This window comes from Macaca thibetana, chromosome 3, assembly GCF_024542745.1.
Source record: "Macaca thibetana thibetana isolate TM-01 chromosome 3, ASM2454274v1, whole genome shotgun sequence".
Taxonomy (NCBI): domain Eukaryota; kingdom Metazoa; phylum Chordata; class Mammalia; order Primates; family Cercopithecidae; genus Macaca; species Macaca thibetana.
Window position 1 is genome coordinate 114,760,727 of NC_065580.1, and position 60,460 is coordinate 114,821,186.

Consider the following 60,460-nt stretch of genomic DNA (forward strand, 5'->3'; position numbering starts at 1 on the left):
TTGCACCTCTTCTAGAATAAAACATGCAGGTTAACACGTCTTCATAGTGTCTACGCTTTAATGAATTGTAAGTAAAATCAAACTAGGTAAATTGCCCTAGAACAGTGATTCTGAAACTCTTGATTTAGGAACCATTGATGCTCTTAAAATTTGTTGAACACTCCAAAGAACATTTGTTGATATGGGTTATACTTATCAATATTTACCACATTAGAAATTAAAACTTAGAAAATGTTTAAATATCCATTTTTAAATGACGATAAAACACATTACATGTTAACATACTTTTATGCAAAAAATAATGTTCTTCAAAGCAATAAAAGCTCAGCGAGAGGAGTAACATAGTTTTACGTTTTTGCAAATCTCTTTAATGAGCTTACTAGAAGACAGCAAGATTCCGCTGGCAAGGTAGCTCACGCTTGTAATCCCAGAACTTTGGGAGGCTGAGGCGGGAGAATCACGAGGTCAGGAGTTCGAGACCAGCCTGGACAACACAGTAAAACCCTGTCTCTACTAAAAATACAAAAATTAGCGGAGCATGGTGGCACGCATCTGTACTCCCAGCTACTCAGGAGACTGAGGCTGGAGAATCGCTTGAACCTGGGAGGTGGAGGTTGCAGTGAGCCTAGATCATGCCACTGCCATCCAGCCTGGGCAACAGAGTGAGACTGTCTCAAAAAAAAAAAGAAAAAAAGAAACTAAACTATGGTTTAATGAAACAAAATACCTCAGCTAAAAATAAGAATAAAGAATAAACAGAATAAAGGAGATCGAAGTTGGGGATGTCAAATATTGCCCTCTGTAAATCTAAAGGATTTCTGCATTTTATTAATAAATATTTTATAATTAAAATGTAATGTTTTAAGAAGATTCATTATACACTATAATAAAAAGATGTGGGGGAGCAGACACTTGTAGACACTGCTGGTGGAAGTGTAAGAATATACAGACATTTTTTAAGGCAGTTTGGCAAAATCTCGCTTTATCAGTCAGGATCTTGGTAGGAAACAGATGGCCCTCCCAAGCTGGGTAGTTTGAAGGGAGCTTTTAAAAGGGACTATTTACAAAGATAGGGGCAAGGTTTTTGAAACCTCACATGAGATAGAATGGGACCATGGGACTAGTAACGGCAGAGAGCTGTTCCCACCCCTGGGCCTGGAGGGCCTGGAGGGCCTGGAGGGCCTGGAAGAAAGAGGCTTATAAAATCAAGATGAATAGTTGCTAGTGGAGAAGCCCACCTGACCTCTAACTCCTTGCCCTCTGACTTTCTGCTGGTAGTGACTAATGGTCACATCCATTTTGAAGCCAGAAGTTAAGATGAACAGGCTAACCCTCTTCATCTGGATCAGCCTTCCAGGGAAGAAAGTAGGTTGGAAGAAGGTGGAGAGCAGATCAGAAAAGGCAAGAAAAAGAAATCCAGTACACTATTGAAAATCAAAATGTACATAGATATTGGCCAAGCAATTTCACTACTAGAAATTTACCAGCTGGGCGCGGTGACTGACGCCTGTTATCCCACCACTTTTGGGAGGCCAAGGCGGGCAGATCACTTAAGGTTGGGAGTTCGAGACCAGCCTGACCAACATGGAGAAACCCCATCTCTACTAAAAATACAAAACTAGCCAGGCATGGTGGCACATGCCTGTAATCCCAGCTACTCAGGAGGCTGAGGCAGGAGAATCACTTGAACCCAGGAGGCAGAGGTTGCGGTGAGCCGAGATCATGCCATTGCACTCCAGCCTGGGCAACAATAGTGAAACTCCATCTCAAAAAAAAAAAAAAAAAAAAAAAGAGAAATTTACCTTATAACTATATTCAAGCGACTGTATGGATTTATTTATAGGAGGACATTCATTACAACATTATTTATAATTGTGAAAAGCTAGAGTTAAACACCCAACCATAGGTGGCTGAATAAATAGTGATCCATAGTTTTTATTCACACACAACATGTATTTACTGAGAATCCGTGGGTATGAATTTATGAAGTGAATACAACACATTGCAGAATGGAATATATGGCAGCAACAGGCCCCAAGTAAGTCCAAAACCCAGCAGAGAAAAACCTGTATTTAGTCCTAAAGCTGGAGAATAATCTCCTTTGACTCCATGTTCTAAATCCTGGGCACACTGGTTTGGGGATTGGGCCCCCAAGGCCTCAGGCAGCCAGGTCCCCATGGCTTTCTCTTGGTTTGGAGTCTCATGACTGCAGCTCTCCCAGGCTGGGGTTACACAAGGGTAGCTCTAGAGTTTTGGGCTCTACTAGGTGCTGCCCTGGTGGGAACTCTCTGTAACAGCTCTGACCACACATTCCTGCTACGCATTGCCTTAGTAGGGACTCTCTGTGGTGGCTCTTCCCCTGCAATAAGTTTCTTCCTGGGCCTCAAGCTGTTTGATATATCTTTTGAAAACTAAGTGGAAGCTGCCATGACCCCACCACCCATGCACTCATCCCTGCAGAGTTAGCACCATGTAGACATTGCCAAGGCTTACTGCTTGTGCCCTCCAAAACAGCAATCCAAACCAACCTGGTCCCACATGAGCTGTGCCTGGGGCAGCTGAGGAATGCTGCACTGGAATGCAGGGAGCAGAGTTCCAAGGCAGCTCTGGGCAGTGAGCCTATGGACGTTACCCCAGGCCTGTCCTCCAGAATCATTCTGCCCTCCTAGAGCTCTGGACCTGTGATGGGAGGGGCAGCCTCGAAAATCTCTGAAATAGCTTTGAGGTCATTCTCCCATTGCCTTGGTGAATAGCATCTGGCTCCCTTCCATTCACGCTAATCTCTTCAGCAAGCAGTCTCTGGGCCACGCTCTGAGTTCAGTCTCCTAAATGTACCTTTTTATATTTTACATGGCTAGGCTATAAATTTTCCAAATCTTTCACTCTGCTTCTTTTTAAATTATAAATTCTGTCTTTAAGTCATTCCTTTGTTCTTGTATCTCACTATATGTGATTAAAAATGGCCATGTAGCAGCCTGAATGCTTAACTGCTTAGGTATCTCTTCCACCAGATATCCTAGTTTGTCATTCAAATTCCACTTTCCATAAAGCCGTCAGGCATGGACACAGTTCCACCATTACTACTTTATAACAAAGATGCCCTTTATTCAAGTTTCCAATACCTTGTTTCTCATTTCTGTCTGAGACCTCATCAGAATGGCCTCTACCAATCTTAAATATAATGTTGGTAGATATATTGCTAGTAAAGGCCATTTACTGTTAAAGAGATATAGATGTAAAGGCCATTTACTGTTAATGTGGTAGAGATATAGACAGTAAAGGCCATTTACTGTTAATGTTGGTAGAGATGTAGACAGTAAAGGCCATTTACTGTCCACATCAGAGACTGTGTCCATATCTCTATCAACAATCGTGACCACTGAAGTAATCTTTAAGAAGATTCTGACTTTCCCTATATCTCTTCTCTTCTGAGACTTCACCCTTAATGCTCCATTTATGGCAATACAGGCTCTTTCTAGCATGCTCCTCAAAATTCTTCCAGTCTCTACCCATTATCCAGTTCCAAAGCTACTTTTATGTTTTCAGATATTTGTTATAGCAATAGACCCACTTCTCAGTGCCAATTTTCTATCTTAGTCCGTTTACTGTTGCCATAACAATACCACAGACCAGGTAATCTATAAATAACAGGCCTTTATTTAGCTCATGGTTCTGGAGGCTGGAAAGTTCAGGAACTTGATGCCAGCATCTGTTGAGGGCCTTCTTGTTTAGTCATCCCTTGGCAGAAAGCAAAAGGCAGAAGGGGCAAGTGAGTACACAAGATAGATGCACCAGGGGCCAGCGTCACTTTATAACAACCCACTTTTATGGTAACTAACTCACTGTAGTAATAACATTAATTCATTAATGAGGGCTCTACCCGCATGATCCAATCATCTTTTATTAGGCCCTACCTCCCAACATTGTTTCATTGGGGCTTACATTTCCAGCACATGAATTTGGGAGACACATTTCAACCATAGCAAGCATGTTAACTAAAGAAAAGACATTTAAAAAATGAAATCATTTAGTAGTGAAAATATGATGTATTCGATGAAAAATACACCAGATGAGATGTACCACAGATTAGAAATACAGCCAGGAGCAGTGGCCCACACCTGTAATCCAAGCACTTTGGGAGGCCAAGGCGGGAGGATCATTTGAGGTCAGGAGTTAAAGACCAGCATGACCAACATGGTGAAACCCTGTCTCTACTAAAAATACAAAAATTAGCCATGCATGGTGGCACACCCCTGTAGTACCAGCTACTTGGGAGGCCGAAGTAGGAGAGTCACTTGAACCTGGGAGGCAGAGGTTGCAGTGAGCTGAGATCGTGCCATGGCACTCCAACCTCGGCAACAAGAGTGAAACTCCATCTCAAAAAAAATAAAAAGAAAAAAAAAAGACAAAAAGAAATAAATAGATAAAGTATTATTGAACTTGAAAAAATAGCAACAGAAACCACCTAAATTGAAAAAGAGATAAAAAGGACTCAAAAAAAAAAAAAAAAAAGCGCATCAGTGAGTTGTGGGACAACTTCATCTTGTCTAATTTACATGTAGCTAAGTTCCTAAAGGCTGGGGTGGGGAACAGAAAAAATGTTTGAAGAATCAATGGCTGAACTTTTTCCAAATTAATTAAAACTAAAAACCCATGAGCCAAGATGCTCAGTGAACCCCCAATAATAAGAAACATAAATAAAACTACACCGAGGAATATAATAGTCAAATTGCTTAAAAGCACTGATAAAGATAAATCTTAAAAGTAGCCAGAGAAGCCGGGCGCGGTGGCTCAAGCCTGTAATCCCAGCACTTTGGGAGGCCGAGACGGGCGGATCACGAGGTCAGGAGATCGAGACCATCCTGGCTAATATGGTGAAACCCCGTCTCTACTAAAAATACAAAAAACTAGCCGGGCGAGAGGTGGTGGGCGCCTGTAGTCCCAGCTACTCGGGAGGCTGAGGCAGGAGAATGGCGTAAACCCGGGAGGCGGAGCTTGCAGTGAGCTGAGATCCGGCCACTGCACTCCAGCCTGGGCGACAAAGCGAGACTCCGTCTCAAAAAAAAAAAAAAAAAAAGTAGCCAGAGAAAAAAGATAAATTATGTACAAAGGATTATATAAGAATAACAGCAGACCTCTGAAACCAATGTGAGTCAAAAGATAATGTAGAAACATCTGTAAAATGTTTAAAGAAAATGTCAACCTAGAATTCTGCCCTGAGCAAAAATATATTACCAAAATGAATGAAAAATAGACTTTCTCAGACATACGAAAGTTGAAATAAGTCATCACTAGTAGACCTGAACTACAAAAAAAACAAGTTAAATGTCTTTCAGTGAGAAGGAAAATTACATTAGGTGAAAATTCTGATCTACACAATGAAATACAGAGCACTGGAAAATTTTTTTAAGTGAGCAAATATGAAATACCATTTTTATTAATTTGAAAATCTCTTTAAAATATACTTGACTGCTTAAAGCAAAAGAATTAATAACATGACATCCTAAGGTTTATAATGTATGGAAGTAACACAAAGGCCAAGAGGGATTGAGTGAAAGGATACAGTTGTAAGATTCGTATACTGCATGTGAAGTTATATAATTTATTTGAAGGTAGACTGTGGTAAGTTAGAGATTATCTATAAACTGTAAAGAAAGCTCTAAAAATAAAAATTAAAAAAACAGAGTGGTCACATAAGGCAACAAAGGAGATAAAGTGGAATCATACAAACCACTCAATAAATTCAAAAGCAGGCAGAAAAAGCAGAACAATAACCCAATTACAGATTTAAAGCCATATTGATAATCACAGCCTACTCAGAAAAGCTCTTTTGGGGTCAAAAGGAAAAGGCACTCTCACCCTCCACATCAGAGACTGGACTGTGGAGATGGTGGCCCAGAAGACAAACAAGGGGCTGGAGCACCTTGTGAAAGCAAAGAAATACCTGAAAACGTTTTTTTTTTAATGGAAGCCAGACTATGACAGTGCTGCTTCTGAATATGGAAAATATATTTAAAATAACAATAACATTAAATGTAAATAAACCTTTCAATTAGAAGAGATTGATTGACTAAAAAAGCAAGACCCAACTGTATGCTGCTTAAATGAAACTCACTTTAAATGTAAAGTGAAATACATTAAAACTAGGTTGGGCACAGTGGTTCACACCTGTAATCCTAGCACTTTGGGAGGCCAAGGTGAGAGGATTATTCGAGGCCAGCAGTCCAAAACCAGTCTGTGCAAAATAGCAAGACCCTGTCTTCAAGAAAAAAAAAAAAAAAAAAAAAAAAACCTAAGTGGCAAAAGGTATACTATGTTTAAACCAATAAAAATAAAATGTTAACTATAAGTGACAGAATGTATATTTTGAAAGGCTAAAAAGACTGTGTACATACACACACAGTGGTTATCTCTGGGTTACAGATATAAGTAATTTTTGTTTTTTGTTTTCTTAACTGTACTTTTCTTTGTCTTACAATTATTCTATCATAAGTTTATGGGGATTTGAGGAGTGTTTGTTTGTTTGTTTGTTTGTTTGTTTGTTTTTAAATAGAGATGATGTCTCACAATGTTGCCCAGGCTGATCTCGAACTCCTGGACTCAAGCAACCCTCTCACCTTGGCCTCCCAAAGTACCAGGATTACAGGTATGAGCCACTGTGCCCAGCCTGTTGTGTTTATTATCAGAAAAATAAATTTTTTTGAGATGGAGTCTCACTCTGTCGCCCAGGCTGGAGTGCAGTGGGGCAATCTCAGCTCACTGCAACCTCTACCTCCTGGGTTCATGCCATTCTCCTGCCTCAGCCTCCCAAGTAGCTGGGACTACAGGGTGCCCGCCACCATGTCTGGCTCATTTTTTTGTATTTTTAGTAGAGACGGGGTTTCGCCATGTTAGCCAAGATGGTTTTGATCTCCTGACCTTGTGATCCACCTGCCTCGGCCTCCCAAAGTGCTAGGATTACAGGCGTAAGCCACCACACCTGGCCAGAGAAATAAATGGTTTTAAAACAAAAGAATATTTGCTGAGAATACACTAAGCTGTCACTGCTATGTAATCATTGCTCTTCAGAGTAATGAGAGCAAAAGAGCCCTCTGTTTATTTCAGTCATTTATTTAATGGATATTTATTATGTGCCTGTGTGCCAGGTGCTAGGTGCTGGAAACACAATGGTAAGCAAAAAGATAAAATCATTGCCTCCTATAGCTTACAGTTTAGAAGAGGAATCAGACATGGGGGAGCCGTGTAACCCCACCAGTGAATTTTTGTCTTCAAACTGTGATGGGGACTAGGAGGGAGTAGGATATGGTATAGCGGGAGCACATAACAGGGACCTGACCAAGATGGGTAACAGGGCAGTATCCCAGAAGTCACTTCTGATCTGAGATCCAAAGGAAGAGGGATGGGAGGGAGCAAACCAGGACCATCTAAATCCTTCTTGGAGATTTTTCTGGCTATAATTGACAAGAAAGAACTCTCTTCTCTGGGATGAGAGAATCCTTATCATCTGCTACATGGAGGAAGCCCATTTTTTACTTGAGAGAAGGAAACCAACCCATAAAGAGAAGCAAAAAACTACTGGGCTTTCTAAAAGACTTTTTTAGAGTAGTTACAGTTTCGCTGCAAAATTGAGAAGAAGGTACAGAGATATCCCATATACTCACTCCTGCCTCCGCACATGCATAGCCTCTCTCATTCTCAGCATTCCCCATCAGAATGAACAAAATGGTACATTTGTTACAACTAATGGTACATTTGCTACAATATCACCCAGAATCCTTAGTTTACATTAGGGCTTACTCTGGTGTTGTACATTCTATGGGTTTGGACAGATGTACAATGATATGCCTCCATGATTATAATATCATATAGAGTAGTTTCCCTGCCCTAAAAATCTTTTGTGCTCTGCTGATTGAACTCCCCTAATCCCAAACCATAGCGACTACTGATCATTTTATTGTCTTTATAGCTTTGTCTTTTACAGAATGTCATATAGTTGGAATCAGACAGATGTAGACTTTTTAGATTAGCTTTTTTCACTTAGTAGTATATGTTTGAAGTTCCTCCGTGTCTTTTGTCTTTCTTTCTGTCTTTCTTTCTTTCTTTCCTTTTTTTTTTTTTTTTTTTTTTTTTTTCAAGATGGAGTTTCGCTCTTGTTGCCTAGGCTGGAGTGCGATAGCATGATCTTGGCTCACTACAACCTCTGCCTCCTGGGTTCAAGCAATTCTCCTGCCTCAGTCATCCAAGTAGCTGGGAATACAGGCACCTGCCACCACACCCAGTGAATTTTTGTATTTTTAGTAGAGACAGGATTTCACCATATTGGCCAGGCTGTTCTCAAACTCCTGACCTTGTGATCTGCCCACCTCGGCCTCCCAAAGTGCTAGGATTACAGATGTGAGCCACCGCGCCTAGCCCCCCATGTCTTTTCATAGCTTAATAGCTCATTTCTTTTTAATGCTGAATAATATTCCATTGTGTGGATTAACCCATTCACCTACTGAAGGACATCTTGGTTACTTCCAAGTTTTGACAATTATGAATAAAGCTGCCATAAACATCCATGTGTTGGTTTTTGTGTAGACATAAGTTTTCAACTCCATTGGGTACATACCAAGAAATGTGATTGCTGGATCATATGGTAAGATATATTTAGTTTTAGAAGAAACTGCAGAACTGTCTTCCAAAATGGCTGTACCATTTTGCATTCCTATCAGGAATGAAGGAGAGTTGCTGCTTCTCCACATCCCTCCCAGCATTTGGTGTTGTCAGTGTTCCAGATTTTGAATGTTCTAATAGATGTGTAGTAATGTCTCGTTATTGTTTTAATTATCATTTCCCTGATGATATATGACATGTAGCATCTTTTCATATGCTTGTTTGCCATCTGTACATCTTCTTTGGCAAGGCTAAGTTTTTAACTGAGTTATTTGTTTTCTTATTTTTGTATTGGATAGTCCATTTAGATTTTAAATAAAAGTTCTTTATTGGATAGATCTTTTTCTTTTTTACAATCTGAAGCACTTCACAAATGTGCATGTCATCCTTGTGCACAGACCATGGTAATCTTCTCTGTACCATTGTAATTTTAGTATGTGTGCTGCTGAAGCCAGCACAGATGTGTCTTTCGCTAATATCTTCTCCCAAGAAGTGGCTTGTCTTCTCATCCTTTTAAAATCTTATTTATTTATATATTTTTTGAGACAGAGTCTCGCTCTGTCGCCCAAGCTGGAGTACAGTGGCGCAATTTCGGCTCACTGCAACCTCCACCTCCTGGTTTCAAATGATTCTTGTGCATCAGCCTCTCAAGTAGCTGGGATTACAGGTGTGCACCACTGCACCCAGCTAATTTTTCTATTTTCAGTAGAGACGGGTTTTCACCATGTTAACCAGGCTGGTCTCAAACTTCTGGCCTCAAGTGATCCACACACCTGTGCCTTCCAAAGCGCTAGGATTAAAGGCATGAGCCACTGCACCTGGCCATTGTCTTCTCCTTGTTGACATTGTCTTTTGCAGAGCAGAAGTTTTAAATTTCTTTTTTTTTTTTTTTTTTTTTTTGAGACAGAGTCTCGCTCTGTCACCCAGGCTGGAGTGCGGTGGCCGGATCTCAGCTCACTGCAAGCTCCGCCTCCCGGGTTCACGCCATTCTCCTGCCTCAGCCTCCCGAGTAGCTGGGACTACAGGCGCCCGCCACCTCGCCCGGCTAGTTTTTGTATTTTTTAGTAGAGACGGGGTTTCACCGTGTTAGCCAGGATGGTCTCGATCTCCTGACCTCGTGATCCCCCCGTCTCGGCCTCCCAAAGTGCTGGGATTACAGGCTTGAGCCACCGCGCCCGGCCGAAGTTTTAAATTTCAATGAAATACACTCATCGTTCTATTACTGCTAAAAAAAATTGTTAATTATAGTTTATCAATTATTTCTTTCATGAATTATGCCTTTGGTGTTGTATCAAAAGGTCGCTACACCCAAGGTCATCTAGGTTTTACCCTGTGTTATCTTTTAGGAGTTTTATAGTTTTGAATTTTTTTTTTTTTTTTTTTTTTTGAGACGGAGTCTCGCTCTGCCGCCCAGGCTGGAGTGCAGTGGCATGATCTTGGCTCACTGCAAGCTCCGCCTCCCGGGTTCACGCCATTCTCCTGCCTCAGCCTCCCGAGTAGCTGGGACTACAGGCGCCCGCCACCTCGCCTGGCTAGTTTTTTTTGTATTTTTTAGTAGAGACGGGGTTTCACTGTGTCAGCCAGGATGGTCTCGATCTCCTGACCTCGTGATCCCCCCGTCTCGGCCTCCCAAAGTGCTGGGATTACAGGCTTGAGCCACCGCGCCCGGCCATATAGTTTTGAATTTTACATTGAAGTCTATGATCCATTTTCAGTTAATTTTGTGAAGGGTGCAAAGTCTGTGTCTAGATTTATGTTTTTGCACATGGATGTCCAGTTGTACCTGTATCATTTGTTGAAAAGACTACCTTTTGGCTAGGTGTGGTGGCTCACACCTGTAATCCCAGCACTTTGGGAAGCCAAAGCGGGCAGATCGCCTGAGGTCAGGAGTTTGAGACCAGCCTAGCCAACATGGTGAAACCCCATCTCTACTAAAAATACAAAAATTAGCCAGGCATATTTGCGGGCCTGTAGTCCCAGCTATGCTGAGGCATGAGAATCACTTGAACCCAGAAGGCAAAGGTTCCAGTGAACCAAGATCGTGCCACTGCACTCCAGCCTGGGTGAGAGAGCGAGACTCTGTCTCAAAAAAAGAAAAAAAAGTCTACCTTTGCTTCACTATATTTATTTGGGTCTATTTCTAGACTCTGTATTCTGTTACAGTGATCTATTTATCTGTTCTTTCACCAGTTCTTTCACTGTCTTCATTACTATAGCTTTATAGTAAGTCTAGAAGTCAGATAGTGTTAGTCCTCTGACTTTATTTTCCTTCAATATTGTGTTGGGTATTCTGGGTCTTTTGACTCACCATGTAAGCTTAGTTGGCAATGAGATAACTACTCCAGATGCCTGAGACTCCAGGTCTCACTCTCAGCTGATGTCTCTGGTCTTAGGTACATTTAGTTACCCAGAATGATGACTGACTTCTTCCTTACTGCATAGGCAACCTTGGTTATCTGAGATGATGATTGTCTTCCTCAGGAGAGGGGTATGACCTATGAACCCCATTTATAACTCACTTAAAAAATGGTTATGGACAGCCTGGACAACATGGTGAAACCCCATCTCCACTAAAAATACAAAACAATCAGCTGGGTGTGGTGTCGTACGCCTGTAGTCCCACCAGCTACTCAGAAGGCTGAGGTGGGAGGATAGCTTAACCCTGGGAGGCAGAGGTTGCAGTGAGCCAATATTTCACCACTGCACTCCAGCCTAGGTGACAGAGAGACTCTGAAGAAAAAGGAAGGGAGGGAGGGAGGGAGGGAGGGAAAAGGGTAATAGGGTTTGGCTGTGTCCCTACCCAAATCTCATCTTGAATTTCAGTTCCCATAATCCCCATGTGTTGTGGGAGGGACCAGGTGGAGATCATTGAATCATGAGAGTGGTTTCCCCCATCATGTTCTCCTGATAATGATTTAGTTCTCAGGAGATCTGCTGGTTTTATAAGGGGCTTCCCCTTTCACTGGGCACTGATTCTTCTCTCCCCTGGTGCCATATGAAGTAGGGCATGTTTGCTTCCCCTTCTGCCATGATTGTAAGTTTCCTGAGGCCTCCCCAGCCTTGTTGAGCTATGAGTCAATTAAAACTCTTTCCTTTATAAATTACCCAGTCTTGGATATGTCTTTATTAGCAGCATGAAAACAGACTAATACAATGGGTATAGAGAGGTTTCAAAGAAGCAAAACGTTAGTAAGAATATTTGTGTGATGGGGGAAATTTTTGTATATTTCATGTTTTATATGCTTGTAACATTTAAAAGTATTTGGTCTATTAGTGTAAGAATTGTATAACTCCAATTTAAAATGGTATTTCATATAAGCTTAAGATTTTAAATTGAAATGTTGCTAAATGTATGTGCAGTGTTACAACATCTATAAGAACTTTATATTAATGATATTCCATAAATTTAATTTATTAGGTTTAAAAGAGTTAAGTATATGGGAAGATTTTTTTCTTACGTATAGAGTATTTAGAAAGAAAATGGAGAATATTACCTTTATAAATGCAGTTAAAATATGTTCAATTAATTACATTTGTAAACAGGCTAAACATTTTCCAAAGGTTACCTTTAAAGTAGTGATTAAATAGAAAAACAGAGGCTTGTACTATTGACTGAAATTAAGGCTGTTGAGGCAGAACTAATTTGATCAAGGTTTATTTGAAGCCAAATGTGAGAATCCACTTAGGAAACACACTAACAATGTTAGGAATGTTCCAGTCTGTTACAAGGTAGAAGGCTTTTATAGGAAAGTTTAGGAGAAGGGAGGGGACGACTCATACAGGAGTTGTTTCCTCTTTCATTGGAGGGTAAAATACAGAGGTTACAATTATTGGATACCTATGCAACATACAGGCTAAAATGTCTACATGCAAGACAATCAGTAAAGCTTGATGATTCAGAAATAAATCAGCGTTCTTCCCAGTGTTAGAGGGTTACACGTTAATCAGTACATCAACAATTTGAGGAACTCATGGTAAGATTCTTACCTTAGGGACAAGATGTCACCATGGATCACAAGGCCTTTCCAAGGTAGATATATTAGTCCGTTTTCACACTGCTGATGAAGACATACCCTAGACTGGGCAATTTACAAGAGAAAGAGGTTTAATTGGAGTTACAGTTCCATGTGGCTGGGGAAGCCTCACAATCATGGTGGAAGGCAAGGAAGAGCAAGTCACATCCTACATGGATGGGAGCAGGCAAAGAGAGAGAGCTTGTTCAAGGGAACTCCTCTTTTTAAAACCATCAGATCTCGTGAGACTTATTCGATATCACGAGAACAGCACAGGAAGGACCTGCGCCCGTGATTCAATTACCTCCAACCGGGTCCATCCCACAACAGGTGGGAATTCAAGATGAGATTTGGGTGGGGACACAGCCAAACCATGTAAGCAGGTTAATTTGGAAGCCCGTTTATTTTTAAAGTAAACTGTGAAATGTGACCAATAGTTCATCAGTATACTGAACTTAAAACTGAAGGAAGAACAAGGCTTTAAAAAATTTCTGACTTTAGTACATCAGGTATCAGGATGGAGGGGGGTATTGTTATCCTTAAGGTACCTCTGGCTGCATCTCTTATCACAGTTAGGTATCTGGAAATCAAGAACTGAACTGAGTTTTAGGCAGAAGTGAAGTGGAAACACTTAGTAAGCATGTACTATGTCACAAGTACTAGATGCTTTCACATATAATATCTCATTTCATCCTTTAAAAAAATCTATGGGGAGTCAGGGAAAATTTTCCTAATTTTTTCTTTTTCTTTTTCTTTCTTTTTCTTTTTTTTTTTTTTTTTTTTTTTTTTTTTTTTTTTGAGACAGGGTCTCACTCTGTGACCCAGGCTGGAGTATAGTAGCACAATCACAGCTCACTGCAGTCTGCAGCCTCCACTTCCGGGATCAAGTGATCCTCCCACCTCACCCTCCCAAGTAGCTGGGACAACAGGTGAGTGCCACCATACCCAGCTAATTTTTTTTTAATGCAGAGATTGTGGTCTCTCTGTGTTTCCCAGGCTGGTTTCAAACTCCTGGGCTCAAGCAGTCTTCCCACCTTAGCCTCCCAAAGTTCTGGGATTGCTGGAGTGAGCCACTGTGCTCAGCCACTAATTTTTTTTTTCTCAGATGGGGTGTTGCTATGTTGCCCAGACTGACCTGCGATTCTTAGGCTCAAGAGATCCTCCCATCTCAGCCTCTCGAGTAGCTGGGACTACAGCATCACTTTGCCCAGCTAAACTATCCCCGTTTTTACAGATAAAGAAACCAAACCCAGGCTGGGCATGGTGGCTCACACCTGTAATCCCAGCAATTTGGGAGGCTGAGGCAGGCGTATCACCTGAGGTCAGGAGTTCAAGACCAGCCTGGTCAACATGGCAAAACCCTGTCTCTATTAAAAATACAAAAATTAGCCAGGCATGGTGGCAGGTGCCTGTAGTTGCAGCTACTCAAGAGGCTGAGGCAGGAGAATCACTCGAACCTGGGAGGCAGAGGTTGCAGTGAGCCAAGATCACACCAGTGCACTCCAGCCTGGGCAACAGAGTGAGACTCTGTCAAAAAAAAAAAAAAAAAAAAAAAACTAAAGCCAAGGTAAGTCAAATATATTACCCAAAGGGGCCCAACAGAGGAGTGACAAAACCAGCTTGGAAACTCTGCCTCACTGTGAGGAGTGAGATTATCTGCCCTCCCATTTCCTCTGAATTGCCATCTCTAAATGGCTCTGAACCTTTCCTCCACCCTCCATCTCCCACATTCAGCCCCTCTGCTCATGGAGAAAGGCACATCAGAGCTCAGTTCTGACATCTTAGCCCCATACTGGGCCTATGTAGCTCCTATTCTGTGTGGAATGCCCTCCTGTCCTCCCTCAGATCCAAAGTGGAATCCCTCCCCACACCACCTGGATTCTGACACCCCACATGTGCTGCCTGGCCCCACCTTACCCCATGGCCTGTAGGCCAAATTGTGAGGGAAGGGAAGAGGAAGAACTCCCACTGTGCATTTACTCAGCCTTGTTCTGGTGACTAACAAAGTTGAGGAACTTGTATTGGCCATTTGCTTGTTTAAGTAGCCAGCCTAGCTTTTCTTCAGTTGTCTGTCTTTTTCTTACTGAGTTGTAGGAGTTTGTTTATACATTCTAAACATAAGCCCTTTCTCAGATATGCGCGTATTTCAGATATGTGCAAATATATTTTCCTCTCTATGGTTTGAATTTTATCTCTCCTAAGGATGTGTTTTGTTGAACAGGTTTTTTTTTTTTTTAATTTCAATAAAGTTCAATTTATCAATCTTTTTCTCTGTAAGTAAGGCTTTTGTTTCTTAAGAAAAGTTTCTCCTATTTCAGTCTTGGGGATACTCTCTTATGCTATCTTTTAGAATTCTATCATTTTATCTTTCACATTTAGATCAACAATATATCAGAAACTGATTTTTGTGTATCTTGGGGAGGAGGATCATGATTCATTTCTTTCTGTATGGATACCCAACTAGGTCAGCATCATGCATTGAAAAACCTCCTTTACCCAATGCTGTGCATGCCTCCTCCATCATAAATCTTGTGTCCTTGTGGATATCATCTGTTTCTGGACCTTGTATTCTTTCCATTATTCTATTTGTCCTTCCTTGTGCCAAAATCTCACTATCTTTATTTCTGTATATTTATAATATCTTGAGTTCTGGTAGTGTAAGTTCTCTGACTTTGTTTTTCTTCAAGATTACCTTGGTGAATTTTCATCTTTTGTGGTTCTATATGAATTTTTGAATCAGCTTATCAGTTTCCATAAAAATTTTCTGGGGTTATGATTGAAATTATGGTGAAACTAGTAATTAATTTGAAGAGAATTGACATCTCTGTAGTATAGAGCCCTCAGCTCATGGTATATTCCTCCATTTCTTTTGACAGTTAATTTCTCTGAATATTACACAAATTAAATTACAAATTGGTTATTTTTCATAGTTTTCTTGACCATCTTTTGTTAGAGTAATTCCAATAGTTTATATATAGATTCTTTTGGATCTTTTTAAAAAAAGTTTTTGTGGAGGTGGGGTCTTGCTATGTCTTGAACTCCTGGCCTCAAGTGATCCTCCTGCCTTGGCCTCAGAAATTGCTGGGATTACAGGCATGAGCCACTGCACCTAGCCTGAACCTTTTTTATACACATTTATGTATCTGTGAATGATGTCAATTTTACTTATTTCTAACCCTTATAACCTTATTTTTATTTTTTTTTTTTTGAGACAGAGTCTCACTCTGTTGCCCAGGCTGGAGTCCAGTGGTGCAATCTCGGCTCACTGCAAGCTCCGCCTCCCAAGTTCACGCCATTCTCCTGCCTCAGCCTCCCGAGTAGCTGGGACTACAGGTGCCTGCCACCATGCCCAGCTAATTTTTTTGTATTTTTAGTAGAGATGGGGTTTCACCCTGTTAGCGAGGATGGTCTCGATCTCCTGACCTCGTGATCCTCCCGCCTCGGCCTCTCAAAGTGCTGGGATTACAGGCGTGAGCCACCGTGCCCAGCCTGTGACCTTAATTTATTTTTCTTGCCTTATTACAATGGCTAAGACCTCCAGTACAATGGTGGGTAAAGGTGGTCAACTTTGTCTCATTCCCAATCTCAGGGGAAAGGGTTTCAATGTTTGACTATTAAGTATAAAATTTGTTCAACTGATATACACATGCACATATAAAATAACGTTATACAGTTGAACAAATACTACAGATAGGACTGAGCATGGTGACTCATACCTGTAATTCCAGCTACTTGGGAGGCTGAGGTAGGAGGATACCTTGAGGCTAAGTGTTCAAGACCAGCCTGGGCAACAAAGTGAGAGCCCCATCTGTTAAACAAACAGACAAAAATAAATACTAGAGATAAAGAGGGATTTTTTAGAGTCATTTCAAACTATAAAAATCTCAATTTATCAAGAAGGTTAAAACACTCTAAACTTGTATGCATCATACACACACACAGACACATACACACACACACACACACACGGCTAAGATTTATTTTAGCTAGAATTTCTGTTATTTCTAATGGGAAGGTTAGCCACATAACCCAGACCCCTCCCCACTCCTGCCTTTCTTTGTATATTCTTTTTTTTTTTTTCTTTTTGAGACAGAAGCTCACTCTTTCACTCAGGCTGGAGTACAGTGGTGCCATCTTAACTGACCTCAGCCTCAAACTCTTGTGCTCAAGCAATCCTCCCACCTCAGCCTCCCAAGTAGCTAGCCTGGCTAACTTTTAAACTTTTTGTAGAGACAGTATCTCGCTATGTTGCCTAGGCTGGTCTTGAACTCCTGGCCTCAAGCAGTTCTCCTGCCTCAGCCTCCCAAAGTGCTGAGATTACAGGCATGAGCCACCATACCTGGACTCTCTTTATGTATTCTTTTTTTTTTTTTTTAACATAAACTCAAGATTTTATTGTCTTCATAATAAAACAAAAGATGACACTTGGAACTGGGTCGCTTGACCCTTTCTCTTCTTACCTCCTCCCAGTTCAAAATGCTTGTATCTCTTAATAGCCAGCATTCTCTTAGATCTGCAGTTGGGCTCCACGCACTCAAGCCTTCACACAATCTTCTTTGTAGTTTTAGCCTTTTTCTGGAAAATTGGCTGAGTCTCCCCACTGTAGCCCCTCTGCTTCCTGTCATAACATGGCTTTCCCTAGGCATACAGGGAAATGTATCCCGTGTCACTCTGTGGGGCTGGTGCTTCCCACACTTCTTACAGAAAGTCCAGTGAGTTTTAGGAATGTTCACCATGTTTGCAGGAGCGCTACTGGCACTCTGTGTTTTCTTGATTTTATTTGATGTTAAATACGTTGCAACTATTTTTCTGAGCTCATATGTGTCTTTCAACTTTCTTTTTTTTTTTTTTTTTTTTTTTTTTTTTTTTTTTTTTTTGAGACGGAGTCTTGCTCTGTCACCCAGGCTGGAGTGCAGTGGCCGGATCTCAGCTCACTGCAAGCCCCGCCTCCCGGGTTCACGCCATTCTCCTGCCTCAGCCTCCCGAGTAGCTGGGACTACAGGCGCCCGCCACCTCACCCGGCTAGTTTTTTGTATTTTTTAGTAGAGACGGGGTTTCACCGTGTTAGCCAGGATGGTCTCGATCTTCTGACCTCGTGATCCACCCGTCTCGGTCTCCCAAAGTGCTGGGATTACAGGCTTGAGCCAGCGCGCCCGGCCGTGTCTTTCAACTTTCTTTAATTTTTTTGTTTGTGTGTTTACAGATGTTTTCCATTATTATATGGTAATACCTTAGTGTTTACCTTTATGGCTTCTGGACTTTGTGTTTGGAAACTTTTCCCACCCCAAGATTATAGCATACTCTTCTGTGTTTCCTTCTGATAGTTGTATAGTTTCATTTTTGTATTTAGTTATTTAATCTGTCTGTACTTTTATCTTGTGTATTGTGTGAGGTATCGATATAACTTTATTTTGATCCAAATAATTTGCTCACTACTCTCATGCCATTTACTGAAGGGTCTACCCTTTCCTCTGATTTGAAATGTCTGCTGTCAAAAGCTATTTTGTTCCTCAGATCTATCTGTTTATTCTGCACCTGTGGAGTTTTTAACAGGGTGACTTGTGCGATTTCTCCTCAGCCTCTATTCCCTGGTAGCTGTCCCTTCACCAGACCTCCCGTCCATCATGGCCAGCCAGCAACCCTCCCAAAGGTGGGCTATTGATGCTGGCACATGGGGCTCTTATGAGGACCCGAGAGTAGATAGTAGGCTCCAGAAACACCAGTTCCTTTCCACCCCTTTTTGCTTGTCTTCCCTTTACATGCCAACAGTCCCTCTGAGCCTCACAGCAACAGCAGCCCCTCAGCCAAACAAGGGCTGGACCCAGCGGGGAGCAGAAAGACTCGAGGGGATCTGGAATATTCCTTGACATTTCTACCCACTGCCCTGGCCTGGGGCCCTCCTGGGAGCTGGTCATTTGGACAGTGGGTTTTTCCCTCCCTGAATGCACCGTGGTTCTCCTCTAGCTCCTCCAGGTGTTGCCTACCTCACAGGCTGTTCCAGAAAGGGAGGGGCTGCACATCCTACTCCTGACTGACTCTCAGGCTCTGTGCCCTCCCAGTTTGAAGGGAAATTACTCCCACTCCTCAAAGGCCCTTGTAAAGCATGAGCACACAATGGCCTGACTACTTTCTTGAAAAGAGGGGGGAGAAATAGAACAAAACACACTAGTATCTCCACAAATCACTCTCCCACACATATATTATTTGTGTCATTCACAAAAATTATCTTAAGCCAAGAGGCAGCCAGGGTAGGACATGTGACATAAAACACCATTTCTGCCAACAAATGTTTATTAAACACCCATGTGCACAGTACCAAGCCAGGATCTTCATCTCAACTGCAGTTCATGCTTCTGGAGAGCTGTCCAAGAGCTCGGATTGGGCTGGTTTGAGGCCTGGGCTCCAGGCCTGAGGTGAAGGTGGGAGGACCAGCCCAGCCCCAAGAGCTCCCAGCCTTCAGAATCCTGGGTGGCCTTGACTGGCAGCAACAGCCTTAATAAGAGTCGGAGCTGGAGACCAAACCCAACACCGTTTTCCAGGAGGGGCTAATCCATGACCAAGGTGCTTATGGGAACATCCTTCCTGGGCCCTTCTCTTGCCAGAAAGGGCCGTAGATGGCAGACCTGCAGGTGCGCTCTGGAGGGAGTGGCTACTGACCGGCCTCCCACAGCGTTGACTCTTGGCCTGAGCCTTTGCCCCTCCCTGGCCTCCTGTGATATCACAACCCAGGGCAGTGGTCACTGTCTGTGTTCTCAGGGACACTAGTACGTGTTAAAGACTTACTGACACAGAATTAAGACTTTTGACAGAGGCCGGGCGCGGTGGCTCAAGCCTGTAATCCCAGCACTTTGGGAGGCCGAGACGGGCGGATCACGAGGTCAGGAGATCGAGACCATCCTGGCTAACATGGTGAAACCCCGTCTCTACTAAAAAATACAAAAAACTAGCCGGGCGAGGTGGCGGGCGCCTGTAGTCCCAGCTACTCGGGAGGCTGAGGCAGGAGAATGGCGTAAACCCGGGAGGCGGAGCTTGCAGTGAGCTGAGATCCGGCCACTGCACTCCAGCCTGGGCGGCAGAGCGAGACTCCGTCTCAAAAAAAAAAAAAAAAAAAAAAAAAGACTTTTGACAGAGAAACTGAGAAGGGAAAAGTTGGATGAGAAGTGGGCTCCTAGGAAAGTGAGTGAGTGTGGGACAAACATGGAGTGTGTCTGTTCCTGCCAACTTCCAGACCCAGGCCCAGAAGGAGGAGGCACTGCCCAAGGCCTAGGTGACTTGGAAACTGGGGACCCACTGTGGGAGCAGAGGAGCCATCAGTGGTGCTGCTTGGATGCCCCAAGAGCAGGCCATCCTCCAGTGACAGGTAGTCTCATGGGAATGGCCTCCCCTAGGATTTGAGAAGGGCATGTGTCAAGGGACAGTCACAGGGAAGACCCTCATAACCCTTCGGTTCACGGCCATAGAGCCTAGACAGGGGGCCTCTGGCTGTATCAGAACTGCCGCCCATTGTTGGGCAAGAAGTTGCTGACGGCACCAGCACCTTTGATAGAACCTTCAAAGCTGTGGTTGACATAGATGTTGTCAGCTGTGGAGACTCGGGAGGGGTGATTTGGGTAGGAGGCCGCTATGGCTGCCGCTGCTGCCTCCTCAGCCAGCTTCTGCTCCAGTGCCAGAGCTGGGTTGACGTCAGGCCCTGCAGTGAGACAGAGAACCACAGTCAGAGAGGTGGGCAGGGGACACAGGTGAGAAGCTACTCCTGGTTCTGTACAACAAACCCAAGGCAGGAAGGGTCCCAGGGGGGCTCTGTGCCATGTGCCTTCTGGGGTCACTACATTTGCAGCCCAAGCTTCAGGGATGTCCTGGTCCCCCATCCCCCAAGCATGTTGGGAGCCTCCGAGGAACAGCCACCACCTGCAGCTCCAAGGCCCTGGATACCCCTCGTCCAAGCACACCCCACAACTGCTCCTCCTTGCCCCTCTCTTATGTCTCACCCACCACCCCTAGCACACACACTCTACTCCTTCCAAGAGGGTCAGGGAGTCCCCACAAGAGACATGTTTAGGAACCATGGAGCTGTGTGGGCTCCAACCCCTGCTACCTTTGACCAAGTCTGTAACCTGGGGCAGGTGTCTCAGTTCCCTCATCTGTAAAAAGGGAAGGATAATGATGCCTACCTCGGGGGGGTAGTTAAGAGAATTACAGACACATATGTTGATGCACAAACACACCCCTCTATAAATGTCCTCTAGTAATATTATTATTACCATCTGGTGGGGGGTAAAATTGAACTCCTCCCAGCTTGCCCACCCTGAGAGCCAGAAACACCTTCATCCTGGGAGGCTCAATTTGAGCCTCCATGCGCCTCAGCCTCCCAAAGTGCTAGGATTACAGGCATGAGCCACCACTCCTGGCCAGCATTTCAAAAAATTAATGAGACTGGGTGCGGTGGCCCACGCCTGTAATCCCCGCACTTTGGGAGGCCCGCACTTTGGGAGGCCAAGGCAGAGGGATCACCTGAGGTCAGGAGTTCGAGACCAGCCTGACCAACATGGTGAAACCCTGTCTCTAATAAAAATACAAAAATTGGCCAGCCATGGTGGTGTGCACTGATATCCTAGCTACTCAGGAGGCTAAGACAGAAGAATTGCTTGAACCCAGAAAGCAGAGGTTGCAGTGAACTGAGATCGCACCACCACACTCCAGCCTGGGCAACAGAGCGAAGCTCTTGTCTTAAAGAAAAAAAAAAAAAATTAATAATAGGGCTGGGGCACAGTGGCTCACGCCTGTAATCCCAGCACTTTGGGAGGCCTTGGCGGTCAAATCACCTGAGGTCAGGAGTTCGAGACAAGCCTGGCCAACATGGTGAAACCCCATCTCTACTAAAAATAAAAAATGAATTAAAAAAATTAGCCAGGCGTAGTGGTCTGTGCCTGTAATCCCAGCTGCTTGGGAGGCTAAAGCAGGAGAATGGCTTGAACTTGGTGAGGCAGGGGTTGCAAGAAGCTGAGATCACACCACTGCACTCCAGCTTGGGCGACAGAGTGAGACTCCATCTCAATCAATTAAAATAAAATAAATAATAAATTTAAATTAAAATAAAAGCCAAGCACAGTGGCTCACACCTGTAATCCTAATACTATGGAAGGCCAAGGTGGATCACGAGCTCAGGAGTTTGAGACCAGCCTGGGCAACACAGGGAGACCCCACCTCTACAAAAAAATTAAAAATTAGCTGGCATGGTGATGTGCACCTGGGGTCCCAGCTACTCGGGAGGCTGAGGTGGGAGGATCACTTGAGCCTGGGAAGTCAAGGCTGCAGTAAGCTGTGATCATGCTATTGCACTCCAGCCTGGGTGTCAGAGCAAGACCCTGTCTCCAAAAACAATAATAATAATAATAGAATGGAACCAGAAATATCAGAATGCTTCACATGTATAAGAGAAGTATTAATATTATTTAGTGAAGCATCTGTTTCAGGCAGCATGTCTGTGTGTGCTTGTGCGTGTCACCTCTGGGTATAAAACATATTTCTTGCTGAAGGGCATGCTTAAAAGTCCAACAGCAGTGCCGTGAAGATCCAGAGTGTACAGGGCCACAGAAACGTTGTTTGAGACATACATTGCTGACAAAAGAAATATGTTCACAGCACATTAAATGAACAACAGAAGCTTCAAAGACTAGAAGTGCCACATGGTCATGGTCCTGGCTTCTGACGTCTGCCCATGGCTTGTGTGCACTTCCTGAGCTTGACGTCTGCCCATGGCTTGTGTGCACTTCCTGAGCTTCCGTGGTAAGTATGCACTGTTACTGTTGTCGTCATGATAATCATGACAGCCTGGTAGGAACAGGCCGGGGCACTCACCCACATAGCTGAGGATGACAGGCAGGAAGACCAAGCCATGCAGCAGACCCAGCAGAGTAATCAGGAGGTTGAGGCGGAAGAAGAAGATCTGAATGAGCTGGGCCTTGGCAAGGCCCAGGACCAGGATGCCAGGGAGGTTGGTCATGGCCACACCTGCAAACACCTGGGGGGTCAGAACCAGGTGTCAGGCAGGGCACAGGGCATCAAGCAGGGCACAGGGTGTCGAGTGGGGCACAGGGTGGCCCACTCCTCCCCACTCACCGCACTTCCCATAGAGATGGTGGCCTCTTTGGCCCTCTCCAGCCGGGTGGGCTTGGTGCTGATGGCAAAGGAGCGGGTAATGTGGGACACGAACTCCACAGACATGCCCACCGCCTATGGGCAGAGAGGGGGCATAAGCCAAGAAAGGCAGAGGTAGGGAAGGAACTGGGGAGATGAGGCCTCCACCAGGACCAGCGCGGGGCAGGCATTAAATTCTAGACAGAGTATTTGGCCGGGTGCCAAGTGGCTCGTGCCTATAATCCCAATGAGCCATTATAGTGGCTCATGCCTATAATCCCAACACTGGGAGGCTCAGGTGAGAAGATCACTTGAGCCTAGGAGTTTGGGACCATTCTGGGCAACAAAGTGAGACCCTGTCTCTACAACAAAAATTAAAATATTAGCTGGACACAGTGGCACGTGCCTGTAGTCCCAGCTACTTGGGAGGCTGAGGTCAGAGGATCGCTTGAGCCCAAGAGTTCGAGGCTACAGTGAGCTGTGATCATGTCACTGCACAAGCCTGAGAAACAGAGCAAGACCCTGCCTCTAAAAAAAAGAAAGAAAGAAAAAAAAAAGGAACTGGGAGTATTCTATGAGGCTGGATCCCCAACCACCCCTCCAGGGCCCCCTGGTGCCTGTGTCTGCTGGGTTACCGAGACCAGGTTGATGAGGGACACAGCATTGTAACTGATGCCCCACAGGGCCATGAAGCCAACGGTGTCCACGAGGATCATGATGATGGACAGCAGGTTGAGGAGGCCGGAGCGCAGGTCCAGGCCCAGCAGGAGGCAGCAGACAGCGAAGGTGGGCACCAGGCAGAGGCTGAGCATGAAGAGCCCCTCAGGGAGAATGGTCAGGTACTGCTCATAAAACACATTGGTGACCCTGCCAGAGTACAGAGCATGGTCACAAGCTCATGCCTCTGGGGCCCTCAAGGTGGGTGGGACACCCCACTTCAGAAGGAGAATGCTGAGGGTCAGGCAGGCTTATATTGGGGTAAAAACCAGCATAAGAAATAGGCCCAAGTCTGCAGCCAGAGCCTCCTGACCTAAAACTGGTGCTCATCTCATGCAACTCCTTGCAAGCCCTCCACCCTAACCTCCAATCTCCAGCAACCATCCCCCACCTCCCTCTAGCTCAGCCACTCAGGTCCTCACGTGTAGGGGAAGACCTCAAAAGCTGGGTCTGTCCCAGGCACCTTCCGCAGGTCAGCAGTGATGTTGGCTGCCAGCTCCCGAGCTGCCCGCAGAGCTTCTGTGTAATCCTGTGAGTTTTTCAGGGGCTTGTGATAGGCCATGAACCTGGAGGCTGGACAGCCATGGCACACGGAAGATGGAAGGGCAAAGGTCAGAGCCCTTTCCAGGACACCTTCAGAACACCCCAGACACAGTGGCATAGGCATGTGATCAAGCTGGGTTCAGGGCTCTGCCGCCACCATTTGAAATTCTTGGTAAATTTTGTGCAAGAGGTCCATATTTTTGTTTTGCACCAGCCCTGCAAACTCCATAGCTGGCCCCACTGCTGTGGGAGACCCAGGCCTGACCTTTGATGAATGAAGCCTATAGAGATCTCTCTAGTGAACCCAGATTCTTCTCTATATGGTTTCAAGATATGCATTGGATTTTTAAAATTAACTTAATTGGTTTTTAATTTGCATATTCCTATAGGAAAGGACTAGAAAGGAAGACAGAAAAATGAGAACAGTTGAATTATTAGAACTGTGGCTTAGGGCTCAAGGTTATTTCTTAATGACGTTTTAAGAAATTAAGGTTATTGGCCAGGCGCGGTGGCTCACACCTGTAATCCCAGCACTTTGGGAGGCTAAGGCAGGCCAATCACCTGAGGTCAGGAGTTCGAGACCAGCCTGCCCAACATGGTGAAACCCTGTCTCTACTAAAAATGCAAGAATTAGCCGGACGTGGTGGCACACCCCTGTAATCCCAGCTACTTGGGGGGCTGAGGCGGGAGAATTGCTTGAACCCGGGAGGTAGAGGCTGCAGTGAGCCGAGATTGTGCTACTGCACTCCAGCCTGGGCAACAGAGCAAGACCTCATCTCAAAAAAAAAAAAGAAGGCCGGGCGCGGTGGCTCATGCCTGTAATCCCAGCACTTTGGGAGGCCGAGGCAGGCAGATCACGAGGTCAGGAGATCGAGACCATCCTGGCTAACACAGTGAAACCCCGTCTCTACTAAAAATACAAAAAAATGAGCCAGGCATGGTGGCAGGCACCTGTAGTCCCAGCTACTCAGGAGGCTGAGGCAGGAGAATGGACTGAACCTGGGAGGCGGAGCTTGCAGTGAGCCAAGATCGCGCCACCGCACTCCAGCCTGGGCGACAGAGCGAGACTCCGTCTCAAAAAAAAAAAGAAGAAGAAGAAATTAAGGTTATTAAGACCCTTATACAATAAAGGGTTTTTTGTTCTTGTTTTTGTTTTTGTTTTCAAGACAGAGTCTCACTCTGTCACCGCAGCTGGAGTGCAGTGGCACGATCTTGGCTCACTGCAACTTCTACTTCCCACGTTCAAGTGATTGTCAAGTGAACTTCAGGCAGCTTTCAGCCAGCAGTTCAAACTACAAATTATTTCAGTACAAAGTGAGATCACCCTTCAAAAGCTCCCCCACCCGCCAACGACCCCCATGTCCATCTGCAGCACGAGCTCCCTTAGGCTCCCTACACCAAGCATGTCTGCACAGAGCTATAGCCAGCTCCTTTACACAGATGGCTGTCTCATTCTGCCATCTGCTGTATGAGCTGACAGCATGTTGTGGGTCCTCTTCCTGTCAGTCTAACTGTATCTCCCTTGTTACCTTTTTCTTTTTTTCTCTCTTTCTTTTTTTTTTTTTTTTTTTTGAGAGAGGGTCTCACTTTGTTGCCCAGGCTGGAGTGCAGTGTTGCGATCACGGCTCACTGCAGCCTCAACCTCCCAGATTCAGACATTCCTCCCGCCCAGCCTCCTGAATAGCTGGAACTACAGGCACACGCCACCACACCCAGGCAGTTTTTTAAATTTTATTTCGTACAGGAGGCCGGGCACAGTGGTTCATGCCTGTAATACCAGCATTTTGGGAGGCCGAGGCAGGCATATCACCTGAGGCCAGGAGTTTGAGACCAGCCTGGCCAACATGGTGAAACTCCATCTCTGCTGAAAATACAAAAATTACCCAGGTGTGGTGGCATGCTCCTATAGTCCCAGCTACTCAGGAGGCTGAGGCAGGAGAATCGCTTGAACCTCGGAAGTGGAGGTTGCAGTGATCACACCACTGCACTCTGGCCTGGGCAACAGAGTGAGACTCTGTCTCAAAAAAAAAAAAAAGAGGGCTTCCCTATGTTGCCTGGGCTGGTCTCAAACTCCTGGGTTCAAGAGATCCTCTCGCCTCGGCCTCCTGGAGTGCTAAGATTACAGGCATGAGCCATCGCACCCAGCCTCTTGTTACTTTTAATGACTGCTAGGATTGTGCTGTGCCAAGCATCCTAATTCATTTAGCCAGCTGCCCTTTGGGTGTAATTTGTGCTTGTAAGAAAGGTACTTAGCCAGGGTGTGGAGAACTCCCAAGTATGGTATCAACTGCTGAATGAATTCCACAAACAACGCTGACCATTGACTTGGGAGTGAGAGAAGGGGTGAAGTCTGAGGATGTGGAGTTGGGAAACAAGACCCCTGCTGACAGGGCCAGGGCAGTTAGAAGCTCCTGACACAGGAGGGAGACAACACGTGACAGGCTATTCCCTGGGGTTCTCAGGGGCCCTCCAGAGCAACTGATTATGTCCTCCCCTCCAGGCAAGGCCATGCTTACCTAAAACCTGGCCATCTGAAGTCAAGTTCACAGAGGTGCTGTATGCTCCCAGGCCGCTGTGAGGTCAGGGCAAAGGCTTAGCCAGGAACAAAGCTCCTTTCATCTGCCCAGCCCACAGCCACCCCAGAGAGGCCCCTGATAGCTTCCTCCTGCCTCTCTATATTCACCCCCATCCTAGGTCCCACATGTCTGTCCTCCCCAGCAGAAGGCCCTCCCAAGCTTACCCTTTGGGACATTTGATGTTGGGCCGGTCATTCAGGAACCAGGGAAGATACTTATAGAACTGCTCCACTGAGGGCCTCACAGAGCCCATCGTGATGCTCAGGCAGTTCTTTAGGCAGTTCAGGGAGTCTGCAGAGAAAGCAGGGGTCTGGGCAGTGACACCCCAGGGCCAGCAGCAACTGCTGTGTGCCCCTCCTTCCCCAACAATCCCATCAGAGGTCCCAGGCACTCCAGCCTCAACTAGTCACTTCTAGGGGGATTTGCTTTTGTTATTTGTGGGAGAAGTTCTCCTCTTGGCTATAGAAACTGTGGGCACCTACAGGCAGAAGGGGAAAGGAAATTTGGGGCAGAAAAACAGGCCCCACAAAGTCCTCTCCACCTACAAATGCCACTGCTTTGTGCGGCGGGGCCATGTGCCAACCTCAGCAGCTCTCCACTCCTGACTCCCCAGTGCCCTGCCACCCAGGAGTGCCACGTGCTCTGAAAGTGGGGCACGGTACACAGCAGCATACGTGTGTGATGCCCACGGGCCAGCACAGCCACCCACACAGGTGCTCCTCACAGAGTGCCTGTCCCTCAGGCCACATCTGCATCCATGCCCCCAATGGACCCCACAAGACAGGTCAAGATGTTGAGGGAGCCTCTCCAGTCCTCTCCTTTCTGTTGCCTCAGTTTGCCTGAGCTATGGTAGGCAGTGAGCCCCTATGGCCCCAAACTCACTGACAGTCGAGGGGCAGAACTGGTCCTTATTGGGGCCAGATATATAAAGGCGGCAGCAGGAGGATGGGGTCAGCCAGTCAATGAAGTCATCCACCCAGGAGGAGGCAGGGATGGCAAGGTAAGACCTAAGGGGCAGGTGGGAGGAAGGGTGACAAGGCCAGCTGAGCAGGGTGGTGGATTCTTCTCATGGCCCAACCCCCACGCAGCCTTCCCCAGGCATACGGCAGCAGGACAGCAGGACAGGGGTACAACAGGCAGGAAGAAAGGACTGGTGAGGACTTGGGGGACTCAAACAGGGAGTAGGCCGGGGTGTGGGGCGGCCAGGCACTCACTGCTCAGGGAACTCTGTGGCATACTGGATCTTCTGGGTGAAGGAGAAGTTGTTGCAGCCTGCACTGGAGCAGATGGCATTCATCCCAGCCTCACTGGAGAAGTTGTAGCCTGAGGTAGTAACAAAGTACACCGGGGCCCCCGTCTCGAAGTAGCGGTTCAGAAAGAGGAAATAGTCAAGCAGGTACGAGTCCTAGGAGTGGAGGAGGGTCAGTAAGCTTCAGTTTGCTATGCACACCCCTAAAGGGCTCACTCCAGCTCACACTCTCGAAGGTACACACAGAAGTACATGCTAAAAGGCACATGCTCAGAGGTCCACGATCAGAGGAACACACACAGAGGAACATGTTCAGAGATACACATGCAGTTACACACTCAAAGGGATGTGTCAGTGGGACACTCAGAGGTGTACACACAGATACATGCCTAGAGGTACACAGAGGTACATGTACACACGTACACAAAATATACACCGAGAGGTACATGCTCAGAGGTCACACACAAGGTACATATAGAGAAGGACATGCACAGACACACACACTCAGGGGTACCTTCAAGATGTATGTGCACTGTACAGTTACACCGGAACACGGTTTTAGGTGTACCCACAGATGAATATACTCCAAGGTTCACAGAATAGGTATAATCACAGGTGCAAACAGAGGTACACTTACGGGGGTGCAAGCACAGAGCAACTCATATCACCTCACATGAACACACACTGACACACACAAACATGCACATACACATAATTGTATCCCTTCCTGTCACCCCCAATTTGGCACAGCCACAGTCTAACAAGCTGGCCTGTGACAACGGCCCGTATTTGTGTGCACACATAAATGTCAGTGTATACACCCTCAAAGCCATGCACCAGGCATCCTCATGGTCTGCTCCCTTCTATAACATAAAGGCTCAGAGTGACATTAGGGAAAATGGCACAGTAGGAAGTGTCAGGAATCTCTCTCCCTGCCTAGAAAACAACTTGTCTGGTATAACTATTTTTTTTCTTTTTTTTCCTTTTTTTTTTTTTTTTTTTTTTTGAGACAGAGTCTTCCCAAGCTGGAGTGCAGTGGTGTGATCTCTGCTCACTGCAACCTCCACCTCCTGGGTTCAAGCGATTCTTGTGCCTCAGCCTCCTGAGTAGCTGGGATTACAGGCACGTGCCACCACTCCTGGCTGATTTTTGTATTTTTAATAGAGATGGGGTTTTACTATGTTGGCCAGGCTGGTCTCAAACTCCTGACCTCAAGCGATCCACCCGCCTCAGCCTCCCAAACAGCTGGGATTACAGGTGTGAGCCACCACACCAGCCCTGGTGTAATTATTTTGGAACTCTGGAGTCTATTGAGGGCTGGAAGCTTCTAGGATAAGTCTTGGACAGTAAATTGTGGTTAATTTCAGGCAATCTCAGCTTTTAGTACAGTAGCAGCTACCCATTTGCCACTCCCAGCTTCAAGGCATGCAGCTGTGTATGCTTTCCAGAAGCAGCTTGTACACAGCTTGCAGGAGCCAGGGTAGGCAAGGACACCATCCACCAAATATCAGCTGGGCATGATGGCTTACACTTGTAATTTCAGAACTTTGGGAGGTCAAGCAGGAGGGTCACTTGAACCCATGAGTGGGAGACTGATCTGGACACACAGTGACACCCTGTCTCTACAAAAAAAATATACAAAAGTTAGCTGGGTGTGGTGGCACATGCCTGTAGTCCCAGCTACTCAGGAGGCTGAGGTAGGAGAATCATTTGAGCCTGGAAGTTTGATGCTGCACTGAGCTATGATTGCACCACTGCACTCCAGCCTGGGCAAGAGAGCCAGACCCTGTCTCTAATAAATAAATAAATAAATCCAAATATCAAGTTCTGATATCTGAGTTCTGATCATTGATCATTACTTCTGATATTGGTGGTACAGATACACAGGCAGGCAGCCACTATTGCAACTCCCACCACCATTGTTGCAACTGCCTCCACATCTTACTAAAGTGACTTCCAGGAGATTTAAAGAGTAAGCACCTATCCCCCACCCCTTCATTTTTCCCTCGTTTTCCTTTTGGGAACCATACATATAAGGACAAGGACATTCAAAAGCAACCATAAATATAGGGATATTTAGACAGTCACCACACTGCATAAATGCCCAGAGAAATATGCAGGCTCATAAAATACCTGAGAAACATTAACTCTGTGCCTTTGGCTGATCCCCAGCACAGAAACACCAACAGCAATAAATAACATAAAGCAAGCCCTGGGAAAGAAGGAGAATCTGATCTCCAGAGCTACTACATTATAAGAATCAAATGTCCGTTTTTCAACCAAAAACACACCAAGAAAAAGAAAAACATGGCCCATTCAAAGGGAAAATATTAAGCAACGGAAACTGTCCCTGGGTAAGACCAGACAGCAGACTTACTAGACAAAGACTTCAAAACAATTGTCTCAGCTGGGTGCAGTGGCTCATGCCTGTAATCCCAGAACTTTAGAAGGCCAAGGCAGGCAGATCACATGAGGCCAGGAGTTCAAGACCAGCCTGGCCAATATGGTGAAACCCTGTCTCTACTAAAAATACAAAAATTAGCCAAGCATGGTGGCAGGCACCTGTAATCCCAGCTACTTGGGAGGCTGAGGCTTGACCCCAGGAGGCAGAGGTTGCAGTGGCCTGAGATCACACCACTGCACTCCAGCCTGGGTGACAGAGCAAGACTCTGTCTCAATAAATAAATAAATAAAACAATTGCCTTAAAGTTACTCAAAGAGCTAAAAGAAAACAAAGCCAAGGAAATAATTTATGAACAAAATGGAAATATCAATAAGGAGAAAACATTAAAAGGAGCAAAAAACTCTGGAGCTAAAAAGTGTAGGAACTTAAATGAAAAATTCACTAGAGGGATTCAAAAGCAGTCAGAAGAAAGAATTAGCAAACTGAAGATAAGACCATTGAAATTACTGAGTTTGAAGAACAGAAAGAAAAAAAAATAACAAAAGTGAACAGAGCAGAGCCTAAGGGACTGTGAGACATCATCATCATCAAATAGACCAAAATATGCATTGTAAGAATTCCAGAAGAAAAGAGAAAGGGGAAGTGAGATTATTTGAAAAACTTATGGCCAGAACTCCCCAAATTTGATGAAGGACATGAATATAAACATTTAAGAAACTCAATAAACTCCAGTAGGATAAACTAAAGAAACCCACACCAAAGGATATTAAATTTTTTTTTTTTTTGAGATGGAGTCTCGCTATGTTGCCAGGCTGGCGTGCAGTGGCATAATCTCAGCTCACTGCAACCTCTGCCTCCTGGGTTCAAGTGATTCTCCTGCCTCAGCCTCCCAAGTATCTTGGACTACAAGTGCACACAACCACGCCCAGCTAATTTTTGTATTTTTAGTAGAGATGGGGTTTCACCACGTTGGCCAGGATGGTCTTGATCTCTTGACCTCGTGATCTGCCTGCCTTGGCCTCCCAAAGTGCTGGGATTACAGGCATGAGCTACTGCACCCGGTTGCATATTATAATTTAGCTGTCAAAAACCAAAGATAAGCCAGGCATGGTGGCATATACCTGTCGTCCCAGCTACTCAAGAGGCTGAGGTGGGAGGATTGCTTGAGCCCAGGATTTCAAGTCCATTCTAGGCAACATAGCAAGACCCTGTCTCTAAAAAATAAAATAAAATACAGTTTTTTAAAAAATAGAAAACATTGAAAAAAAGAAATGACTTGGCATATACAAAAGATTGTCAAAAAGATTATCAGCATATTTCTCATCAGAAACCTTAAAGCCCAGATGGCAGTGGGTTTGTATATTGAAGGTGCTAAAGAATGCTGGGCATGGTGGCTCATGCCTGGAATCCCAGCACTTCAGGAGGCTGAGGCAGGTGGATCACCTAAGGTCAGGAGTTTGAGACCAGCCTGGCCAACATGGCAAAACCCCATCTCTTCTGAAAATACAAAAATTAGCCAGGCATGGTGGCACACGCCTGTAATCCCAGCTACTCAGGAGGCTGAAGCAGGAGAATCACTTGAACCTGGGAAGCAGAGGTTGCAGTGAGCTAAGATTGTGCCACTGCACTCCAGCCTGGATGACAGAGTGAGACTCTGTCTCAAAAACAAACAAAAAACAAGTGCTGAAGAAAAAACAATTGTCAATGAAAAGTCCTAATTCCAGCAAAACTGTCACTTAAAAATGAGGGAGAAGGCCGGGCATGGTGGCTCATGCCTGTAATCCCAGCACTTTGGGAGGCCGAGGTAGACAGATCATTTGAGGCCAGGAGTTTGAGACCAGCTTGACTAACATGGTGAGACCCCATCTCTGCTAAAAATACAAAAATTAGCCAGGCATGGAGGCATGCACCTGTTAATTCCAGCTACTTTGGAGGCTGAGGTAGTAGAATCTCTTGAATCTCGGAGGTGGAGGTTGCAATGAGCCGAGATCACACCACTGCACTCCACTCTGGGCGACACAGTGAGACTCCATCTCAAAAAAATAAATAAAAATAAAAAGTAAAAATGAGGGAGAAGCCAGATGAGGTGATTCATCCTATAATCCGAATACTTTGGGAGGCTGAAACAGGAGGATTGCTTGAGCTCAAAAGTTCGAGACCAGTCTGAGTAACATAGTGAGACCCCCATCTCAAAAAAATTGTTTTAATTAAAAAGTAAAAATGGGCCGGGCATGGTGGCTCATGCCTGTAATCCCAGCACTTTGGGAGGCCAAGGCGGGTGGATCACCTGAGGTCAGGAGTTCACGACCAGCCTGGCCAACATGGTAAAACCCCGTCTCTATTAAAAATACAAAAATTAGCCTGGCATGGTGGTGTGCACCTGTAATCTCAGCTACTCAGGAGGCTGAGGCAGGAGAATTGCTTGAACTCAGGAGGCAGAGGTTGCAGTGAGCTGAGGTCATACCATTGTACTCCAGTCTGGGCGACAAGAGCGAAACTCCATCTCAAAATAAATAAAAAATTTAAAAAAAATTAAAATGAAGGTGAAATTAAGACATTCTCAGATAAACAAAAGCAGAAGGAATTTGTTATCACTAGTCCTTCACTGAAAGAAATGCTAAAAGGAATCCTGTAGGTTGAAATAAAAAGACGTTAGACAGGCCAGGCGTGGCGGCTCATGCCTGTAATCCCAGCACTTTGGGAGGCCAAGGCAGGCAGATCACCTGAGGTTGGGAGTTCGAGACCAGCCTGACCAACATGGAGAAACCTCATCTCTACTAAAAATACAAAATTAGCCCAATGTGGTGGCACATGCCTGTAATCCCAGTACTCAGGAGGCTGAGGCAGGAGAATCACTTGAACCCAGGAGGCGGAGGTTGCGGTGAGCTGAGATCACACAATTGCACTCCAGCCTGGGTGGGCAATAAGAGTGAAACAATGTCTCAAAAAAAAAAAAAAAAAAAAAAAAAAAAAGACATCAGACAGTAACTCAAAGATGTATGAAGAAATAAAAATCCCTTGGCTAGGCACGGTGGCTTACACCTGTAATCCCAGTACCTCAGCTGGCTGAGGTGGGAGGATCTTTTGAGGCCAGGAGTTTGAGGTTATAGTGAGCTATGATCACACCACTGCATTTCAGCCTGGGCAACAGAGCAAGACTCTGCCTAAATAAATAAATAAATAAATCCCGAGCAAGGTTAAATAAATGGGCAGTTATAAATGTTATGATTTATAACTCCACCTTTTTGTACATGATTGAAGAGACTAATGCAAAAAAAAAAAAATCATTAGCCTATGATTTTGGATACATAATGCCTAAAAATACAAAAGTTTTTGAGACACAGTTTCACTCTATTGCCCAAGCTGGAGTACAGTGGCACAATCTCAGCTCACTGCAACCTCTACCTCCTAGATTCAAGCAATTCTCATGTCTCAGCCTCCTAAGTAGCTAGGTTTACAGTCATGTGCCACCATGCCTGGCTAATTTTTGTATTTTTAGTAGAGACGGAGTTTTGTCATGTTGGCTAGGCTGATCTCGAACTCCTGGCCTCAGGTGATCCAACCACCTCACAAAGTGCTGGGATTACAGCCGTGAGCCACTGCACCCAGCTGAAAAATATAATTTTTTGAGACAAGGTCTCTCTCTCTTGCTCAGGCTGGTGTGCAGTGGCATGATCATAACTGACTACATCCTTGAATTCCTGGACTCAAGCAAGCCTCCCACATAGCTGGGACTACAGGCATGTGCTACCATGCCCAGCTAAATTTTAAATTTTTTCAAGAGATGGGATCTCACTGTGTTGGCCAGGCTGGTCTCAAATTGCTGGCCTCAAGCAATCCTTTTACCTCCACCTCCCAAAGCATTGGGATTACAGGCATGAGCCACCATGGCTAGCCCAAAATATAATTTGTGACATCAATAACTGAAAGGGGGATAAGATGGAGTTGTTATAGGAGCAGAGTTTTTGTATGCTATGGAAAGAAAGTTGGCATAAATTTAGAGTGTTATAACTTCAGCACATTTAATGTAATCCTCATGGTAATCACAAATAAAATTAGCTGTAGACTATGCACAAAAGGAAATGAAAGGAAAATGTAAAATTTCACTAGTAGCAACCAACTAAGCACAAAAGAAGTCAGTAATGCAGGAAATGAGAAACAAAAAAGCTACAAGGCATATAGAAAACAAATAGCAAAATGACAGAAGTAAAGCCCTCCTCATCAGTAATTACTCTAAATGTAAATGGATTAAACTCTTCAATCAAAAGAGAGTAGTAGGGTCAGTCATGGTGGCTCATGCCTGTAATCCCAGCACTTTGGGAGGCTGAAGTGGGTGGATTACTCAAAGACAGGAGTTCAAGACCAGCCTGGTCAACATGGTGAAACCCCGTTTCTACAAAAAATATAAAACAAGTAGCCAGGCTTGGTGGTATGCACCTGTAATCCCAGCTACTCAGGAGGCTGAGGCAGGAGAATCGCTTGAATCTGGGAGATGTAAGTTGCAGTGAGCCAAGATCGCTCCACTGCACTCCAGCCTGGGCGAGAGACCGAGACTCCATCTCAAAAAAAAAAAGAGTGGTAGAATGGATTAAACACACGATCAAGATTGTGAGAGTTGGCATACTGTGCCCTAGGCAGCCCCCATCTGCTAAAAAACAACAAAACGTGATCTAATATATGCTCTCTCCAAGAGACTCACCTTAGATCCAAAAACACAAATAGGTCAAAAGTGAAAGAACAGAAAAAAAGATATTCCATGTAAATAGGAAACAAAAGAGAATAGGGATAGCTATACTAATACCAGACAAAATAGACTTTATTTATTTATTTATTTATTTTGAGACGAATCCTTACTCTGTTTCCCAGGCTGGAGTGCAATGGCATGATCTCAGCTCGCCGCAACATCCGCCTCCCAGGTTCAAGCGATTCTCCTGCCTCAGCCTCCCAAGTAGCTGGGATTACAGGCATGTGTCACCATGCCCAGTTAATTTTATATTTTTAGTAGAGACAGGGTTTCTCAATGCTGGTCAGGCTGGTCTCAAACTCCTAATCTCAGGCGATCCATCCACCTCAGCCTCCCAAAGTGCTGGGATTACAGGAGTGAGCCACCACTTCCAGCCAAAAAAATAAATATTGTTTGAGTTCACTTATACGAGGTGCCTAGAGTGGTCAAACTCATAGAACAGAAAGTAAATGGGCCAGACACAGTGGTTCATGCCTGTAATCCCAGCACTTCAGGAGACCAAGGCGGGCCGATCACAAGGTCAGGAGTTCGAGACCAGCCTGGCCAACATGGCAAAACCCTATCTCTACTAAAAATACAAAAATTAGCTGGGTGTGATGGCACATGCCTGTAGTCCCAGCTACTCAGGAGGCAGAGGCAGGAGAATCGCTTGAACCTGGGAGGCAGAGGCTGCAGTAAGCCGAGTTCGTACCGTTGCACTCCAGCCTGGGCGACAGAGCAAGACTCCATCTCAAAACAAAAAAGAAAAAGTAGAGGCCAGGTGCGGTGGCTCATACCTGTAATCCCAGCACTTTGGGAGGCCGAGGCAGGTGGATCACCTGAGGTCAGGAGTTCAAGACCAGCCAGGCCAACATGAAACCTCGTCTCTACTAAAAATACAAAAATTAGCTGGGTGTGGTGGTGGCCGCCTGTAATCCCAGCTACTTGGGAGGCTGAGGCAGGAGAATCACCTGAACCCGGGAGGTGGAGATTGCGGTGAGCCGGGATTGTGCCATTGCACTCCAGCCTGGGCAACAAGAGCAAAACTCCATCTCAAAAAAAAAAGTAAATGGTGGTTGTGTCAGGAGCTGAGGGGAGGGGAGAATGGGGAGCCACTGTTTATTGGATAAAGTTTCAATTTTGCAAAAAGGAAAGAGTTTTGGAGATGGATGGTGGTGATAGTTGAATAGTATGAGTGTACTTAATATCACTGAACTGTACACTTTAAAAAGGTTACAATGGTAATTTTCTATTATGTGTATTTTACCACAATAAAAAACTGGGAAAAAAATGATAAAAATTTTAAAAGCAGTAAGAAACAAACATCCCCAACAGAAAAATAAACAAAAGACGTCAACATAAAACCTCAGCAAGGTCTAGTGGCCCATCACGTCCTTCCTTCTTGCTCTTGGGGCACTAAAGACCCTCTTCACCTCAGCCCCGTGACATAGCCCCCAGGGCTTCTGCAGGTGGCAGGTTCATTCTGGGACTCCCCACCTGCTCTCCCTCCATAGGGTCACCCAAAGTATAGTCCTGAGCTGTCTGCTCTTGTCCTCCCTCACCTGGCTTCCAGGCCAGTACAGCCTAACACATCTACCCCAGCTGCACCCCACTCAGCCCTGCTGTGGGCTTGGGCCTCGCTGCTTCCACTGGGGCTCCTGCCAGTGCCCAGACTCTTGCCCAAATCTCCATCACAGTTCTCCAGATGGGTCCTAGACATCAAGTCCCCTTGATGCCCTCCCTCTCCGCAGAGCTTGCTCATGCAGTCTGACCATGTGTCTCAGACTTTGTTGTCTATGGCTGCTTTCTCTTGGCCACCAGTCCATGGCCACCACTGGTGCACATCCAGATGAGCCGGGTCCCCAGCCTTGGCTGACACATTGTGCCTGTTGGCCCACACACTTACTGATCCAGGCTGGGCAATCAGCCTCTCCCCAACCATGCCCTTGGCCTCCAGCTCATCCCACCCCCACAGTCGCTGCCACACCCAGGAAACACACCTGGGCTCGCCCCAGCCCCCCATTGGCCAGTCTGTCATCACTTTCCTCTGCAAATCCTATGCGAGCTTGGAGGCCCCTCCAACCATGGGGCTTTCCTTTCCCTGAACCCCTGCCCTCCCTGGGCTTCAGGCCCAGAGGATTCACAGGGCTGGACACTGGGCAGGCACTCAGCAAAGTGACAGTCATTCTTTGTGGCCTGCTGTCTCACATGGACAGCCCTCCAGTGCCTGGGCCATCTCTCTTACTGTGGCCTGGGGCTGGCACCTGGTTGTTGTGCTGTTCATACATGAATGTGGCTTCACTCCGCAGGACTGCTGGAGATGCCTCCAAAGCAGTGAGCAGCTCTGCACCTCTGGCCAAGCCCCTGGCTAGAGACCCCCAACCCATCCCTGCTGGTTGCTACTGCCCCTCCCCAAATCCCAAGGGCCTAAGGGTTGAGAAGAGCCTGAGCTCACCTTGGGCAGGGCCAGCTCCTGGTCCAGTCCAACACTGATGTGGCACATGTAGTAGAGGCTCACTCCAAACAGGGCGAGAAACAGCAGCAGCTGAGAAGGGACCTGCTGCATGAGACCACCCTGCCCAGTAGCCGCCCCCCAATCTCCCCACAAATTTAAGTCAGTCAGGGTGTCATGGGCAACATTCTGAAGTTGAGCAGACTTGCATGCCAGCCCCAGGTATCAGCACCTCCCCACCTCCAACCCTGGTCTCCCTGAGGCGAGGTCCCCACCTAGTCCCCCTGCCCTCCTGTGCTTCCAGGCCCACTCACCACAACCCCTTGAGTGATCCAGTGCAGCAGGAAGGGGACATAGGCCTTTCGGAAGAGGCCAAGCAGGAACCCCTCTCCCTGGCCAGGCAGGGGCAGCTCCCGGGGCTTGACGCAGCAGCAGACGTCCAATCGGGAGGCCTGGAGCGGGAGGCAGCCCCTCGAGGTAGTCCCAGAGCAGACCAGATCCCAGGGACCACCTTCCTGCCCCCAGGGAGTGTCACCTTCTGTGGGTGGCCTGTGCCAGTGCCGCTCATGGAGACATACCAGTGTGCTGTTTTCTTTGCCTTTTTTTTTTAAATCTTGATAAAATATCTTTAAATTGTATGCCATCATTTAAACCAACAGATCAACTCCTGTCCATCTCTCATTTATACAGCTGACCCTTGAGCAAGACGAGTTTGAACTGCCTAGGCTCACTTATCCCTAGATTTTCTTCCACCTCTGCTGCCCCCAAAACAGCAAGACCAAGCCCTCCTCTTCCTCCTCTTCCTCAGCCTACTCAACCTGAAGACAATGAGGATAAAGACCTTCATGATGATCCACTTTCACTTCGTGAATAGTAAATAGATTTTCTCTTCCTTATGACTTTCTTACTAACATTTTCTTTTTTCTAGCTTCCTTTATTGTAAGAATACAGTTTATAATACATATAACATTCAAAAGATGTGTTATCGACTACTTATATTATCATTAAGGCTTCCAGGTAATAGTAGGCTAGTAGGAATTAAGTTTGGAGGGGTCAAATGTTACCTGCAGACCAGGCGTGGTAGCTCACGCCTGTAATCCCAGCATTTGGGAGGCCAAGGTGGGTGGACCACTTGAGGTTAGGAGTTCGAGACCAGCCTGACCAACATGGTGAAACCCCATCTCTACTAAAAATACAAAAATTAGCCAGGAGAGCTGGTGGGGGCCTGTAATCTCAGTACTCGGGTGGCTGAGGCAGGAGAATCGCTTGAACCCAGGAGGCAGAGGTTGCAGTGAGCTGAGATCACGCCATTGCACTCTAGCCTAGGTGAAGAGTGAAACTCCATCTCAAAAAAAAAAAAAAAAGTTACATGCAGATTTTCAACTTCTCAGACAGTCAGTCCCCTAATCTCCACATTGTTCAAGGGTCAACTGTATTTTATTTCTGAACCTCATGCACTTAAGGAGGTTCGATTATATTGCAAAATTTGTCAAAACAAATTTATTTTTCTATAGGAAATTGGAGAACACATGGCCTAAATATTACCTTCCCGGCACAATGCCCCTGTCCCCCACCCCATTCTCTGGGCCATCTCTGTGGTGGTAAAGCCACCCCATCTCCCTGCCATGGTGGGAACCCAGGGGCAGGTCCCTTGGTACTGGCCCGGCTGCCCCTACCTCCTGCCTCTTGCTGTCCAGGGAGAGCAGGGCCACAAAGGCAGACATCTGCAGGAGGAAGTCAAGGACCACTGCAAGGCCAGAGGTCAGGGCAAAGGTCCGCACAGCTGGCATGGGGGTCAGGGCCCCTGTGAGGGAGCAGAGGGCTGTCAGGGAACCCTGGCTTCAAGGGCAGAGTGGGAGCTGACATTGACAAGGTGCAGGGGGGAAGGGGGTCTGCACTATACCCACTGCCCTCTGGGAACTCCTAGGCCCCGGCACTAACCCAGCAGGCCTAATGCCAAGTGGGAAGGGTCTGCCCCAGGCTCACCTAGGAAGAAGCAGATGGCCTCAGAGAGGCTGCACAACAGCATGCTGGGGGCCACCCTGCCCAGGGCTCGGCCAATGTGAACCTCTCGCGGCTCCCCAGGCCTCCGGGGCAGCCTCTGGGTGGGAACAGCAGGGATAAGAGCCAGGGACCTCCAAGGGCACCATCCCTCAAAGGCCAGCAGGGAGCTGGCAAGTGCCCAGAGCTGCAGCCAGGCCTGAGGAGCTGCTCTGACCTTCCTGAATCATCAAAGACCCTCACACTCTCCACGGCCAATGTTCTTCTTCCAGGGTCTGGCTGGGAGAAATGCTTGGTGCTTTCGAGATGTCTATAGCACCCCTGTTCCAAGCATTGTTGGAACCCTGTTCACCAACAGGGAGAGGTGAAATCGACTCTGATTTATCCTTACCGTGGAATGCTACGTAGCAGCATAAAGACAGGAGGAGGCTGTAATGTACTAACATGGAGAGGTTTTACTAGACATTGCAAGGAGTTAACAGAAAGCTAATTCCGGATGGTAGAGGCAGGATGAAGTCATTTATGTCAACACACTCTAGTTTCTACAGATATTGTAAACATGAGTGTCGATGAACAGAAAGAGTCTGCAGGGAGACCCAGCAAATTCACGCCAGAGTCCCATCTGGCCAGGAGGTGAGGTTGGCAGAAGAGTGGGCAGTTGGGGGTATGGAGAGCTCCTCCCTTCTTACCTGGTACTCGAGAACAAAGATGAAGATGTTATCAGCCCCCACAGACAGCACCAGGAAAGGCACCACTTGCAGGATGATCAGGGAGGAGCGGATACCCAGGTAGGAGAAGAAGCCCATGGCAGCCATGACTGCTCCCAGGACCACGGCCACCCCGCCAAGGCCCAGCGTGGCCTTGGAGTCCACCTGTAATGCAAACAGGCTCAGCCCCCTGGCCACCTAGCACCTACCCAGTATGCCCACCAGCCTCAGCTAGGCGAGACACCACAGCAGGCAGGCACCCTCCGTGCCTGCAGGTCCCCGATATGCCCCCGGTGGTGAGGAGCTCACATCTCACATTAAAGCCCCTCTGCAGAGCCATCCTCCCAAGGGCAGGTCCATGAAACCCCAAGGCATAGGTGAGCCTGCTCCATCTTCCTTGAGCACGCATTGCAAGAGATTGTAAGTATTAGCTTTGCATTTGGGCAAGTCAGGGTATGGCATGTAACAGAAAGAAAACTGCTCTTAGGTCAGGTGTGGTGGCTCACACCTGTAATCTCAACACTTTGGGAGGCTGACGAGGAAGAATTGCTTGAGCCCAGGAGTTTGAGACCAGCCTAGGCAACAAAGCGAGACTCCGTCTCTACAAAAAATTTAAAAAAAAAAATGGCCGGGAGCAGTAGCTCATGCCTGTAATCCCAGCACTTTGGGTGGGCAGATCACCTGAGACCAGCCTGACCAACATGGAGAAACACTGTCTCTACTAAAAACACAAAATTAGTCAGGTGTGGTGGCACATGCCTGTAGTCCCAGCTACTCAGGAGGCTGAGGCAGGAGAATTGCTTGAACCTGGGAGGCAGAGGTTGCAGTGAGCCAAGATCGTGCCATTGCACTCCAGCCTGGGCAACAAGAGCAAAACTCTGTCTTAAAAAAAAAAAAAAAAAAAAAAAAAAAGCTGGGCGCAATGGCATGTGCCTATAGTCCCAACTACTTGGGAGGCTGAAGCAGGAGGATCACTTGTGCCCAGGATTTTTGAGGTTGCAACAAGCTAAGATCATGCCGCTGCACTCCAGCCTGGGCAGCAGAGCAAGACCCTGTCTCAAAAGAAAGAAAGAGAAAAAAAGAGAGACAGAGAGAGAAAGAGAGAGAGAGAAAGAAAAGAAAGCGAAAGAGAGAGGGAAGGAGGGAAAAGAGAAAAGAAAAGAAAGAAAAGGAAAGAAAAAGAAAAGAAAACAGCTCTTGGCCTTTCACTTTCAGCACAGAACACCTTCCAGAGGTATTACCCTTTGGGGCAGCCACTTAGGTGTGTCCATTCTGCTGCTCTGAGATGCTCTGGTTAGGAAAGTTGTAGAAGGCCTGCTGAAGATGCCTGGGGTCCTGGGCTAGCCCACCTAGCTGTGTCCCTCCCGCTTCTCACCATCACTCGGCTCCAGCTGGAATAGCTGCCCAGGGCCAGGGAGATGTACAGGAAGATGACAATGTAGCTGGTGGCAAAGATGGGCAGGTCTTCGGCTGTGGTGCGATTGATCTCATCTTCCAGAGAGCGCTGTGGACACACACCCGACCAGCCCCCACTGACCGTGCCTGCTCCAGCTAGGCCGGCTCTCAATAGCTCAGTCACTGGGCACTGTGTGTTGTGTCACAGGGCCTGATGGCCCCCCATCATCCCTGGTGAGGCTACAAGAACAGCTATCACAATTACCCTGTTCCAAGCAGGCAGCCACTGCCCAGCTTGGGGACACAGGAGCTGACCCAAGACCACCTGGGTTGCACCCCTAGAGCCAGGGACCCTGCAGCCCCTACCTCAGCCATGAACGTGACCTGGAACTTGCCAGCCGTCCGACGCTGGAAGGCTCGCATTTCCTCCAAGAAGGCCTCCTCCCACAGCTGGGCCTGGGCCAGCCGGGGGTCCCCGGCAGGGTAGTTGTTGAGGGAGAACGTCATGATCAGGGCCTCTGCCTCAGAATAGTCCTTCCCTGGGATAAGAAATGCTCAGTCCCTTCCTGCTGCACCCGTGCCTCCCTCCCCCTCCAGCTGCACCCCTATATTCCCTCCCCCTATCTAGCTTCACCCTTGCCATCACCCCTTGCTCCTTCTCCCCCACTCCTTCTTCATCTGATTCATGGCCTTACCTCCTACACCCCACTTCTCTCAGGCAAAGGTAAGACCTTTGGGCCCAGGCAAAAAACCAGAGTGCCTGAGTAACACTATGAGAAGATAAAGGAGATGGCAGAGAGAGGAGACAGGACAGGGTCGGCCTATAGCTTCCAGAAACCAGGTCACCCCCAGGCTGTGAGAACCCCCAGCACCACCCCCACCCTCCCGTCTATGGTTCCTGCCCCAATACTGCATCTTCCTTGGCCTCCTCTCAGGGCCCACTTAGCTTACCTTTGTACCCCCCAACGGCAAGGAAGGGGAAGACAGGGGCCCCATAGTCAGCCATGCAGCTCAGGGCCAGGGCTGTGCCATCCTTGAAGGTGAGCGGGGCACTGGAGGGAGATGACCACAAAGGGAAAGGGCCTTTCCTGGCCCTGCCCAGTCCCTATGGCCCCTCCCTTCCCCTCCCACCCCAGACCCACAGCACTACGGAGGGTGAGCTGGTGGGGTGGGGGACACTGGCTGCAGATAACTGCAGATAGCCCAGCCCAGTGGGTCCTAAATGGCTCCCATCCAGCAAGATCTCCTGCAGGCCCCCACCCACCGAGTGAGTTGGAGCTGCCAGGTGCCTCCTCTGTGCCAGGCAGGGGCTGCTCCGGGCCATGTCCCTCTGTGCCTCTCACGTCTCCACACACTAGCCTGACCTTCCTGGCTCTGACACTATCTGATTCTGGATTGAGCATCACATCTGAAGTCCTCAGGTGTGATGAGGGCGGAAGAGCTGGGATTTGAGCCGTGGGGTCTGGCATGGGCTGTCTCAAATGTTGCCCTCTCAGCCTCCTTCTCCTGCCTAGGGCCCCCCAAAACCCTCTAGGTACTGAGGTCAAATTTGGAATCCTGGAGCCCAGGAGCCAATGTTTTCAGAGTTTACTAGCCTGGTACCCTCAGGCAATTCTGTAGTTCCTTCAGCTTAGCCCTTTCTGCAAAGCCCATCATTGTGAAGACGCGGTGGGACACCAGAGCGAAGCTCTCTACGCCCCTCTCTCAGCTCTCAGCAAGCAAGTGCTGGTTGCTGTGTGACTTTGAGCAGCTTACCACACCCCTGCGAGCCTCAGTTTTCATGTCTGTAAAGTGGGGATAATTGGACCACCCAAGAGTTGTTGTGAGCACCCAAGTCAAAATAAAGATAATGCCCTCTAATGGACTATAAAGCTAGCATCAGACACGAGTCGGAGGTCAGACCACGATGCCTCCCCAGAGCAAACAATAGCTCCTCTCATTCCCGCTGTTTCCAAGAGACAGCCCTTGGGTTCCCGGCACAGACACTCTGAGAAACAGCCCAAACTTGGGGCCCAGCCAAGGGATGCAGAGCCAGATAGCGGGGGACAGAAAGTGTCAGCACTCTCTTCCAATCCAGTGGTTCTCAAAGTGTGGCCTGGGGCCCTTCGGTGTCCTGGAGATCCTTTCAAGGGTCTGTAAGGTCAGAACTGTTTTCATAATAACACTAAGATGCTATTTGCCCCTTTTAACTCTCATTTGCTCTGGAGTATGGAGTACTAAACGTTCATTTTGAGGACCTCTGCTCTACTCCAACCTCAAGGAGCCTCCACTGCCACCGCCCCGCTGCTGCCCTTGGCTCTTGGGCGCCTTGGTCCAGCAGCCTTGTTGGCAGCACACCAGAGTGGACAGAACCAGGACCGAACCCCAATCAATAGAAGTGTATGTGGCTGTGGCCTGCCCCAGGACACCCGGCCCAGGTGCCTGAGACCAGCCATGACCCCTGGCCTGAGGGCACTTTTTCCAGTGCATACCATGGTACCTCACGGGCTACTGACGGCCCTATGGCACCTGGCACAGAAACAAGAAGCAAAACAAGGCAAATATAAACATGTGCTGTGCCAATCGGACTCCTCTGTCAGACTTAAACCAAGAATGTGGCAGGGAGCTCCACATGTCAGGAGCTCTGCAGAAAGACAGAGTGGACCCGGGGTTGAAGGGCCAGTGATGGCCATGCACAAACCTGTAGCCATGAGCAGGAACTCTGGCCAAAGGAAATGGCAGCTGGACGAGGGGCAGAGATAAGCATCTGGGCAGCCCCAGGCCAGAGTCATAGGAATAGCTACCTCTGGTCCTTCAGGACCAGCTGTATGCCCGGCCAGGTTCCCAGGAGGCCATGGCAGCCCAGCCCCAGCCCGCTCCTCGCTTGGGCCCCACCACGGACTCACTTGGCACAGTACAGAAAATGGTCCCTCCAGTCGACTTGGGAGGTCTGCCCCATCAGTGTCTGGTTGGCCGTGAGCAACAGGAGCGTGCGGTTGTTCTGGAAATACTGCAGGAGGCTGTTGATGCAGCAATCGGAGAGACTGGTATTGTCCGGATTGAGGGGGGCGTAGCAGATGTGCTGCAGGGAGATGTTGCGCTGTGCTTCGGGCGACCACACCTGGAGGTGCCGCAGCCTCTCCTGCAACTCCAGCAGCTCCAGCAGCAAGTCCAGGTCCAGGATCCCGCTGAAGTTCTTGGGCCCCAGCAGCAGGGAGTCATACCTGTAGCTGGACCGGTTAGGAGCCGTCAGGATCACCTGGTTGGTTCGGAAGAAGGGGCCGAAATGCTGGTCATGAAAAGCCTTCTCACTCCGGGCTTGGCTGTTGGGGGCCGACCACAGCTCCACGGGGTCCGTAGTGAGTTCTGTAAAGACCAGGCCCGCTGCCAAGACCACCACCGGGATGACAGACAGCACCAGGATGGTCAGAGGCCACGAAGCCACCCAGGTGCCCCAGCCCTGGAAGAACTGGCCAAGGAGGGTGTGGGTGGAGAAGCTGAGCTTGTCAGAGAGGCTGGTGCCCTTCTTGGGGTCCACCGTCTTGCTTTTGTCCCTGGTGGGGGCCACACGGAGTCCCACGAGCAGGATGGCGACCACAGTGAAGACAGAACAGAGGATGATGATGAGGACCAGCCCACCCGGCATCCGGCCCAGGCGGAAGGTGGAGTCCAGGGCCTGGGGATGGGCGATGGCAGGACAGGATGCAGCACAGTCCTGGCAGGAGCAGGCCACTGCGTCGTCACCTTGGGACTCATTGCAACGTGCAACCCCCTCATTCAGAGGCTGAATCCCACTCCCCACAGCCTGGCCGGGCTCCAAGAGGTGGAAGGTGATGTCCAGTGGGGCCAGACCATTGCCTGTGTCTCCCTGGAAGTTGAGCCAGCGCTGGGCATTGCAAAGGGCAGAGCCATACACGCCACACATGCTGCCCACAGCCAGCGTGGCAGCCGCAGGGATGTGCACACGGCTGCAGGAGTCATAGCTCTGCTCGGCAAAGCTGTGCTGGTAGAAGGCCTCATAGGCCACCACAGCTGGGAGTTGTCCAGCCCCTAGCTGAGCCACGCGGGTCACATTGATGAAGAGGCTCTGGTTGGGGCTGCATGTGTTGTGGCAGTGCAGGCTCACGAAATTGTCAGAGCAGGCTGGGCAGCGGGTGAGGAGGGCCTTGGTGATCGACAGACTCGCTTCCAATGATACCAGCTGCTTGGCGGAGCAGCAGGCTTGGGTGTTGGGGCCGGTGTAGAGGCGGGGGCAGATCCTCTGTAATAGGATCAGGTGATCACCTGTGATGTTGCGGGCTGGCGTGTTGGACAGACAGGACACGTTGGAGAGTGTCATGAGGCCTCCAGACAGCTCTGGGTTCTTCCCACATTCGTCATAGAAGGCGCAGTAGCCAGGCTGGTGGATGGGTGTGTAAGGCTCGCTCTGGGCCTGCAGACACAGCAACATCACTCATGGGCCCTGACACAGCTGGGTGCCATCCAGGCAGCAGGCAGCCAGGGAGGGCGTGGGGGTAAGAAGGACATGGAGCAGGGGCAGGGAAGGGGGGAGTGTGGGGAGTGGGAAGCCTCCTGGAGGCATGTGCCAGCCAGCCAGCCAGTGTTGGAGTGACAAGTGGGCGGGGCAGCCAGGCCTTTCTTCCTAGGTGTGGCCTGATAGACCTGCAGTTTAGGAAGGTCCTGCTGGAGAGGCCAGGTATGGGTAAGGAGGCAAAGCTGACTCCAAGGTGCCGGGCCCTGCCCACATCAAAGTCAGCCTGAGTCCCCACACTGCACACCACATCCAGAGGCCAGGGTCTCTCATGGAGAGTCTGTGCAGGAGGCCCCCCGGCTCCCACCGCCACCACCACCACCACCTGCTTGAGGCCGAAAGCCATCACCCACCTCCCAGACACAAAGGGAGCGAGGAACTTAAGAGGCGCCAGTCCTGGATCTTCTCCCAGGACTCCCTAGGTGATGCTCACTAGGTAACCCCATCCCAGCACCTCCTTGCCTCAGACCTCCCTCAACTGCAGGCCTGGACCCCACCCAGTAGGGCCAGTGACAGGAGGGACTTGGAACACCCCAGTCCAGCGACCTCTTTCACCCCTGTGTGCATTCAACTCTGTGACCTGGAAACCCTCCACCTGCACCTCTCCTCTGTGGGGCCTGGCATCCCTCATGTGTCCGGAGACTGGCCCAGCCTGCAGGCCCTGAGGCTCCCTTGCTGTTACCCAGTAACACTCGCCTGGTACACGGCTGGCCCCAGGGTCCCTAACTGGAGGCTGTAGGGGAGGTGGAGCCAAGCCCTGGGACTCACCAAGTGCAGGAGCAGGGCCCACAGCAGCCAGCCGCTCAGGCCGGCCTCCGCCATCCCGGGTCGAGAAGGGGTCAGCGGGTAGCCGCGCCAGGCCTCAGGGATAGCCAAGGGCTGAACACACATTAAGGCAGCCTCCTCCCCTTCGATGACAACCCTGGCCTGACTGGGTTAGGGACCAATGAGGCTGAGCCCTGCTAGTTAATGATCCACCACTCCCACTGTTTGGCCCCAGTCCACAGGCCCCCGCTTGAGATGAGCCTCATCATGCGGGTGCTAGGGTCTCCACTCACTTCCCAAAACGACCGAAGCCAGAGGGCTGAGCCAGTTAGGGGAGAGACCACGCTATCAGCCCCTAACTCAGCTTCTGCTGGAGTTGGTGCCAGGGCCTGGAGGCACAGGTGAAACCAGGCACTGGCTGGGCTCTGGCCTCAGGAACTCAGCATGGCCGAGGAACCTCCGCACCCTCCCTGGCTCAGCCTTAGACCCCCGATCTGCCCTACCCCTTCTTGGGATCAGGGCCAGCTATGGGCTCAGAGGCACCCTCTGCACTGTCATCCCTAGCAACTGTTGTTAATTAATATTAACAGCCTGATAACAGAGGGGCAGCCAGGGTGGAGTGACGCAGTGACAAAAGTCCCCTCCTCCAGGAAGCAAAGGGAAAGAACAGCTCACTCCTGGGCCTGACAGTTACAGAGACCCCAGATATCGGAAGACTCTCCTTTGCTCATTTTGCTTTTCATCCCCACTTCCCCCTGACCTTCTCCCTCTTGTCCCTTGGCCAGGCCTGTCCCACCAGTCACCCCTAGCAAGGGACAGAGCATGGCCGGGAGCCTTGAGCAGCAGCCCTGCTCCACCTGGGCCCAGGGGCGTGGTACACACTTTCTGCTCCCTCCTGATAGGAATCTTCAAGGCCTACCTTGGGCTCTCACTATCACCAGGATGGGCCATGACCTTGGCCCCAATTACCAAAGCTGAGCTGCCGATAAGGGCAGCTTGTTGGGAACATCACCTGCGTGCCATCCACTGGAGACAGCTGCAGGGAGGGACCTGTCTCTAGTGTTTTGTGGACCCCTGCCTGATTCACAGGGGAGCCACCCAGCCTCATGCAGGGGAAGACAGAGGCTGAGAGGAAGGGGGCCAAGGCAGGGTCAGGCTGACCCCTAAGTCCTCAAGACAGCCATAGTGGAGAGGACAGACAGTCAGCAGCCAAGGGCCTGCCCCTGGGAGTGACAGCCCCATCCAGCACCTTCCCAGAACTGCTCCCAAGTCCCTGGCCGGCAGAGGCAGAGACCCCACCACCCATGAAGCTGCCTCTCTAGGTCCTCTGTTCCTGGTGTTGTCATCTAGTTCCTCCAGAAACAGATCCTGAAACAAGGATCCCAGTGCAAAAAGTTTATTGGGGAGGTGACCCCAGATGACAGCAGTTGTTGAGTGGGGAATGAGCCAGGGGTTGGAAGGAAGCTGACCAGAGTGCATCCAAGAGCTTTCTCCTGCCCCCAGGGACCTCCAGGAGCTGGTGGGGACATGTCCAAGAGCGTCGCCTCCAAGGAATAAGGACACAGACACCTTTCCACCACGTTCTTCTGTCACTGGTAGAGGACACTCCTGGAAGCTTTAGCCCCAGCATGTAGCGGGCACACTCACTGTCAAAAGGCGTTAGGCAGGGCTGTGGGCACTTGCAGCAGAGAAGTCACTGTTGGCATGCACAGGGCTGAGCGTCAGAACAAGCATATGAAAGGCCCACCCTGTCTTTCATATATTTGTTCCCATGGGGGCTACCTAGGCTAAGCCCCTGGAGCCCAGTTGTGCCCAGCCTAGCACCACAGATAGAGTCCAGCTATGTGATCTCCTGGGGTCGTCTGTGAAACACAAGCAGTGTAACAGCAGCACAATCCGGTTCGGAATGACAGTGAAAATTTCACACCTGATCTCCCAACCCAACTGCCAGTGCCTCTGGACACACATGCCGAGTTGTGACCATATGATATGTACACATGCATCCTGCTTTTTCTCTTGACTTTTCACAGAAATCCTCCCTGTTGCCTTCAATCTCTGATCAGCATGTCTGTGACTAGGTTATGGTCCACAGAACTCATGGATCTTCTCCTCTTCTGGTGCTGTCGGGCTGGTTCCCAATAGATCATTTTTGATAAATATGTTTCTGGTTGACTTCTTTGTGCCTAACAATGTTTCCTATTATTTTTTAAATTTATTTCCTTAAAACAAGTTCCCCTAGATGAGATTTGTGAGTCAGAGTACAATGTTTACCATTCTTTTTTTTTTTTTTTTTTTGAGACAGAGTCTTGCTTTGTTGCCAGGCTGGAGTACAGTGGCACGATCTTGGCTCACTGCACTTCTGCCTCCTGGGTTCAAACGATTCTCCTGCCTCAGCCTCCCAAGTAGCTGGGACTACAGGCACGTGCCATCATGCCCGGTTAATTTTTGTACTTTTAGTAGAGACAGGGTTTCATCATGTTGGCCAGGAGAGTCTTGATCTCTTGATCTTGTGATCCACCCTCCTTGGACTCCCAAAGTGCTGGGATTATAGGCGTGAGCCAGCAGCCCCAGCCCAATGTTTATGACTCTTATGTGGACAGCTCATTTCTTTCCTCAGGCTAATCTAGGATTTATCGGGTAATTATCAGATCCTCAGTTATTGGAATTTGGTGAAGGGTTGATGCCAGTCTTGAGTAATGAAGACTCGGTGATTTCTCGAGGGCCGTGACTCTTACCGCTGACACGGGCAACTCGCAAAGGCACCATCTCCCCGCAGTCTCATCTTCATCGTGTATTATGTTTGTCATTAGACCTTACTAATTTAATGACTGCCAGATAATGCCTCATTTTCCACTTTTTCTTGGTATTAGTAAGATTGATATTATAAGCTTGATGTTAGAATCATAAGACACGCCTGAAATGTGGCTACTCTGAGCAGGTCCAGAGAGGGATGCAGAGCTGTGCCAGTTCACTGAGGGAGCAGCCGGGGGTGAGGCAGCCATCAGCAGAGCAGCCCTCTGTGGTTGGCTCTGGGGTGACACCTGGCAGGGGCTTCCCCTGGTGAGTCATGTGGAGACAAGCCCTGGAGACATGAGGATCACTCACTGAAATAAGCCAGGCACAGAAAGACAAACTTCACGTGTTTTCACTCATTTGTGGGAGCTAAAAATTAAAACAAACGCATGGCAATAGAAAGTAGGTACGATGGTTACCAGAGGCTGGGAAGAGTAGTGGGGAGGTAGGGAGAAGCGGAGATGGTTGACGGGTACAAAAATATAATTAGATAGAATAAATAAAAGCTGGTATTTGATAGCACAACAGGGTAATTACAATCAGCAGTACATTTACAAATAACTGAAAGGGTGTAATTAAACATGCTTTTACAGAGAGGTAACACAAAGAAGTGACAAATGCTTGAGGTGATGGTCACCCCATTTACAACCTGATGTGATTATGACACATCGTATATCTGTATCAAAATATCTCATGTACCCCATAAATATATAATCTACTGTGTACCCACAAAAATTAAATTATTTTTTTAAAAAAATCACTTGCTGACTTGCTGTTCTGCATCCCAACAGCATTCAAAGAGTTTGGGGATCTGGGTTGAGAGGAAGGTAGGTGACATTGCTAAGCTGGTCACCTGACCTGGGTCACAGGTACCTTGGCTGGATATGTGTACAACACTCTGACCGGTACAGATGTGAGTAATCACATCCCCTACTTCTGGCTCTTTGGGGTATCCAGCCTGCTGGTGGCCTCTTCGTCTTTCTTGTCATCAGAACCTGCACTCTGGTGAAGGACTGTGTCTACTGCTTAGGTGAGAGAGGCTCTCCCTGCTCTCCCAGGCCCCTTTGCAGCTAGCAGGGGCCCTGGGATCCCCATGGGAAGGCTTTTTCTTTCCTCGTGAAAGGAGAGGTAAACAGCTGCCATGATATTCTAGCCTTCCCCGCTTTTCGCTGTGCCAGAAAGATGGAAGGTCTGTAGCTGTAGCAACCATCTTGTGGTCCTGAAGCACTGAACACGAGGAAAAAGTCGAGATGCAAAAAATGCCATTGGAAATGACATCTGCAAAATGGTGGCCTAGGAAGCTCCAAGCTCTCATTTCCAAACTGAAACACTGAATAAACAAGCCCAACTGTCAGAATCAACTTTGTTGGCACTCGAGAAAACAAAGGCCTATAGCAACCAGGCAAACATTCAATTTAAAAAAGGCCATCGTCAAAACAGTAGGAAAGTTTTGCGGTGTTTTCACTTAGTCTTGCCCCCGCTCCCCTTCCCCAGCATGGCAGCAGTCTTGGTCTTTTTTTTTGAGCGGTTTCATTCTGTAGCCCAGGCTGAAGTGTACTGGTACAATCATGGCTTACTGAAGCCTCAAACTCCTGGGCTCAAGCAATCCTCCAACCTCAGCCTGCTGAGAAGCTAGAATTACAGGTATGTGCCACCACACCCAGCTAGTGTTTTAAATTGTTTGTAGACATAGGGTCTCACTATGTTGTCTGGGCTGGTCTCAAACTCCTGGCCTCAAGTGATCTCCTGCCTTGGCCTCCCAAAATGTTGGGATTACAGGCATGAGCCACTGCACCCAGCCAACAGTTTTGGAATTGAGACAACAGTAGCACAGTTCTCAGTTCCCTCCCTCCAAAGAGAGCAGGCCTTATTTGCAATCTATTATGTGCATCTGTTCTTATCTGGTGGCTCCTGGAAGAACTGATGCAAGATGCTATATCTTTTGCCTAAAATCAGGACATTGTTCAGAAAAGATGCCTGGGGCAAGAGGTTATAGGTAGAGACATGCCATATACCATTTTAAACCCAGAGGAGAAGCTTGGACCATTTGGATATTCAACAGCAATTTGTGGGTGCAGTGGCTTATGTCTGTAACCCCAACACTTTGGGATGCTGAGGCAGGCAGATTGCTTGAGCCCAGGAGTTTGAGACCAGTCTGGACAACACAGCAAGACCCTGTCTCTACAACAAATTTAAAAATTAGCTGGGGGTGGTGGCATGCACCTGTAGTACCAGTTACTTGGGAGGCTGAGGCGGGAGGATTGCTTGAGCCCAGAAGTTTGAGTTGTGAGCCATGATTGTGACACTGCACTCCAGCCAGTGCAGTAGAGCAAGTCCCTGTCTTAAAATATATATGTGTATATAAATTTTTAAAGCAGCTATGAGCCAAGCACAGTGGCTCATGCCTGTAATGCCAATGCTTTTGGAGGCCAAGGTGGGAGGATCACTTGAGGCCAGGAGTTTGAGACCAGCCTGGGCAATATAGCAAGACCCCATCTCTACAAAAAATAAAATTTAAAAAAAGTTAGCTAGCATGGTGGCATATACCTGTAGTCCCAGCTATCTGGGAGGCCGAGGTGGGAGGATCAACTGAGTTTAGGGGTTTGAGGCTGCAGTGAGCCATATTGCACCACTGCACTCCAGGCTGGACGTTGACTCAAAAAAAGAAGAAGAGGCCGACAGGTGCAGTGGCTCATGCCTGTAATCACAGCAGTTTGGAAGGCCAAGGCAAGAGGACTGCTTGAGGCCAGGAGTTTGAGACAAGCTTGGCCAATATAGTGAGAGCCTGTCTCTACAACAAAATAGAAAAGCAGGCTGGGCATGGTGGCTCACACCTGTAATCTTCAGCAATTTGGGAGGTTGAGATGGGAGGATCCTGACCTGATCCCAAGAGTTTTAAACCAGCCTGGAGAACATGATGAGACCCTGTCTCTACAAAAAAATAAATAATTGGAAGGGGCCAAGATGGCCGAATAGGAACAGCTCCGGTCTGCAGCTCCCAGTGAGACCAGGGCAGAAGGCGGGTGATTTCTGCATTTCCAACTGAGGTACCCAGTTCATCTCATTGGGACTGGTTAGGCAGTGGGTCCAACCCACAGGGGACGAGCAGAAAAAAAATAAATAATTAGGCGGGGTTAGGCACCTGCTGTCCCAGCTACTTGGGAGGGACACAGGAAGATCACTTGAGCCCTCAGGGTTGAGGCTGCTGTGAGCTATGTTCACACAGGACAGGACAGGACAGGACAGGACGGGACGGGACGGGACGGGACGGGACGGGACGGGACGGGAAGGGACGGGATGGGATGGGATGGGACAGGAGAGGAGAGGAGAGGAGAGGAGAGGAGAGGAGAGGAGAGGAGAGGGGGGGGGAGGGGAGGGGAGGGGAGGGGAGGGGAGGGAGGGATGGGGAGGGGAAAGTAAAGGGAGGGGAGGGGAAGGAAAGGGAGGAGAGGGGAAGGAGAGGGAGGGGAGGGGAAGGAAAGGAAGGGGAGGGGAAGGAAAGGGAGGGGAGGGGAAGGAAAGGGAGGGGAGGGGAAGGAAAGGGAAGGGAAAGGAAGGAAGAAGGAAAGAAAGGGAGGGAGGGGGAAGGGAAGGAGGGAGGGAGAGATGGAAAGAGAGGGAGAGAAAGAAGGAAGGAAGGAGAAAGAAAAAGAAGGAAAGAAAAGAAAAAAGCAAAAGAAAAAGAAGGAAGGAAGGAGAGAGAGAAAAAAGAAAAGAAAGAAAGAAAGAGAAAGAAAGAAAGAGAAAGAAAAGAAAGAAAGAAAGAAGGAAGAGAGAAAAGAAGGAGGAAGGGAAAGGAAGGGAGGGGAGAAAAGGGAAGGGAAGGGAAAGCTTAGCTGGGCATGGTGGTGCATTCCTGTAGTCCCAGCCACTTGGGAAACAGAAACAAGATCACCTGAGCCCAGGAGTGCGAGGCTGCAGTGAGCCATGATCATGTCACTGCACACCTGCCTAGATGACAGAGCGAGATCCAACTCAAACAAAAATAAAACAGCTATGTATACAGGAAATTGAGAATGCTACATGCATGTCCAGGGCAAAACACATATTCAGAAAAGCCCTGAAACTTTTGTCACAGGCTGATCCTAGGCTCAGAACAAGCCTAGATAAGTGTTAAAGAGTCCCAACCCAATTTGCAAAAGATGGGAGAGGTATGCTTGTGTGTGTGCGTGTGTGTGTGTGTGTGTGGTGGTGGTGGTGGTGGTGGTGGTGGTGGTGGTGGTGTAGTTTTTAGCTCCTGGCATTCAGGGAATTCTCTGTCAAAACACTGGCTAAACACAAGCTGAAGAAACAGACACTTTGGTGACCACAAAAAAACAATGAATGGTCTTTGCAAAAATAGCTTGGGAAAGTATAAAAACAAACGTTACTACAGCCTTCAGCAATTAAAAAAATGCTGAGGAAGAGAGAGAATCTGATTTCCAGACTTATCACATTATAATAGTCAAAAGTCCAGTTTGCAACAGCAACAGCAAAATCACAAGGCAGATAAAGAAACGGGAAAAGATGGCCTATTCAAAGGAAAAAAACAACAAGTTGACAAAAACTGTGTCCAAGGCAGCCCAACATAAGACTTATTAGACAAAAACACTTTAAAATAGCTATCTTAAAGAGCTAAGAGCAAAAATAGATGAGGACTAAAGTAAATTAGGAAAGCCATGCATGAACAAAATGAGGTTATTAATAAAGAGAAATTATTAAAAAAAGAACCACACAGAAATTCTGGACCTGAAAAGGATAATAACTGAAATAAAAAACTTCACTAGAGAGGCTCAAGAGCAGATTTGAGAAAGCAGAAGAAAGAATCTGTGAACTTGGAAGGTAGGGCAATTGAAATCATCAGGTCTGAGGAACAGATGTGAGAAAGAGTGAGGAAAAGTGAACAGAGACTAAGTTACTTATGGTACACCATGAAACAAAATAACATGGGTGTTATGGAAGTTCAATAAGAGAAGAGAGAATGAGACTGGTTATTTGAAGAAATAATGGCCTAAAACTGTCCAAATTTGATGAAAGACATGAATATTAAATATCTAAAAAGTCCAATAAACTCCAAGGAGTATAAATACAAAGAGACTTATATTGAAACTTAATATAATCAAACAGTTGAAAGGCAAATACTGAGAGAATATTGAAAACAAGAGAAAAGTGACTCATCACATACAAAGTGTCCTCAATAAGATTATCAGCTGATTACTCACAAGATATGCTGAAGGTCAAAAGGCAGTGAGCATGATATATTTACAGTGCTGAAACAAACAAAATTATCAACCAAAAATCCTTTTTCAGCAAAACGATCCTTCAAAAATAAGTGAGAAATTAAGACATTTTCAGATACATAATAGCTGAGAAAGTTCATTACCACTAGACCTGCCTTACAAGAAATGCTAAGGGGACTCTTTCAGTTGAAATTAAAGGATGCCAGAGAGTAACTCAAAGATGTTTGAAGAAATAAAAATCCCCAATAAAGGTATTTACATGGGTAAATACAAAAGCCAGAATTATTATAACTTTGGGTTTTTTGGGGGGGAGGTTGTTTTTTGTTTGTTTTGAGATAGACTGGAGTACATTAGTGCAATCACAGCTGTGTACCACCATGCTCAGCTAATTTTTTTATTTTTAGTAGAGACAGGGTTTTGCCATGTTGGACAGACCGGTCTTGAACTCCTCACCTCAAGTGATCTGCCCACCTTGGCTTCCCAAAGTGCTGGGATTACAGGCATGAGCCACTGCACCTGACCACAAAATAGAATTTAAATAAAGAATTGTTACAAGAGACAAATATGACATTATACATTACTAAAAGGGTCAATTCATCAAGAATATGTAATAATAATATATATGCACCAAACAATGTGACCTTAAAATATGTAAAGCAAACATTACATAATTGAAAGGAGAAGTAGGCAATGCAACAATAAGTAGTTGGAGACTTTAATACTCCATTTTCAATAATTGATGGAACAACTAGACAGAAGACCAATAAGGAAATAGAAGTCTTGAACATTTATAAAACACGTGGATACTTGTATATGTACAACATTCCACTCCACAACAGCAGGATACACATTTTTTTCAAGTGCACATGGAATATTCCTCAGGATAGACAGTATGTTAGGTGACAAAACAAGCCTTGTTATATTTTAAATAATTAAAATCATAGAAAGTATATTTTCCAGTCACAGTGGAATGAAACTAGAACTCAATAACAGAAGGGGCTGAGCATGGTGGCTCACATCTGTAATCACAGCACTTTGGGAGGACAAGTTGGGAGGATCTCCTGGGCCCAGGAGTTCAAGATCAGCCTGGGCAACATAGAGAAACTCCATCTCTAAAAATAAAAAGAAGCTGGGTGTGGTGGTTCACACCTGTAATCCCAATACTTTGGGAGGCTGAGGGAAACGAATTGCCTGAATCCAAGAGTTCAGAACTTCCTGGGCAACATGGTGAAATCCCATCCCTACTAAAAACACAAAAAATTAGCCAGTGTATTGGTGTGCACCTGTAGTCCCAGCTTCCCAGGAGGCTGAGGTGGGAGGATCACCTGAACCTAGGAGATCAAGGCTGCAGTGAGCCATGATCGCACCACTGCACTCCAGCCTGGGCCACAGAGTGAGACCCTGTTTCAAAAAAAAGAAAAAAAATTAGCCAGGCATGGTGGCACACACCTGTGGTACCAGCTACTCAGAAGGCTGAGGTGAGATAACTGCTTGAACCCAGGAGATCAATGCTACAGTGAGCCGTGATCACACAACTGCACTCCATCCTGGCTCAAAAAAAAAAAAAAAAAAGTAAATAAATTACAGGAAAAAATCCCTGAAAATTCATGATATTTGGAAATTAAACAACACATGCTTAACAACCAATGGACCAAAGCATAAATCACAAAGGAAATATAAACATGCCTTGAGACAAATGAAAATGAAAACACAACATACCAAAACTTATGGGATGAAGCAAAGCTGTGCTAAGAGGAAAATTTTTAGCTATAAGCACAATTGAAAAAGAAGAAAGCACCCTGACACGGTGCCTGTAGTACCAGCACTTTGAGAGGTCAAGGGGGCAGGATTGAGGGAGACTAGCCTGGGCAACATGGCTAAACCCTGTCTCTATAAGAAAGATACAAAAAATTAGCGGGGCATGGTGGCACGTGCCTGTAGTCCCAGTTACTCGGGAGGCTGAGGGATGAGAATCACTTGAGCCCAGGAGGTCAAGGCTACGGTGAGCTGAGATCACACCACTGCACTCCAGCTTGGGCAACAGAGCAAGACCTTGTCTCGAAAAATTTTTTAAATTTTTAATTTTTTTTTTTTTTAAAGAAAGGGCCAGGTGTGGTGGCTCATGCCTGTAATCTCAACACTTTGGGAGGCCATGGCAGGGGAATTATATTAGGCCAGGAGTTCAAGACCAACCTGGAAAACATAGCAAAACCCCATCTCTACAAAAAAGGAGAAAAGAGAAAGAGGAAGAGGAAGAGAAAGAAGAAAAGAAGAAGGAGGAGGAGGAGGAGGATGTTGGGAAAAAGTTGAGTGTTGGGAGGGAAACTGAGGCAGGGCTTGCATAATGTCCTCTGGAATGTGTCTAGACTTGCTGGTTCCTTGCTTCTAGCCCTGATAGGCTCCTATTTCCATTATCTCAAGTAGCAGAACATGTTACATACACATGCTAAACCATCACAGCTGTAGATCATGCACCTGCCCTTTTGATCCCCACATTCTCACCACCTGTTTCTTTGTTGGATTAGCAATAAATACCATGGGCTCCCAGCGCTCAGAGCCTTGGCAGCCTCCACGATTGATCATCCCACCTTTATCTCTCAAACTGTCTTTTTCTCAATCCTCTGACTCCACTCACTTTGTCACCCCCACGACCTGGTGTTGGGTATGATCACCCCAATAGGAGGAGGGGAAGGAGGAGGAAGGGGGAGGGGGAAGAAGGAGGAGGGGTAGAAGAAGAGAAGTAAGAAAGTTTTGAAATTTTCTAACTGCACACCTCAAGGAGCTAGAAAAAGAAAAAAGTAACTCAAAGCTAGAATTTTTAAAAATATAAAGACTAGAATTGAGATAAATGAAATAGGGAATAGAAAACTATAGAGAATAGCTATGAAACAAAAAGTTGATTGCTCCTTCAGAAGATTTTTTTCAAGAAATCTATAATACAAATAAAATAATACAGAAAACCAAACTTTAAAAGAAAAAATCAACAAAATTAACAAACATTTAGGTAAGGTGACTAAGAAAAAGAAGACTGATATTACCAAAATCACAAATGAAAGTGGGAGCTTTACAATTTTACAGAAATAAAAAATACAAGATAATATAAATGAACATATAATAAACTGGATAATCTAGAAGAAATGGACAAATTGCTAAACATTCACTACCAAAACTAATTCATGAAGAAGCAGAAAATCTAAATAACTAAGGAAATTGAATCAGTAATTTTTAAACTCCCCCAAAAGAAAAGCCCAGGACCAGATGGCTTCACTGGCGAATTCTAGCAAACGTTTAAAGCAGAATTAATATCAGCTGGGCATGGCGGCTCACACCTGTAATCCCAGCACTTTAGGAGGCCCAGGCGGGCAGATCACCTGAGGTCGGAGTTCGAGTCCAGCCTGACCAACATGGAGAAACCCCATCTCTACTAAAAAATACAAAATTAGCTGGGTGTGGTGGCACATGCCTGTAATCCCGGCTACTTGGGAAGCTGGGGCAGGAGAATCGCTTGAACCCAGGAAGCAGAGGTTGTGGTGAGCCAAGATCATCCATTGCACTCTAGCCTGGGCGACAACAGCAAAACTCCATCTCAGAAAAAAAACAAAACCCTAATTAATATCAATCCTTCTCAAACTCTTCCCTAAATTGAAGAGGAAAGAACACTTCCTAACTTACTCTATGAGGGCATGTTCATAGTATCCTGATCCTATGGTATACTGACACCAAAACCAAAGACACTACAAGAAAACTACAGACCTCATAAATATTGAATAAAATATTCAATATCCTTCATGAATACTGAGTAAAAATACTAGTGAACCAAGCTGAACGTCGTATTAAAAAGATTATACACATTGGCTGGGCGCAGTGGCTCAAGCCTGTAATCCCCATACTTTGGGAGGTCGAGACAGGCAGATCACTTGAGGTTAGGAGTTCGAGACCAGCCTGGCCAACATGGTGAAACCCCTTCTCTACTAAAAATACAAAAGCTAGCCTGGTGGGGTGGTGCATGCCTATAGTCTCAGCTACTTAGGAGGCTGAGGCAGGAGAATCGCTTGGACCCGGGAGGCAGAGGTTGCAAGGAGCCGAGATCATGCCACTGCACTCCAGCCTGGGCCACACAGCGAGACTCCATCTCCCAAAAAAAAAAAAAAAGAGTATACACCATGACCAGGTAGACTTTATTCCTGGAATATAAGGATGGTTCAACATATGGAAATCAATTAATGAACTAATGAACTATACCAGATTAATAGAATGAAGGGGAAAAAAATCACATGATTCTCTCAACTGATGCAGAAAAGATATCTGACAATATCCGACATTCTTTCATAATAAAACCACTCAGAAAACAAGGAATGCAGGTAACTTTCTCAACATGATAAAGGCCATACATGAAAAAAAAAGTCCAGGTGCGGTGGCTCACACCTGTAATCTCAGCACTTTGGGAGGCTGAGGAGGGTGGATCACTTGAGGTCAGGAGTTAGAAAACAGCCTGGCCAACATGGTTGATACTCCATCTCTACTAAAAATACAAAAAATTAGCTAGGTGTGGTTGCGCACGCCTGTAATCCCATCTACTTGGGAAGCTGAGACAGGAGAATCGCTTGAACCCAGGAGGCAGAGGTTGCAGTCAGCCAAGATTGTGCCATTGCACTCCAGCCTGGGCGACAGAGTGAGATTTCATCTCAAAAACAAAAACAACAACAACAAAAAACCCCACAGCTTACATAATACTCAGTGACAAAAGGCTGGCCAGGCTCAATGATTCATGCTCATAATCCCACTGCTTTGGGAGGCCAACATGGTAGAATCACTGGAGTCCAGGAGTTCAAGAGAAGACTGGGCAACATTGCAAAACCCTGTCAAAGCAAGGTCAAACCAAGGGTCAAAGCAGGGTCAAAGGAAGGTCAAAGCAAGACCCTACCAAAAAGAATTTTTGGTGCGGTGGCACATACCTTGAGTCTTAGACTCAGGAGGCTGAGATAGGAGGATCACTTAAGCCTAGGAGTTTGAGGCTGCTGTGAGCCACGATTGCATCACTGCACTCCAGCCTGGAAAACAAAGGAAGACTCTGTCTCGAAAAATATTTTTTTTTTATGATGAACTGAAAGTTTTTCCTCTAAAATCAGGAACAAGAGGGCCGGGGGTGGTGGCTCACGCCTATAATTGCAGCACTTTGGGAGGCCGAGGCAGGTGGATCACAAGGTCAGAAGTTCAAGACCAGCCTGACCAACATGGCAAAACCCCGTCTCTACTAAAAATGCAAAAATTAGCCGGGCGTGGACATTAGCCAGGCACCATGCCCAGCTAATTTTTGTATTTTTAGTAGAGACAGGGTTTTGCCATGTTGGCCAGGCTGGTCTTGAACTCCTGACCTCAGTTGATCTGCCCACTTCTGCCTCTCAAAGTGCTGGGATTACAGGCATGAGCCAGCCAACATGCCCAGCAGAGATACTTTCTTTTTTATATTTTGAAATAAGAAAAGCTTTATTTAAAGTCAACTGGCAAGGAAGGAGGGAATGCTCAATCTCTTTTCCTGAGCTAGGGGTTGGGTTGGGTTTTATAAGCAAAGGGTAATGAGGCATGATCTAATTGGATCTC

General features: G+C 47.1%; 1 protein-coding gene, 1 non-coding gene and 1 pseudogene across 3 annotated transcripts; all 3 read right to left on the minus strand.

Annotated features, from left to right (window-relative positions):
- Positions 1-9,006: 9,006 nt before the first annotated feature.
- On the minus strand, positions 9,007-9,113 carry LOC126951762 (U6 spliceosomal RNA). Its single transcript, XR_007724628.1, has one exon. It is a non-coding gene; the product is annotated as a U6 spliceosomal RNA (small nuclear RNA).
- Positions 9,114-17,069: 7,956 nt separating this feature from the next.
- Positions 17,070-17,404, minus strand: LOC126950883 (60S ribosomal protein L36a-like; annotated as a pseudogene).
- Positions 17,405-19,789: 2,385 nt separating this feature from the next.
- On the minus strand, positions 19,790-46,921 carry NPC1L1 (NPC1 like intracellular cholesterol transporter 1). Of its 2 annotated transcripts, XM_050783472.1 has the most exons (21): positions 46,851-46,921; positions 44,458-45,983; positions 42,524-42,624; positions 41,939-42,111; positions 41,553-41,681; positions 40,160-40,342; positions 39,456-39,570; positions 39,146-39,273; positions 37,784-37,921; positions 37,473-37,562; positions 27,856-28,046; positions 27,524-27,648; positions 26,806-26,932; positions 26,582-26,637; positions 25,274-25,276; positions 24,762-24,836; positions 23,945-24,095; positions 23,441-23,672; positions 22,788-22,901; positions 22,527-22,689; positions 19,790-20,358 (listed from the first exon to the last, which is right to left on the minus strand). In XM_050783472.1, the coding sequence occupies exons 1-21, from the start codon at positions 46,902-46,904 to the stop codon at positions 20,156-20,158; spliced, it is 4,077 nt and encodes a 1,358-aa protein (XP_050639429.1). In that variant the 5' UTR covers positions 46,905-46,921; the 3' UTR covers positions 19,790-20,155. The 2 variants fall into 2 exon arrangements, with proteins under 2 accessions (XP_050639429.1, XP_050639430.1); XM_050783473.1 differs by lacking the exons at positions 24,762-24,836; positions 25,274-25,276.
- Between the last annotated feature and the right edge of the window lie 13,539 nt (positions 46,922-60,460).

Coding starts and splice junctions, on each gene's coding strand:
- NPC1L1 (XM_050783472.1), bottom strand. CDS start 46,904: ATGGCGGAGGCCGGCCTGAGCGGCTGGCTGCTGTGGGCCCTGCTCCTG. Junction 39,571..40,159: donor TCTTTGTTCTCGAGTACCAG/GTAAGAAGGGAG, acceptor GTTCCCACCCAG/AGGCTGCCCCGGAGGCCTGG. Junction 26,638..26,805: donor AACATCAAATGTCCCAAAGG/GTAAGCTTGGGA, acceptor CTGACCTCACAG/CGGCCTGGGAGCATACAGCA.